The following is a 72,089-nucleotide window of genomic DNA, read 5'->3' as shown; positions in this document are numbered from 1 at the left end:
GAGAAGAAGCGCCAACATGGATCTGGGAATCTGAAGGATCTGGAGAGATTCTGTATGGAGGAATGGTCTCTGATCTCTTGTCAGGTGTTCTCCAAACTCATCCGGCATTATAGGAGAAGACTCAGAGCTGTTATTTTGGAAAAAGGAGGTTGCAAAAAGTATTTAATAAAAGGGGGCAAATAATAGTTCCCAACGTGTTTTTGAGAAAAACATTTATTTCATAATGTGATTTCCCCCCACTTTCAATTATTTTACTTCAATGAAATGTTAGATTTTTGCTATTTAAAAAAATATATATGTATATATATATATATAATATATATCAAAAGGATTAACAATGCAGTTTTTTTTACAGCCATCTTTGATTATATTTACCAAGGGGGCAAATAATTCTGACAAGCACTGTATATACTGTATAGTGCACTTGTATATATTGTGCACTTGTATATATCGTGATTAATCGATTTGACAGCACATAGCCTACATCTATTTTTTTTTCAGCTTTACTTCACGCAACGATAACAGTACTGCTGTAGGCCCTTCCTTTTTTCAATTACAATTGGTGCTACTAGTAGTGCTAAAGTTACACGCTTCACCTTTAAACCATTACCAAATATTGACTTTTTGGATTAAATTATTTTAAAGCAAAAAAAAAAACTACAGATATCTTACAAGCATAATAGTCCCTCTATTAGTCCCCTCTATTAATCTAGTCCCTCAGTGCTGCGTGATCTTCGGGCGAGAAGGAACACAGGAAGCTGAAAAATGTGAGCGAGAGGGATCTAAAGGGAAAATAATGAGCTGATCAAATGAGGCACTTTTATATCCAAGCAGCAGGCCATGGCAAACTGAGATGTATTTGTGTTGTGAGGGTAATGCGAGCCTGTAATGGATTAAAGAAACACGATTCTATCTCAGCGATGTTGAGCCACACTACCATGCACAGAAGTGATGAAGAGACTGTTAGACAGCACTGCCTCACTCCTGGTACCGCCGTCGTGACTGTGATACACAACACCATCCTAATGTCACCTAAACGCACAGCAATCTCCAACGCACCCCGCAGAGTACACAAACACACTCCATGCTCTCTTTTTTTTTTGCTCTCGCTCTCTCTCTCTCTCTCTCTCTCTCTCTCTCTCTCTCTCTCTCTCTCTCTGTAGACGCCGATATATCATCCACTGCTATGGTTAGGAAAAATGCACTTCGGTTTCCAAGCCAGAGCCGGTATGATAATTTTGCAACTCTTCTAAATCTAAGTGGGCTGATAGTTCTTTAATTAAGCGGACCAGTGGTTCCTTCATAAACTCTTGGGTGGCTGAAGTGATCAGCCTATGTGCTTTCTCATTAAATACCAATTTAACTTTCAGGCTTCAGCATTGCTCTTGTTTGAGAGGGGTTAGAAGCAGTAGGCCACAGAGGGCAGTTTGGCAGCTGTTGACCTCTGCCGGGAGACACTGGTTTATCAAGCCGGTGTAACACGTTCAATCAAATTACTCCCAACTCACTTCCTCTCTCTGTCTTTCTGTATCTCCCCCCTTCCCTGTCTCCCTCACCCTCTTCGTTCCCATAAATCAGCTCCTGCACTTGCCATATCAAATTTTGTTTGGGGTTTCATTTCTGGCAAATTCCATTCGTCTGCCAGGATTGGCTTCTTTCAAAAACCCCAAAAATCTTAATTATTCGGAACTTTTATATATCAGTTTTAAAAAACAATATTTATAATGCAAATAAAATATTAGCAATTTATAGTTTACTTTTTTTTTTTTTTTTTGTCAAACACTATTTTTGAATGGCTGTCAATAAAGAAAGATGTTTTTGGGGGTTGTCTGCCCCAAGTTACCAAGCTAAACCAACTTTTTTGGACATCTTATGATAGTGCTATATGATTATTGGACATGTCGTTTTATGGTATAGCCTACTTTGAAATACCCTGCAGTACCATATAAATAATGGTATATCGATATGGTAATCTTTCAGTATCATAGTAGCCCTATTTATAAAAAACATACATAAACGCACAAAAACCTAGTCTTAACCACCTTATTTTTCAACACGTAAGGTGTTTTCTGTGAATGTGCGAGACTTCCGATGTATTAGCCACTACAGGAAAATAACTAGAAGAATATATCAAAGTTCAGTAAACTGTGAAACTGTTAGCGCTACAAACCAGCCTGTTTATAATTAAGAAACTACATTCAAATAATTTGGTAAGAAATACCAGATTGCAATATCAAGCAGCATAATGAGCTGTTGTGTACAGATACAAATAACTGGAAGCGAATGACAGCGGAAGCCAGACACGTTAAAATTACAAATTCCCGCTCTAACCTGAAAAATAAGGTGGATACCATTAGTAACTTTGTAAGGCGAATGGGTGCTATAATTCAATTTGGATGATCCAATAAAAAAAGCATGGAGAGGTGTTGAGAGTATCTTTAAGGTTATGTTAAAGTCAAATTCAACATGGCTTCTAAAAGGCAGAAAATGCTTGCGGTGATAACTATTTATCCAGGCTGCATTTGCAACACTGGCCATAAATCAGAGCCGAATCAATCTAGATTACCCTGACAGTGGCTGAAATACACTCAATAGCAATGATAACACGGATAGCCTCTCATGTTTCTCTCCATATAACCACTCATTCCCTTAAAGAAAGCTGGTGGAAAAAGTGCAGAGGTGAGCGGAGCACCTTCACGGATGGATCTGCTTGAGAGAGCGAGTGGAGCGATGGACGCTGAGAAAGAAAGCTGGAAAAGAGAGAGCAGATGTATTACCTAATGTCCGAGCATTTGCTTGGGTGGGGGATATCACCTGTATTGATTGATCTGCTCTTTGCCGGTATGCCTCTTCCACCATATTGTTCTAATCTAATAATGCTCTTAACAGATGTGGCTGATACGGTCTCTCCATTCTGGATTCGGATCGTTTAATGTCTGGTTCGTTTCTCCCATCGGTTCTGCTTTAATGGACTCTGAAATTCCATCAGTAAGGCTGTCCTTTCCCATACGATCTAATCTGAAGTGGAGGCATTGTGATCTCAAAGACAGCTGAATACCCCACTTAATGGTTTGAATTATATGTAGTGTGCAATCGATTGCTGTTGTTTTTAAGTCAAGCTTTTATGTAATTTACAGTAACTAATTGGGACATCAGTGGGAAAAAAAACACTTAGCCTAAATTATAATGCTACTGACTTAAACTTCAGCCTAATTTTGCCACAAACATGATTTTATATTATTTTAAGAAATCATTACTAATTTAAATTTGAATACTTTCAGGGCTCCAAAAAGTTTCAGGACCAATAAGCCAACTTCCAGACAATGTTGATGACCTACATGTACTTGTCATCTGGAGACCAGCTCATTTAAAACCCACTGCTCATGGCCCACCACATCCCTCCTCCTGAATGATTACCCTTCTCTGGATGGAGCTTATTGGTAGGAGTGTAATTAGCATGAGCACAAGTGTAACTGCTGTGCTAATCGGTCTCAGAGCTGTTGTCCCGTTTCTATGTTCTCTCTGGTGGTTTAGAGAGCGTTTGTTTTAATATTAGTGGCAGTGTGGTGCATCAGACTCCCACACACAGCCAATCATCTGCTGAAGCCCACTCTCCTCAGTTTCTGGGGGTCGAAAATTGGGTTTCTCTCTCTCTCTCTCTCTCTCTCTCTCTCTCTCTCTCTCTCTCATATTTATTTACAAAACATTTGAGTTCTCTTAGGCCTTTTCCTCACCTCACACACCCCAAATTGTGACTACTAACAGCTTAAATATGGACTCAGTCAGGTTTAATTAATATAAAGTGCTGTTTGTGTGGCTGTCACTGCGTGTGGATCTTGCCTCAAGTCTTACAGACTGGTCTTTTTTTCTTTCTATTTTTCAAACAATGGCTGAGTAGTCCACTCCAGTATTTAATGTTACTTCATAAAAGATTATATTAGAAAAGATTGTGTTGATAGATAAACAGGTTTATAGTGATTTTCCCTATGTGTTCTCTACTGAGTTCATTCCACTATGCATGGCAAAAAAAAAGGCTCAGCACCAAAACTTTATGTGGACCTTCTGGTAGGCTTCTGCTGTGCAGCACTTCTTAGCCCATGCAGGCAATGTGAAAACTGTAACCTGTTATTTATTTCCTTCTTTCTCTGCCCCTCTGCTGCCACTCAGACTTTCTTTGTGACGGGAAGCTCAAATGTGTCAATGTGGGTGGTTTCACAAGGGTGCGACAGTGGACTCTTCCTCACACTTTACACTCTACCTGAGATTCTGTAGTCATGCCTACGTTTGTACTGTGGCAGTGTGCTTTATAATATGACATTAGCTCTGTTCCAAAATAGTGAGTTGCCTGTCTAACGTCTACATGGGCACATACTTTCTTGAGGCATCCTACAGCTGTCAGCTACAGTAACTAAAATGGTACCTTATAAGATTGAAAGACTTAAAAACATTCTATATTGGCAGCAATTCTGGCGTATGTTCACTCACAAATAGTGTATCATGTTCGAACAAGAGAAAAAAAGGTCAATTGTCCATGAAGAACCGCTCACACAGAAGTCACTTTCAAGCCAAGTTGCCAAGCAAGCAACTCTGCAAATTCGCATGACAACAAGTGAAACTCCAGATTGCACTTATTCCTATTGAACTGATGGGATTTCGTCAGGCAAAATGACACAAGCACATAACAAAATTACTAAGTATGAAAATTACGAAAAAATTTAAAAACAAACATAAAACATTTTCATTTATTAATAAGTGCTACGATAATCTAAATAATTCGAAAATAACACAGCTATATATGGAATTAAAAATATGCATTTTCATTAGCTATTTGTCATGCATTCTGGGATGATGTGGACATTTTGGTCCAAGGAAACTAGTAATTAGTCATTTCTAATAGCCATTCTCATTTAGCTTCAATAAAGAAAGCATGTTAAGTGACTCGCCGATTGCGGAGTTCCCATCTGTCTGTAGCCTTAGCTCATGATAACCACGTCTATGTGTTCCATGTTTAGAACATATGACCAGATGGAGAGCCACTATAGTATGAAGATCGCCCACTGTTAGATTAAAATAGCCACCACTTTCCCCCAATGTGTTCTCACAACACCTTACAGTGGGTGTCGCATGTCATATACAGGGCTTATGTCATTCTCATTTCCGATGAGCCCTCCTTTCCAAGAAAAGGAAAAGAAGAAAATCAATTTACCATGCACTGTTCTGAACGTCAGAGATTGTAGTCGTCATTTTAACACTTAACCATATGGTTAAATCCTAGTGTAGTGAACAGCGGAGGAGAGACAGAAAAATAAAATAAATGACCTTTAAAGGAATAGTTCATCCAAAAATGAAAATGATCCCATAATTTACTCACCCTCAAGCCATCCTAGGTGTATATGACTTTCTTCTTTCAGCCGAACATATTCAGAGTTATATTAAATAATATCCTGCTCTTTGTAGTGGCATTGAATAGTGAATAGTTTTTGTAGCTCCAAAAAGCACATCCATCCATCATAAAAGTATAGATTCAACTCCAGTGGGTAAAGAAATGCCTTCTGAGGCGAAGCGATGGGTTTTTGTTAGAAAAATATCCATATTTAAAACTGTATAAACTATAATCACTGGCTTCCAGCAACAGCTGCATAAGCGTTCACGAGAGAGTCGAATTATGGTGGAAGGGTGACCTCCATATTTAAAGTTTTAAATATGGATATTTTTCTTACAAAAACCCATCGCTTCACTTCAGAAGGCATTTATTAACCCACTAGAGTTGTATGGATTATTTTTATGATGGATGGTTGCGCTTTTTGTAGCTACAAAAACTATTCAATGCCATAACAAAGCTGGGAAGAGGATATTATTTAATATAACTATGATTGTGCTGAGATGAAAGAAGAAAGTCATACACACCTAGCATTGTTTGGGATAATTTTCCTTTTTGGGTGAACTATTCAATTAATGATAGAGAGAAAAATGTCATAGGTCAAGGGATGGTCCAGTAGCTTTTGTGACTGAATGTAAAATTGTTTGTATTTAAAGGAATAGTCGTTTTTAATTATTATTTACTCACCCTCATGTCCACAAAGGGAGATATTTTGATCAAAATTAGCTGTGAATCCAGAAGACTTGAAAAGTGAACAAGTCGTGTGGTCCGCAACACATTTAGCTATCTTCATGAATATATCACAATGAATCTTCAGATCTTGAAGCTTTAGTCCTTATTCATTTAACACCATGGAATAATTCCTCAAAATATATAAATAAATATTCAAAATAAACTCATACTAGATTTTGACTATTTGAAACAGAATTTTCTTTTTTTTTTTTGGTGAACTATCCCTTTAAAGTCGGTTTGAAATGAAATAGTACATTCGAGTGAAATGGCTTCTCGAACAATAAAATGCATAGGGCGGGGCTTGTTTTGTCCATTGGGATTTGATTGGCTCGTTGTGGTTTGCTATTTCTGTGATCTCATGTGAGTGACAGGTTGTCCCACCCTCGCAGCAGTAAATATGTCATCAGAGAAGAGATGTTGATGCAAGAGATTAAAAAAATAAAAAATAATTCATGTGCCCTTGTAATCTTTAACCAACTTCCCCTCCGGAAGTTGGAAGATTACAAGGGCACACGATATATATATTTTAATATGATGTGCACAGCTATAATTTACAACAAATACTGCAATATTGCATAAAAAATATATGAATTTTCAGTTTTGATTTCATGGTGAATTTAATGTGCATTACTCCAGTGCATGTCAAAGTATTGGGGGGCGAGGACCTCATCAATCGTCTAATCTAATTATATTTCTCATTTCTCTATCGTGATTGATGCGTAGTACTCAATCTCGTCAAAACAGCTATTTAGAAATGGAAATCAGCACAATTGATCAGATGCAGAGTGATGGTCACAAGAAAGTCATTAGCAAGCACCCTGTAGAGTGATATATGAAAAATATGAACTGCTTTTCCCCAGTGCAAAACTCTTCCTGACATTACTTCCAACTGGCTTTGGATGATGTTAATTGCATTTGGTGCCGAAATGCTTTGGGTGAGCCTTGTGAAAGCATCAAATGTCTGCAGATGGCTTGTGTGGGCTGATCGGTGGAGAGTGTTGTACGGATGATTATATTTTTATTTGACTCTTTATCATTGTCTGAAAAGAAGCGTTACATAGGCCTACAAGAATAGCGGTTAAATCGCCACCTTAGTTAGTCTCTTTGAAAGCTCTGCTGTCAGTTAACCCGTTCTTCTGTGTTGAGATGCTTGAGTTGTTTGACATCTCCTTACGATCAGAGCGAAAATAGATGTATGCTTGATATTTACAAGGGGAAGGAATAGCAGTGCGGTTTTCCCATGCCATTAGTCAATTTTATTATTTCATTAGTTTAAAGGGCATTTTCGAGTACCCTCGGATGATATTAGAGCTTCTTCGTGCAGGCAGAGAGTGGCACTTTGTCTCCCATATCAACACCATCCAAATCATACTCCTGTCTCCAGGCAACCAGGACCAAATTTAGGAGGATGTTATCTAACTATTCAGAGCCATTGTAAGGTGTCTGACAGGACCATCTCCGGCCTGTGAACTTTCTGTTCCTCCTAGATCTTCCCCACCAGATTAGTGTAATATAATAAGAGCTTGTCTCATTGCATGGCTATTACAATTGGCTTTTACCTAGCATTGATTGTCTCAGTAATACTCCCACAACAGCTTGTTGATCGTGGAAGCTGGAAAAGGAATGAGTGGTCGGGTTTTTTGAAACGCGATGCCCCTCGCAGTATAACACTTATGGTGCCGATGGGTTCAAAATAACCTCGTTTTCCTCACTGCACCAAAATGGTCTGCAGTGAATGAGTAAGACAACATAGAATTGAATCTCACTAAAGAGGTTAACACTTTGAGGTTGTATATAGCGCTGTGTCTCAAAGCGCTCACACGTGTAGCCTACAGTAGCTACTAACTCCTTTTCTCTCACACACACACAAAGGCTGTTTGGAATAGCATTTTAGAATATTAATTTCAGTATTTCTGCAGTATACATGTACACTGTGCATATTAATGCATATTAAAACCTGGAGGAGCAGTATACAAAAGTGCATTGACAGAACAATTAAAGTGCATTGAATATTGCGATCCCACAATGCAATGCGCTCAAATTTCCTGTAATGAATGAACCGGGAGAAATATCCACCACAATCTGTTTTTATCATCTATTTCTCATTGTTAATTTTCATTAATAATTATTAAGAGTTCAAATGTTTTTACACAAAATTAGATTAAAAATGCAATAAAAAAAAACTTTGTTCTCAGATTAATTTAATATTTAAAATAAAATTTGGTAACACCTTAATAAGTAATGCATTAACCAACAATGAGCAATATATTTGCTACAGTATTTATTAATCTTTGCTAACATTAGTTATTAAAAATATAAAAGTTCATTGTTAGTTCATGTTTGTTCAGGTCCGTTAACTAATATTAACAGATCAACAGCAACTTTTGATTAACAATGTATTAAATGATTAAATCAACATTCACTCCGATTAATACATGCTTTTCATTGTATTTTTCCACCGTTAGTTCATGATAACAAATAGTTAACAAATTTGAATAAATGTAACCTTGTTGTTAAGTGTTACCTAAAATTTTAAAGAAACAGTGCAAAACTGTTTACATTAAATGTTTGATGCATAACACTATTTTCGTAAATATGCAACATTCAATGTATATAGTGCAGTATGCACTCAGCACTTTTGAACACAGCCAAACACTCTTGGCATTGTGAGTGTACTGGATGGAGTCTAGCTCCCTCTGCTGATGAGTCTTATATCTGTGTGTGTAATAGTTTTTTCATTTATGCCAGACTGCAGCACAACTGAAGTCAGCTATACATCATTACACTAAACTAGAGAACCAAATGTAGAATAGATGGGACAAAACGGGCTAAAAAATTAAAAAATATCACACATGAAAGTCAACATTTTGATTTGCTTTAAAAGTAAATTCATTATTTTGAGTTATTTGTTTTATGTATATTTTTCATAGATTTTTGATGTATTATTATATTTCTTTTTTGAGTGTAATAGCAGATACTGTTCTTTACTCCTCCAGATCAAACCCCAGTGTCGCTCTGTTTCTGTTCTTGAACCACCTGACCACTCCCCGATAACTCATCTTTAACAGAGACTGCTGCATCCTCTTGAGAATGGCTCAGAAAGCACATACTAGTGTTTCAGAGCTCTGCTTGTAAAAGAGTAGCGGTGATTGGGATGCGAGTGTGTGCTACTATCAGCACGAACTGCCCTCTTTTACTCATTAAAGCAGCCACGGACAAACGATGAAAACAAAATATGCTCTCATGATGCAAAAAAGTATTGAATTTGAAGAGTTGTTTATAAAAAGAGCACTTCTGCAGCATTGCGCATGATACACAGACTGAGCTAGAGAACACTATGATGAACCATGTTGAACTGTTGACCTTGTTGTCACTGAAAAACGAATGTGCTTGATGTCACAGATATCTACTTTATAGAGTTTTTTTTTTTTTCACATTGTCAACTGAAAAAAATACATAATTTCTCAAGGGACACTTCTGCTTTATGTGTGTGTTGTTCAAGTTTTGCTCACATTGGAGACCAAATGTTCCCTTAAGTACAGTAACCTGGAATACGGGGGCAGAAATGGTTCCCTCAAGGAAAACAGCATAGTGAACATAAGGGATAGTTCACCCAAAAATGAAAAATACCCCATGATTTACTCACCCTCAAGCCATGCAGACGAATATGTTCAGTTATATTTAAAAAAAACTTCCCAGCTTTATAATGGCAGTAAATGCGTGTTGATATTTTGAAGCCCAAAAAAGGGTATCCATCCATCATAAAAGTAATCCATACGGCTCCAGGGGGTCAATAAAGGGCTTCTGAAGCAAAGCGATGCGTTTGTGTAAGAAAAAAATCCATATTTAAAACTTTATAAACTAAAATAACTAACTTATGACAGATGGCCGTACGCATCGATTTACGGCGAAAGAGTACCCCCTGACCTGACGCATTACTTACGAAAGCGGAAGCGCAGAGCATAGTGCATCAAAACACCAGTCACGAATTAGAAGTCTAAAATAAAATGAGAATTTTTAAAGAGAAATGTCGGAGGAGCTTGAGTTTGTTGCCCAGCCCAATTTGTTTGAACCATGAAAGGCGTCAAAGCTTACGCTCCTAAATCCGAAGTCATACATCGCTTCAGACGTTACTCTTTTGGCATGTCTGCCAGACGCTAGTTATTTTAGTTTATAAAGTTTTAGATATGGATATTTTTCTTACACAAATGCATCGATTCACTTCAGAAGGCCTTTATTAACCCCCTGGAGCCGTATGGATTACTTTTATGATGGATGGTTGCACTTTTTTGGGCTTCAAAATGTCAAAACCCATTCACTGCCATTATAAAGCTGGGAAGAGCCAGAGCTTTTCTGGATACTCAAAGCACTTGGAAGGGGGGAATCTCCTCAACCACCACCAATGTGCAGCATCCACCTGGATGATGCGACGGCAGCCATATTGTGCCAGAACGCCCACCACACACCAGCTTATTGGTGGAGAGGAGACAGTGATGCAGCCAATCAGTATATGGGGATGATTAGGAGGCCATAATGGATAGAGGCCAATGGGCAAATTTGGCCAGGATGCTGGGGTTAAACCCCTACTCTTTTTTGAAGGATGTCCTGGTATATACAACCAGGATGGCTTGAGGGTGAGTCAATCATGGGGCAATTTTCATATTTGGGTTAACTAAGTTAGGAGATAAAAAAAATATATGATTATCAGTATACAAACATCAGAAGTCAATGGATGGAAAATCCCCACCAAAATTGTAAAATATTGAACAGCATTTCTTTAGTTGCAGTGGTCAATTCAATTATGGAAAGTGTGAAATAGACTGCTTTTTTAACCACTTTTTCTCGAGATGAGTGATTAGTCCCACGAAAAATGTTCCTGGAACTGAGCACCTATGTGCAAAGATGACAGCATCCATTCGCACACTTCCGAGGGGCCCTGCGCCAGCCAAGAAGCTGACATTAAGATGAATGGGAACGCGAATACTTCTCTAAGTACTACATTGAGTGCTTCTGGATAGTTAACCCAAAAAATGTAATTCTCTAATTTACTCATCCTCGTGTAGCTCAAATTTTTATTTAGCAGAATGTTCAGTCTAAAAAGTGAATAGTGTCCAAAAATGACAAAAAGCACTAAAAGTAGTCCTCTAGTCGGTCTAGGCAAATGATAAATGAAGAGAGAATTATCATTTTTGAGTGAACTAACCCTTTAATTTAACCAGTAGTTGTAGTTTAGAGATTGTGAGCATTGTTTTATTTGCTGAAAGGGCGAAATTTGACATGCAGGACAAAAAAAAGAACAAAGAAAACCACTGTCTATACTGCAGATTCATTACTTGTGCTTAGAATGTGAGCTGTACGAAAGACCAAAATAGAGCTGAATAATATGTGCAAAGCAATTTTTTGAAGTTGTGCTATATGCGCAATAATGCACCAGAGGACAGGACCTTTGTCTCGCCAGCACTTTTGTTTTTGGAACTCATCACAATGCCATCTGCTCCTTTTCACATAGACCTTAATGTCCCCAAAACAATAATAAAACTGGAAATTAGGCTATTGTGACTTCAACAGTCCTCACATGAGAAACAGCATAACATACTAAATGCCTTAATGTCCATTACTTCTGTTCTGAGTATATCAACGTTCTACCGAACTCATTGATCTTTCCTGCAGAATATTGCAAAGCTTCAAATGCATTCTGGTGTGAAACGTGGAGATATTCGAACCACTTACACAAATTGCATGGCTCACTGGTTAATTGTAATGGCTTCTTATAATAATATTAAAAAGCAAATTATGTGAATGGCAGTATGTGTTGACAGGTTGGAGAATTGCCTAAATATGGTAAATGGTGGTTCATTTTAAGTAAAATTGTATTCTTAGTGAATTGGGTGCATGTGAATGAACAAGTCTACAGTACAGCAAGCTGATTTTTTCCACTTTGATAATGTTACATTCTATTTTGGGGGAATAGATTCCCAAACTGTTAAATTCTTCCCTAATGAATAAGATAGGGTCTAAATAATACTAATAATCTGTAATGATTATATTTATCTTAAACAATAACTCATATTATCCTTAACATCAATCATCACCGTTATGGAGATGCATTTAGTTATGATTGCATTCCTCCGCTGTGATTAGATGACTCAAATTAATCACTTTAATTACCCTGTGCTCATACGGTTGATTAATTATGTTATAATTTGTTGACATGTGTGATGTGTAAAACGAAGAAATAAGTGTTACAAATATTTCCCTTGCCTTTGATGACACCACAAGTTATCAGCATAAGTATAAAATAGACTGTAAAAAATTATAACAGCTGTACCACAAGAGGGCAGCTTTTTCAGACACAACCGCATGACAACATCAACGGCTAAATGTTCTAATTCAAGATTCATCTGATCTGTTAAATGACAATAATAAATCCACTTGCTAAGCACAATGATGTAGAGCAGCAAAACAGTGGCAAATGCTGAATCAGGTTTTAACGCCAGCCACTCTCCAGGTTTATTGGAAGTGGAGGGTGCATCTATATCCAAAGCTCCAGATCTCAGCAGATTTGCAAGTGCTGGGTCATTTAGCCCTGAGCGCACGGGGCCGAGGGAGATCAATCAGGGCCCTATCCAACCCACTGTCACCCCTGATTTGCAGTACTAGAGTCCAGCTGTTGGGTTTGGGAAAAAATAATGGCCGATTGGACTCGGTGGCATCTTGGCATTGGGGAACAATTCAATTTCCCCGTGATGGATGGTTAAAGAGTGCCGGTCCTGAGACACTGCAGCATGCTGCTACAGACCCAACGCAGACCTGAAAAACAGTAGTGAGACAGGGAGAGTTTCCAGTCATTCGTGCTGACTGCCAGAAAGCCACTGCAATGATGCACTTTTCCCAAAGAGAAAAAAGCCATGTGGTCTCAGTCCCCGAAAGACTTATAGGGATTGATCTAATTTTCTTTTCTGGTCTTCTGAACAAAGCTTTTCAAAAATCTGTGACACAATTGACTGTGTAGTGATGAAGAAATAAGCCATTTCACATAGACTGAGGAGTCTCTATCCAAAGCCAATTTCACATGACTATTCTGAATGAAGCATAATGAGGAAGTTGACCTTGCATTTCCTTATGATTTGAATGTAGTATGAAAGAATTAAATGCTACTGCTTGCATGTTTATTCATGCCAGAAAATAATTGATGTATTCAGACAAATTCAAGCAATTCACATTGCAATGTTAATTAATTTAATCAAGGCCAGCTATGCATGCATTAAATGCCAAAAATCCTGTCCAAAGTGAATGATTCAGTCCTTTACTGTAACTGTTGTGTTTCTGTTGAGTCTTAATATTCACATGTCTTTTGTTTTCCCGCCACTCATCCGTTGCCATGTCCACCATCATTAGTTCATTATCATCACCTGTGTCTTATCAATCATCTTCATCTGTGTCACCTGGTTTATGTTCATCAGTGTCTGTATTTAGTTCCCTCTGTTTAGTCAGTCCTTGTTTGTACGTTCTCGTCTATGTAACGTCGTAATTTGTGTATATATCCTGCCTGTATGTATCAATAAAGTTATATTTGTAAGTAAACACTTTTGTATTGGAGCCTTCTGCCTTCCTCTTTTTCTTCTGCCTGCACACACCCTGACAATTACCAGCCAACTATACATTTACAACAAGAATTTTCAAGAGTTTTTCTAAATGCAATGCTGCTTTTCATTTACACCCAAGAGAGAATATAAAATACCCTGGGCTGAGTTTAAAAAGGCAAAGTATGGTACACCGAAATGCCCTTAAGATAAATAGAAGTTTAAAATCTTTGACTTTGCAGCCAGACACATAAATCACCATGTAGCAAAATCCCTGCAGAAATATCCTTCATTTACACCAGCAGGTATTACAGGGGAAAAAAAATAGTGACCTATGCTCAGCATTTTCATAAAAGAACAAAGCAACACACAGTTACTAATGTATTTGCCTCTGCTGATGTCAAAATGTGTTTTTCCATTTGATCAATAGCGATAGCAACTCTTTTGTCTATTTAAAACTAGATCTTACCCTCATTGTCATGATTTATCGCTTAGATTTTATAGATAACTAAAAAATTCAACAGCTGGTATATGCCGCAGATGTCAGAGCACAGAGACAACTTGCTTTGTTTCCTTCTCTGTTCAAGGGTACACTAGGAAAAAAGAAGAAATAGTCTATCCTGAATGAAATTCGAACCATTTCTTCCCGTTCATGGTGCAAATCTTGTACCATTAACGGTTAACCCATATACATAGATGCCACATTAGCAGCTGTTTCTATGGGCTGCTATGCATAAACCTCTAATCCTCGCAATAAATATATGTTAATAAATAAACTGTCTGGCATATTGGAATGGCCAAAGCCGGTCCGTCATCACTCGAGAGCAAGTTGGCTGTGCAACCGCAACCGTAGTTATGCACGTATGAATATCTAAATCTGCAATAGACTTCAGCATGTTTGATAAACTAACACAATACATCAAGATGAAGGCATTAGCTAACACAACATTAAAATGTTCAGTTTACAAGCCTGTAATATTGAGTTAAAAAACACAAACCAATACACTCTCGCTGCTCCTCAGATTACTGTCTGTTATGCAATGGACAACAAACATGTTTTCATTTCAGTCCTCAAGTTAACATACAGAGTTACTGCGAAGTTGTTTTTCTGTATTCTTAATACAGATGGTTTTATTCAATCAGAAGATAACAAGGAAGAGACATATCAAAGAGTTTATTAGACTGCACTGGGTGGCACGTTTGCTTCATCTCACTACAGGGCCCTGAGTCACAGAGAAGCTGATTAACTTGTTTGTGGAGATAATATAAACATCACAAATCATTAATAGTTTCTTGGCTAAAGGAATCTCCACCAAACAAGGGCGTAGATTTGGCGTGACCACAATGTCATGAAACGTTCATGTGCTATTTTTAATTGCACTGAAATATCCACATTTTTGGTGTGGTCTGTTTAATAGATGTGGGGAGGCAACCATCATAAAACCTACTCTACTACCATACTAAATAATGTCCAATAGTAAACATTATATAAATCCCACTATTTTAAGCATTTTTACTTATTTTCCACCCACATAAACAAGCGTTGCCAATTTGTTAATAATTAATATAATTGCTTAATTTCTTAATTTGAACAATTACGTTTGTCATCTATAAAATAACAAAAGCACAAGAGTAACTGTAAATAAGTATATCGTACAGTAACACAAACAGAACACCCTTTAAATAATTTTGTCTGGTTCCTGAGGTTCTATTTGTGACAAAAAGTAACTGTTTTGTACAATACATTTACCCTTGTCTACAGTCATTGTTAAGATAAATTAGTATGTTGATGTGTATGTTCTTTGTTTATATCGTAATGCTTCATCTTGTTCTGTCATTTGTGGAAGGTTTTTTCTAAAAACTATCCCGTTCCGTCTGTGCCAAAAAAGTATTGACTGCTTTGCATATACATTTGTCTGTCTACTGTTATTGTGTGTGTGTGTGTGTTAGGTTCCACAGCTCTCTCTATTGTCAATACTATAGTAGTTTTATGTAGCCCACTCTCGGTTTCAAGTTGTTGGGAATGTTTTAAGTTTCATAAGCAACATATTCATCAACACCTGAAACTGACAGATAGGTCCAACTGAGACACTAAACCCAGATCTAGATTTCGGTTCATTTCTGACCCTGCTACTGTAGATGACCGACTAAAGAGACGTAGGGAAAGTTATAGGAACTGACTAACTGAATGAGCTTGAAAGTGAAGAGTGAAGGTCATTCTGACAGAATTTTAACTTTTTTTGCGAACTATGCATTTTTCATAATAACTACTACAGATTAGATGCAACCGCCGTATTTCGGTGTATTCTAAGCAAAACTGCATTTGTGCTTGCGTCTTCCTTCCATTGGAATCGCTTTTTCCCAATGGTAACGCGTGGCACTTCCAGTAAGAAGTTTCATTTGTAAGTGGGCGGGGCTACGTTTGCGTCAGCGGTGACGTTATTTTTGTACCTCCAGTGATTGGCTTGTTTTTTCAACACGGTCTGCGTAAAACCCCGCATGAACAATCATTTGGATGGACTTTAAATAGCAATACTGATCTGTAGGTTTATCCTAATGATTTATGTTACTAAAATGTGTAACAGCGCGTACGTATAATCGCTCGGCCCTGCCTTAAAGCATCTTCATCTACTGAGGGGAAAAAAGATGCCGCTGTAAAACTTTTCAGTATTAACGAGAGAAAGGGAGAGAATTGACGCGATGGGTGAGGACGATACAACAGAGTGAAGAGCATTTCAAATGTCCCACATCATCAAGGAGGATCAGCATGATTACATAGATACCATCTTTTATTTGTTCAAGGAAAAGAGACAAAAGTTTTGGGCGAAGTATGGCGCGAGAGACTGGAGAGTCTGGAGACACGAAAAGTACCAAAGTGAAAAAGCATAAAAGGAGGAAAAGCAAAAAGGAGAGTAAAACAAGGATTGTACACGCCAACATTTTGTATGACCATACCAAAGGAGGGGATAACCCCAACAGACACTATGCAAACAATAAGATCAAAACCACAAAATACACTCTGCTTTCTTTCCTACCGAAGAACCTCTTCGAGCAATTCCACCGGTTTGCCAACGTGTATTTTGTTTTCATAGCCTTACTGAATTTTGTGCCTGTGGTCAATGCTTTTCAACCAGAGTTGGCTCTTGCCCCTGTGGTTTTTATTTTGTCCGTTACCGCTATCAAGGATTTATGGGAGGATTACAGACGACACCGCTCAGATAAAGAAATAAATCATATGGACTGTCTCGTTTACTGCAGGTAAGCACGTGCTTGAAAACTGACCCAATACAAACTGCCATTTGCTGCGTGTATTTGTTTAGTTTTACTAATCGACAGTAGACACAATTACTGTTATGATTTTGCCTTGCTTATGGACCTGTGGGCCTGCCTACCCTACCTGTTGACCGAAAAGTCACAGGATGTGGATCATATCTGCATTTTGGACGCGCACCTGTTGTTTTTGTTTGTTTGTTTGTTTTACAATTGAAAGTTTTAACCCTGGGTCAGTGTAATCCTGGGTTATATTATGAATATAATGAATGATAATGAAACTTTTCTCTACAAAAGGGAATGATAGTTAAAGTCACCATGAAATCAAAATTGACCATTCTTATTTTTATTTATTATAAATAATTTATCCGTGCACATTTCAGAAAAGAAAAATAATGTGCCCTATATTCTTTAAAGTCCCACAAGACATTTTTTTCTGGTTCCTGAAGTTTCACTCAGATATCCGAAAATACTATTGCAACTTTGATTCAATGCTTTCCCCATGATAGTCAGCCTGAAACCGTTTTAAAATCCGTCGTCTGTTGCCAAAAAACAACTAACGTTACTTTCCATCATTTCATTTTACCTGCCGTCACATATAGGCCTACCTTTGGCCCCACAACCCTTGGAACCCTTGTTAAACATGACTTTAACCCAGGGTTAAATGGATAGTAGCCTAGGCCTATACCCCAAAATTAAAATTCTGTCATTAATTACTCACCTTATGTCATATCAAACCTGTAAGATTTTCTTGCATATTCGGAACACAAATTAAGATCTTTTTGACGAAATTGGAGACCTTCCTGTCCCTCTGTTGACACCTACAACCCAACTACTACGTTGACACTTCAGAACGTTTTTGAAGCATCAATGTGGTTGGGTAGCTGTCAATGGAGAGTTCATAAAGCTCTCAGATTTCATCAAAAAGATACATTTGTGTTCCGAAGATGAATGATAGTCTTACAGGTTTGGAATGACATGAGGGTGAGTAATTTTCATTACGTATGAAAAGTATGAAAAGACTCAAAATGATGATGGGCAACTCACTAGCTTTTTGAGACTCATGTTGGGAAGCTTGGGTGGTGGCGTTAGTTTGCTGCCTTTATTTTTATATTTCTGGTACATTTTGTTATTTGAAATGCCTCGTACCACATGACCTATAAGGACTGTCGTACTGATATAGGCAAAGAAGGAATTTTGATTGAAGTATGTCACTGTGGGTAAATGAGTGCTGTCACAGTGGTGGATATGATTGTGCATTTCAGGCCTCAGCGTCACTCTTGTATATTCACACTGAATTTCAATTCGTTTAATTTTAGAGACAAACAGAGATGAATAATGTACTAGTATAGGGTTATTAGCATTATGCAATTGTAGCTGATCACCTTAGATAATGTCTTTATTCTCTAGATATTGTTGATAGGTTAATATCTAGTGAAGAGTTATTGTAATAAACTAGAACTTAAACCCCATTTAATATATATATATATACACACACAAAAATGAATGCTAAAAATACTTATCTAGTTGCCAAGGCAGCTTTTTAATTTAGTTTACTTTGTACTACAATAGCTAAAACCGAAATAAAAATGTATAAAAAACTAGGCTATATAGGCCTATATAAAAAAAGCACACAACATTTTTCAAATTTAAATGAAAAGAAACTAATTCAAAATATTAATAAGAACTATAATAGTATGATACTAAAATAACACTGCTCATTCATTTCATTAAGTGAAGGATCCCTCTTCAAACTTTAAAAACTGGAGTGAATGGCATTCAGCTCCTTTCTCAATGTTGAGGTTATGTGGCAAACACATTACCCCTAGTTGTGAAAGTGTGTCAGATAATCAAGTTAGGCACTCTTTTGCGTGCTGTTTAAGTTCAGTTTTGTCCTTGGTTACTAACACAATGTACTTACAGTGTGAACTTGCTGGAACAAACTATAAACCTCCATCCACTTGAAGCTACAGGTCCTTTAGCAGATAAGACTTGTCAAGAAATTTCACTTTGTACAGAAATGAAGGCCGGACGTTGGATTGCTGGTGAAAAAATCTGCCTTGTTTGGAGATCTTCCGTCTCTCATCTGCACTTTTGAGGGCTTCCACTTGTTTATTTTTCAGAGTCAGAGAGTCAGACTGCATTTCTTGATGAAAAGCGTCTCTGTCAGCCATGTTAAGGCCATGTATCAACTCTGTCAAAAGCCACAGTGTTTCTCAAACTCCACAATCTGAGCTTGTGCTGTGCCAGTGTTGCTCTCAAGGCTGGGTTTGATTGAATTTTCTCAAGTAAATGACTTTTGAAAACTGTTCCCATTGCTAACAAAACAACACTGAATTGCAGATCAAATCTGCGATGTCATCCCAGATGAACCTGATTTGACCTTTAATATGATTACAAAGTTTGTCATGAAATCTCACATTTGAATTGCTAGCCATTTTTCTTAGCTCTTCGCTCTAGCAATTCCATTGGGTTTCGCAGGATGTTTTTGTATCTGAAAAATGTTTTCCACGTGTACATCATGGCACCCCAGCAGTACAGTATAACTACAGACATCTGTTGAAAGTGTCATGTTGCCTGAATGTTATTGATTGAAATAACCAAGTGATTTAAAAGCTTAATGTTTAACCCCTTAAGCGCCATCCCCCTTTTTTTAATAGACGTGAATATGCACATTCCGAACTTAAATGGTTGTAATTCAAGAATGCTTTGGAATATAGATGTAAGATTGGTCTTGTTTTAAAGAAGACATTTGGCAGATTTTTGTAGAAGTGAAAAAAAAAATTAAGAAAGTTAAACAGAAAAAAAGTTATAGAAGTTTGAGTTTATGAAAATGTACAATGTTAAAAATTAAATATTCATATTTTATATAAAATATATATTTTCAAAACCTGGTGGACTCTAAAAATGCAAAAAAATCTAAGCCAAAAATCTGAACAAGTTGTGTTTCAAATTTCTCAAAAAATAAGCCTTCAGTGAGATTTTGTTTGGGCGCAGTACCAAACTTTTTCACTAGTTGACATTACTGCTCATATAAGGGTGCCTCCATTTCCATATGTTGTTTGAGTGATCTGAACTGAACCATTATTTTGACAATTTTCATACAATTTATGAAGTAGACATCCTATTCAGAAGTAGTATTGGAAGTTTGGCAGATATTGAAATGAATTCAACCTCTAAGAAACACAAAAACAACGCGTATGTGCATTATAGCTCGCTGCCACATCACAAATGGTGAATCTAGGCTATTATTTTTTTCTTTATATTCAAAACATCATCAGAACTTTTTTTCTAAAAGAATTGAATGGATGCTATCTTTTGAACTCTTGGCATGAAAACAAACTGAGTTTCTACCATTCTTTCATTATTTTTTCATGTTCATCACTATTTCAAAATAAAGGTCTGAACACGCCTTAGGAGTATGAAAATATTCTTGTTGCAAATTGATAAATTACGGCTCATCTTTTATTTTGAAAATCAGATTGTAAGCTTTCAAATGATAGGCTATATAGTTTGTCAAGATTAGTTTAGGTTTAGTATAGGATATTACTGTTTAAAATATGTAATGGCTGTGGCTGTGTTATTGCACGATGTAAAAGTGGATAAAATGATAAAGGATAAGTGGATATTGTAGAATTTCTTCTCTTTCATCATACATCCATTGCATCTTGCCTCATCCATGGATTACGTGTTTGCCTGCACACAAACTTCAAAACAGCTGAGAAATTATAGAAGTAATTTATTCTAAACTTATTCTAAAATGTACTTTATTCCTGTGATTTTAAAACTGAATTTTCAGCATCATTACTCCAGTCTTCAGTGTCACATGACATGATCGATCAGAAATCATTCTATCATTCTCATTATTTGAAAGTAATTTATTTACTGTTTATTTTTATCTGCCGTCAGACTATCTATGACAAAGTTGGCATAATACTTCGGCATGGGTTGTGTCTTGATTTGGACTTGACTGGCATTCTGACACCGCAATTAACATTTTGTTTTGTTCTGTAATAAACTACTAACAACATTTCTTCCAAATTTAAGTAAAAACTCTGTCAAACAACAGAGTGTTTTCAGACCTTGAATAATGCAAAGAAAACAAGTTTATATAAAAAATTTGAACAACACTAATGTTTTAACTTCAGAAGAGTTCAGCAATCAATATTTGGTGGAATAACCCTTATTTCCAATCACAGCTTTCATGTGTCTTGGCGTGCTTGGTATGCCACTCCTGGTGCAAAAATTCAAGAAGCTCTGCTTTGTTTGATGGCTTGTGACCTTGTGTCCTTCCTCTCGATCCCGTTCCAGAGGTTTTCAATGGGGTTTAGGTCTGAAGTTTGGGCTGGCCATGACAGGGTCTTGATCTGGTGGTCCTCCATCCACACCTTTATTGGCCTGGCTGTGTTGCATGGATTATTGTCCTGTGGGGGAAAACAATCCTTCGAGTTGGGGAACATTGTCAGAGCGGAAGGAAGCAAGTTTTCTTCCAGGATAACATGTACATGGCTTGAGTCACACGTATGGGCAGATACTTAATATTTAGTGACTCAGATCGGAGGCACAAAAAACTTGATCGGGTCTTCCCTATTATAAAATATTTTGGTGCCATTTTTTGAAAGTGTCTGTTAAGAAGGCAGAGTGGGACTAAATTTGTTCTCTGGTAGCTAATTATTTATTTTTTTTTTTTTGGTAAGTTTAGGCTCAAGGTTTAGACTTGTCTCTGAGGGCCTTGACAAGGTAGAATGAGAAACACAGAAGGCTGTTTAATTAGTCGGACTGAATGAATCCCTCTACACTTTAACATCCTTGGAACCTTTCCATTGTACAAAAGATTCTTTATAATGTGAAAAGGTTAGATTTTTAAATTGTTCTTCACACTAAGAAAAAAAATGGTTCCAGAAATGGTTCTTCTGTGACAATGCAAAAAAAACTTTTCGAACCCTTATTTTTGTAAGATTGTAGGATCGCAAAAAGGTGTGTGTGTGAGTGTGTGTTTGTGTGAGAGAGCGAGAGTTGCTCTTCTGTTTTGACGTTTATGTTCATATTTTCACTGTCTTAAATATAAATTGAAGGTTTGTCTGCCAACTTGCTAATCCATTATATTTCTTTTTTTGCTGATCTACTGTGCGCATGAAGGCACGCATTTTATTTGCAGGGTCATCCTGTTCAAACAGAGAGGACTATTTTGGGGGACACCTACACAGATTGAGTTCCTGTTTAGCTTCAGGGTAAACACAACTTGGAGACATATCAATGATTTGTTAACACTGCCGGGTCTCTGAGATGTCAGCACTCAAGGCAGATGCTCATGTTGGACGACTGGAGAAAAGGGTTATGTAAGAAAAAAAAGATTTTATTATGTAGCAGCAAAGTCCGTTTGTGAGCACTGATGGGAGCATCTCGAGTCAGTGTGTTTTTTTCTTTTTATTCAGGAAAATTACTAAAACCTTCATAACCTCCGACAGTTTCACATGGCCTAGGCTATTGTTTGTGTATGAGAGCAGTATCAAGTGTAACTCGTAAAATAATGCAAGTAATTTTTCATGAGAGACAGCAGGATCAGGAAAACAATAGAAATGTCTAGAAAGCGAGCGTGTCCCCTCCTTTCCTGTGTTCCGTGAGCAGCAGCGAGATCAAAAAGACTTTTTCTATTGTGTTTCTTGCTGCTCTTTTCAAATGCTTACAACAAAAATATCGCACAGTTCTTATGAAAATCTGTTTACAGTGTGACAAGGTGTCCTGTGGGATTTTCATATCAACACTTCTTTTCTTTGAGAGTTGAGAGAGGACAAGAGGCAGGAATTCAAGGAATTTTGAGCTTTTGCAGGGTGAGATAGGTCACGCTATTTTAAACGGTTCAGGTTCACCTCCGATAATTGTAAATCACTGGTACAGTTCTAAAATGTATATCATGGTAGCCCTCAACAAAGGCCTTGACTACCGTATAGGAAGGTGGTTTTTTTTTTTTTCATGATAATCCATTAATGTTGTAATAAACCAGGCTTTATTAAGTGATTACTTGTCCTAATTATTTACTATTTGTCTTAATTTTTTAATGTTTACACACATTATGCATTATATTCAGCAAGAACCTATTAAATTTGTCAAAAGTGACAGAGACATGTTAAAAATATTTCTATTTCAAATAAATCTTTTAACTTTCTGTTCATCAAGAATCCTTAACAACAATATTAAGCAGCACGACTGTTTTCAACATTGATAATAAGAAGAAATGTTTCTTGAGCACCAAATTCTAATGATTTCTGACACTGAAGACTTGGGTAATGGCTGCTGAAAATTCAACTTTGCCATCACAGAAATACATAACATTTTAAAATATATTAAAATAAAAAAACCATTTATTTTAAATTGTAATAATATTTCTGTTTTTACTGTATTTGTTGATCAAATGAATTCAGCCTTGGTGAGCATGTCTGTTTAGGATATTGTCTATGTAGATTATGACTTTCTAAAACATCCAGGTTAGGAAATGTTCAAACAAACTCCTTATTTAAAAATCACTGGATTAGATAAAAACGAAAAAAAGACTTTTTTCAGCCAAATTATCTTCAGTTGGTTCAAAACAGTATATTTATGAGTTACTACTTGCGTTTTTACAACGGAAGATGGTGTTTGGGTTATTTTAATGCTTATTTAAACTTGTTTAGGACATTAAATTGCATATAAATGAAAACGTATTCTAAACTGTGTGTGGTAGCTGTTCATTTAATTTTGTATATTCATAAGCTCAGGTTTTCGAAGGTTGTATTATATGTTGATGAATCTTTTATACAATTCTCATAAAGTCTTTGATCAGTTTGGTCTTGCTACAGTTTGACATGTTTATGTTTTGAGTAATTATCGTTGACCAAAATTGAGAAACATTCTGCTCCCATGACACTTCTGTCCCACTCAGTTTTTCCATGCACACTAGTTTCTGTCTGTGGTTAGAAGAAGGCTTGCTTTGGGTGGTCGTTTGAGTTATTTTCTTTCTTTTACTGTATCTTTGGCAGCTTTAGCAGTGATGCGTTAATGGTTTGTATGTGGGACCATTTGGATTTGTATGAATTGTGTAGAGAAAGAGCCAATCTGCTTTTCAGAGAGCAACCTTTGTTTCTGTTGACTAGATACACCCATAAGCCTTTATTCTGCTGAGCTGCTTGTTTTCTCTCGGAAGTCTTGTTGGTGAACCATTTCCACATTTGTCGCTGGAGGAAATGACCTTAAAGTTCAGTGCAGTGGTCTTTTCTATGTAGGTCTGTGCTTGAATATCCACACGTCCCCGTTCCCAACTGCATTTCTTTGCACATTTCTTCCTAAATGAACTGGTTCATGATTTTGTATATTTAATAAAAAAATTGAATCCCCCCCCCCCACGTCCCCCTCACTTAAAAAATCTAGAGAATGATCTCGACCTCCAGAGATGAAATAAAAACAATCACTGATTCCTCATGGGGGTTTGTTGTTAGTGACACATGACTGCATGTCACTCAGAATACCCGACACTTAAATTTAGGACACTTGGTGATTTATCTTTGAGAGAATGCTAAGAAAATTGCCTAAGGAAACACGCCCTGTCTGCACACATTGTGTCTCCATCTGGTGAAAGCTTACATTGTAGCAGAGCTAAATCTCAATCACTGTTTATGGACTAATACTATTAGTATTGACTGATTTTTAATTCATAATGGTATTAAAGACATATGGATCATATACATTTATTGAACGAGTTTTAATTTAGCATTATTGATTGTTGAGTTGCCTTGCTTTGCCCATCAATGTATTGATTTAGAGACTGACAAGGACCCAAGAAAAAAGGGGGAAATGTCTGCTCTGTTAATTTAATACCAGTTTACAGTGTAAGTGAATGTTAATGATTTACTGTTGATAAATGTTACATGGCTATATTTACATTTACTATAGTGTTTATATATGTTGAATATGATTGAAAACTTGCATTTCTCCCCCCTTACCGTTTTGTGAGCCATTTGGCACATAGATGAGTGTAAATACTCATTTTATGTATGCACTACTCTTCAAAAGTCTGGAGTCAGTATGTTTTCAAATAAATGCTGTTCTTTTTGAACTTTCTATTCATCAAAAAAAAAAAAAAAAAAAAATCCTGAAAAATGATCAAGGTCTTCACAAAAATATTTTTAATAACTTAATTTGTAATAAATATCAACAATTCAATTATAAAAAATAATAGGAAATGTTGTTGTTAAAAATAATATTCAACCCACCATTTAAGCAATTGCCGCTAATTCTTTGATTGGCCGTGCTGAATTAGTGATTTAAAAGCGAGGTACAAAAGAGAAACTCCAACAGAGTTGATGCTTAAACGGTTTAAAAGAAGTTTGAAGAATTTAGTCATTTTTCAAGATATTTTGAAAATGATTGCAGGATGGTTAAAATACCAAAAACAAACACTACACATATAAATATGCCTTTTAGATGAAAAAAAAAAAACATAACTTGCATTTTATTATTAATTAAAGGGGCCCTATTATGCAAAATGTACTTTTACATGGTGAACATAAATGTGTGTTTGCAGTGTGTGTACACAACCACCCTATAATGATAAAAATCCACCCACTTCTTTTCTTTTTTTTAATCCCATAATTCAGACGTTCTGGGCAATGTGAAATCACTGTGTACATGCCCCGCCCACGACTGCTGACGGACTATGTGTTATTAGCATAGACCCGCCCTGAGCGCCCCGATACTGGTCATGGCAGTAATGAAAGGGAGAGCACACACTTTATATTACAGTTCATCAGCGTTGCTTGTACTAATAATGGATAAAAGCAAGATGACAACATAAGTTATAACTGTAATTAATAGGGGTTTAACAATATATAGTGTCACAATATATCGCAATACAAAAATGCGACAATATGTATGTTGGATAGTTCACTTTGACATGTTTACTGGCATGAGGGCAGGACAACCTGTCAGTCACATGGGATCAGAACGGTAGCAAATCACAGCAATCCTACGATCCAATCAATTCCCGATGGACAAAATCATGTTCCGCCTTCCGCGCTACATTTTCTTTATCTTGGACGAGAAGCAACCGTTTCTGTGTCACTACACATGTACAAGGGCAAGAAACTAGTGCAGACAAACAAAATGTTTCAAATGCTCAAGGTTTCATTAAGTGCTACAAAAGAATGTAAAATTCTTTCATAACTGTAGCTTTGACTTAATTTAAGATCTACTCTGAAACTGAATTTGTGAATTGTGCTCATGGTCAACCTTTCACTTTTCATATTATCTCTCAGTAAACAAAATTGTCTCTTTCTTACTCTCTCTGGCTGATATTTTTGTTCATTCATGTATCAATCTCCCAGGATGTTCAAAAGGATGTTCAAAATTCTTAGTTTTAAGCATTTACAGTGACCAGATTTATTTATAAAATAAGCTAGATTGTGAATTGCTTTCTCAGTGTAACATCCTCATGACCACCCTAATCTGTCTCTGCTTCCTCTCAATAACATTTTTATCTACTTACAGCTGGACACTGTCTGGCACTACTGACCCTCAAAGTCATGTGCCTGTAATCAGTAATACAGTTAAACATGGGTTCAGAGTTGATTTGAAGGTAAAGTGTGTATTTTTCACTCCTGGGCTAAAATTATGGCGGGCCAAGCCAAAAGTTGGCCAAATATTTAGTGGTCTTTTAATTGCTTATCCATTTTAATAACTAGTCAGGAAATTAGAAAGAATTACACAAATACAGGTGCAGACAGCTTTTTACAGGAGGAAGAGTTAGTGTTGTTCCACTCAATGTGGATGGCTTCAAACTGTTCATGAGTAGTTGAAAAATGTCTCCCAGATTGTTTAATATATATAAAACCAAATATTCACTATAGGGTTCAAATCTGGACTCTGACCAGGCCAAAACATGAGCCTGATGGACTTCTCAAGCCACTTATTGGTTGTCTTTGCATTTTGGGCAGAAGCATTGTTGAAAAATAACATCTTTTACAGTGAAGTAGCTCACCAGTACCAGCAGCTAAAAAAGCGTCCCACACAATAACACCTCTTCCTCCATGCTTCAATGTGGTAGAGAAGCATTTATTATATTTCCCACCAGGTTTTCGAAGACACTGCTCTGGAGCATCACCATGCAACTCGTGTTTCGTTGTGATTCATCACTCCACACACAACTTCCATATTCTGCCAAAAACTTTATTCTGTCCTTGATGTTTTTCTGAGAAAGCAATTTTAAGTACTGCATTTGCTTAAATTTGTCTAATTTCCTGACCAATAATTTGTGGTGAAGACAATGAAAAGCGTAGTGTTTAGCCATTTTGGTGCCCATGAATGTATTGTGGCTCCAAATTGCATTGCCAAAATAACAGGTAAAAATGTGAGAGATAATATCTTGTCACATAAATGACTACATTAAAAATCCGTCAAGAGACTTGAAGAAATCTTCCAGTGGCCACCTTTCCTCTTTTGCCAATAGGTGACGCCTCTTCCTTCCCTCTTAAACCATTGAGAATTAGTTCTTCCTCTACTTTGTACACAACTATACAAGCTGAATTTGTTTAAGAGGTCACACTACGTTTCTGTGTGGCAGTAAAAGAGCACTCTTATGTGTGGAAGGGCGGGAAAAGAAACAGAAGGAAGTTCTGTTTAGCAGCAGCTCTCAGAGAGCCAGAGTCCCTGCAGCCATGTTTGCCAAAGCGCTGTAATATTATTTTTGTCCTCCTGAAATAGGCGTCATGTTGTCCATCATGTTAGGCCTTCACCACGAAGAACACTACTCTCCCAGTTTTGAACACGGCACAGATGTGGTTTGTTTATTGTTCAGTTCCGTGTGGAGTTTGTTTGGTCTGGTTGTTTTTGCACTTTCAGTGCTTATGGACATGTTCTCTGTTAATGCAGATGCATCAGAGGCAAATGTCAAATAAGTTTATGGTAAAGCAAATTGTGAAAATTGAACAGATGGTTATTTGTAAGAGCACAGGTCTCCGATGAGAGACAGACATATTCATGTAAATTTTACATTGTCTGTTCTGTTTTTTTTTTTTTTTTTTTTTCAGCAACATTTGGGTCTCTTATTTCTGTGCCATGATCTCAAAGGCTTTCTTGAATAACCAAATTTTTTTATACCTTCATATTAGTCATGCTTGCTAAGGATATTCAAAACCCCCAACCTTAAACTTTAGTGTGTACCTTACATGGCTCCATGTGATCAGAATTTGAATTATCCACCCTACAGATCCAAAGACTTCATTGCAACTAATGTCTGGTGTTTATTTGTTTGCAAACATTATACACTATTAGCATAGTGAGAGATCCCATGCTTGTCAGACTGTACAATATACTTTCTAGGTAAGATCTACATCATAATAATAATATTTAGAGTAATTCTAATGTTAATCGTCGTAATTCACATTAGAGTCTCTGACCCCAAACATAGAAATTGTAAGGTCAATCTAAACTTAACTTGAGGATTCAATTTTATGATTTTGAGAATTCAATATTGAAAGGCATGCATTCATATGGAAAACATTGGTGTCTGTGAGATAACAATGCCTCTTTGATTGGCTACATCAATATGGGTAAATTACATTTACAGATGTGTTTTCTTGTGCCCTTTATAGTAGTGAGAAACGTTACATGGAGAAATACTGGAAAGAGATACGGGTCGGAGACTTCATTCGTCTGCGCTGCAACGAGATTCTGCCGGCGGACGTTCTTCTGCTCAGCAGCAGCGACCCGGACCGCCTCTGTCACATCGAGACGGCCACACTGGACGGCGAAACCAACCTCAAACAGAGGCAGGTGGTGCGCAGCTTTATCGACCTGGTGAGTGTTAAGGACTGTGGAGTGTTTGCTGTGAAAGTGGAGTAAAGAACTGAATAGAAGCATCCTGGTGTCAAGAACAGTTAATGTGATGCTGTGTGTATTCAGCTGGTCTGTGTTTGCCCACGGAGATAACTTTAGTCAATTCACACCAAAGTCAAATATTAATTTCCCCTGGCACTGCTCAACCTGTATGTGTTACGTCCTAAGATGTCAATAAGAGAGAACTGAAAACAGTTTGGCAAAAGAAACTGTGTATCAAAACCTATTACACCCCATAAAATGACCTTAATCTAACAAAAATGTTCATGCTGCTATTGTTTCATGAAACAAAAGGGACAAAAAGTAGTCGATAAAGCATGTGCCCTATATATTATAAGTCTTCTAAAATCTTAAGATTTATGTGAGGAGCAGACTGAAATTTTGCAACACACACACACACACACACACACACACACACACTAATGTAACCTGTCATTATCTAGTCAATAGCTGTTTCAATCCAGTTGCGCTAGTGCAAAATTGGAATATCGTGTAAAACATTTGCGATTTTAAAGCAGCGTTTCATCCCATGTGTTCAATAGAACAAAATTGTAACTTCCTGGAAAATTGGCGCAAAATATCTTGTAAAATGGAAGTTGCTTCAATTGGGAAAGCCGTTGTGGCACATCATAAATTTAGGAAACGCTACTGTCACGTTATCTTGCGTTCAGAAGATGCCTGGTGTTTGGGAACGCAATCACGTGAGAGAGTTCTGGGAGGTCATTAAACACCAAAACATTGTGAGGACAGACTATGGCTCAGACATTTCAGAATGATTAAACCAAGGACAGATTTGAGATGCTGTGCGACGAAATTGGTCCGCTGGTTAGTTCAGTTACCCAATCACATCTGTTAAGGCAAAAGATCACAGGATGTTTATTTATTTTTCTTTTTTTTTTTTTGTAGCATTTGAGTTTTATTTGGTAAAGGTGTTTCCATCGTAATTTGTTCTTATTTTTGGCTTAAAAAAATTGTCCTCCTCAATTGAGTGCATGTTTTTTTTTAATGCATATTTTTTAGAATTTACGCACATCTTGGTGTTTCCTCTTTTCTTTTCTTTTTTGCGATATGCCAAAATTTACATTAAAATAGGTGGGTGGAAACCATAATGTAAGTGTACACCTCTTACTGCTACATCTGGTAAAATCTTGATTTTAAAAGCTGCTTTTACAAATGACTATTTGTGTTAGAACTTAGACAACCTTCTTAAAATTATAAACAATGCATTCGTGATAGTACTACATAAATATATGCATTATAAAAAGCATTTCTTTTGGAATGTATGCTACAGATTTTAAATGGGACTAAAGACATTTTAGATATGATTGAACAAATGAATAGTATAATAAATATAATAAAATCTAGTATGAAAGGCTCCGATATAGAGCGGCACAAAACTGCCTATGCACATCCCGAATGCGTGATGATGTGCTTAAAGCAACATGGATTTACGGGAAACCCTCAACCCGCAATGAAAAATTCATAACAGTTAGAGAACAAAAATAATATATATTGTGTGTGTGAAACACTGAGGCCCGGTTTCACAGACAGGGTTTAGCCTAAACCAGGATTAGTCCATAGTTCAATTAGGACATTTAAATCATTTTCATAAACATGCTTAGAAAAAAAACATTACTGGTGTTCATCTTGAGACAAAACAAAGGCACTGATATATGTTAAGATCAGTCAGTGCAAGTTTATTTCAGTTGGAACAGCTCAGACTTACATTTTAGTCTAGGACTAGGCTTTAAAATTGTTTGTGAAACCGGGGGAAAGAGTATTACATCTGTCCAACAGTTTACTGAGTTTTAAATTGCATTTACTGTGTGAATGAGGAGTTATATTCAGTCCTCTACTCCAGTCCTCTCATCCAATAGCAAGTACCACACCATTCAGAATCACCAATAAAATCCAGCAAAATAGTATTTTTAAACAAAAGCCCAGGATTTTGCTCCGATTATGCACAATAATGGAAACATTGGAACATATTTGAGAGAGCTTTACTATGTTGACTTTTGTAACTGAATGCGACATGCTGTTTGAAGATGCTAAATGGAGAATTACATTTACATTACACAAGAGTTTCCATGAACTTAAATTAAATTAAAAATATAATGGTCAAATGGTGCTTTTGTCCCTTTTTTTAGCTTAACAGTAACAACCATAGGTAACTAACAGTATCGCATTTTTATCGGTTCTGTCTGACCGATCCAAAAAAAAAAATTCTGATACCGAATATCGGCTGCACCGGAGTACTGCGTATACTGATAATCAGATTGGTACATCCCTAGGGTGAATAGATGATGACAACTATCCTTTGATCATTTATAAAAACTTAAACTCTTGTTATTCTGGTGATTTAGTGTTCAGATCCCAAATTGCAAATATGTTTTTCATTTGCAGGACTGTGAGTTTGACCCATCAAAGTACAACAGCATTATTGAATGTGAGAAGCCCAACAATGACCTCAACAGATTTCGTGGATACATGTAAGTTAAATGCATTATAACTTTTTAAAGGGCATTTACATTACCGTATTTCTTAATAATGTATTGTCCAACCTAATCCTTTGAAGAAAATTGCATTAACGATTTAACCCAACAGTCTTAATGTCATGTCCATGTGCATGGTCTTTGTTACAAATGTGTATTGTGAATTAGTTTAGCCCTAGCAATTTGTACTCCATTATTTTCAATTATTTTCTTATCAATAAGCCAATGGTCTCAAACTCATCTCCTGGCGGGCCACTGGTCCTGCAGAGTTTAGCTCCAACATGTTCCAAAACACCTGTCTGGAAGTTTCTAGTAAGCCTGAAGACCTTTAATAGCTAGTTTGGGTGTGTTTAATGAACTCTGTAAGGGGCTGTTTACACCTGGCCACTTTATGCGTTTTCTCAGATCGGATAGCTATCTGGTTTGTCAAAACGATTCCATTTACACCTGGTCACATAAATGCGTTTTTACAAAACGGATTTAAATCTGATCTTCAATTCCAGCGCTATATGCCAATTTAATGGAGTTCACGTCACCGAAAGCAACAGTTATGAGCTGCATTTTATTGATCATCAGCTAAAATTTCAAAATTAAAGACTGCAATAAGAGAGAGTGGCAACAGCCCTGGTAAGATCATTTTGTTTCTTTACTTTTAATGAAATTTTAAAAGTCTGCAACTTTCACTTTGATTTGCAATAGATGCTCATCTGCGGTGATGCGTGTTGCAGTAGCGCCGTCATATCTGACTATAACATGACATATAGCCTATAACATGCTCCCACGTTTATTTTTTTTGCGTTTTTGGAAGGAGTAAAATATACATATGTGGTTTCAACAACCAGATGCATTTACACTTGTCTAGTTTCGTCTGGAATGCGGCCAAGACCTGTGGTTTGAGCGATCGGATTCAAATCCGTCTCGGGGGGCATTTACACCTGGTCTTTTCACGATCGGATAGCTATCCGATCACAGAAAACGCATGAAGTGGCCAGGTGTAAACAGCCCCTAAGACAGTGGCCCTCCAGGAGCCGAGTTTGAGACCACTGCAGCCATTTAGATGACTCAGATCTTTCCATTGTTTTGTTTTGCCGGCAGTGATTAAAATTCCATTAGCTCTTGAGATTCAAATAACCAGATGAATGGTTATTTTGTGACCCACATAGATCCAGTTTAATATATTTGTAATGGATAGATGGTGTGTATTTCTCTTACTCCAGCATTATTCGGATGACTTTTCAACCCTGTTATTCTACCCAATTATTCTTCCTCTTACCAGCCGCGTTCTCTTTTGGAGAACTGTAGGAATGGGTCACAAAGTCTTTTATTTGTTAGTGTTAGGGTTGGTAGATGGATGGAGGCTATAAATAATGCTGCTGTTGAAGCATGTGAAATGTTTTCCACCACACTGCGTTTATTAGATGCATGCAAAAATGATATTCTAAGAGTCATTCTACAAAACTGGTGCCATTTGTGACCCTCATTTATATGATCAAATATCGTATTTATTGACTGTAACAATAATGCCAAATTTGACTAAGTGAGTAAGTTTTAATACAGACAACCTTTCTAAACCTGGTAGCAAATTTTTTTTTTAAGTTGTTGTTTTTATTTGTCTTTCATTATGACTGCCCTCTTATCAATATGCTTCTAACATCTCCTTGCTACATCTATACACATTTTGATGAGAACAACATTTGGAATTTAGTCTTTATTCTCTCTCTATATATATACTTGTAGGCTATATTGTGTTATTAATAAGGCTTAACGTTGTGTCCCCAGTTTGTGCGTGTTAGTCACTTTTTTCCCTTTTTGTATGTACTATTCGATACTGTTCCATACATTTAAAAAATACTAAATTGAAGGATCATTGATTTCATTGAAAATCATTGTTTTCACGGATAAGTTTATCAATTTATCTTATGTTGTGTTATGACTTTGAGTAAGGTTAAAATGTCAACCCTGTTTCCATGATATTGATCAATTACCATGCTATAATAAATAATTGAAAGTAGATATTTATAGAAATATCATCATTCAATTCTGAGAAGCCCCTTATAGTTTCATGACTTTGAAGGCTTGTAATGCCAAATTAAATTGTAAACTTTAACAAACTGGAAAATGCACCCATTTCATAGAATGCAATCTTGCATGCATTCCTTGTGTTTTCACTTTTTAAAACAGTTTGTTAATCTGGTGTTTAGACCTTCAAAGTGTGGATTAAGATTATTCTCCGTTTATCTTTCAGTCTTAAATGATGGCTAAAGCATACAGGTCATAGGTTTAGGATTAGCATGCATCATATATTTGAGCAGACTGATGTAGCAGTAGTAAAACAAGAACTTTAGCCCAGTCAGAACTGTGCAGGTTGAAGTATATCTCCTGTGTTTAGAAGAAAACCTGCTGCACATGGTATGGTAATGACAGCAGGGCCAAGTGAGGCAGCTGACAGGAACCAGAAGGATTATAACATTTATTTCCCTGGATGGTGGAGAACAGATGCTTCTGGTGTGCTGCCAGCTTTTTTTGTCCAGTTACCACAAAGTGGCTTACCGGAGCAAAAGAGGGAACATAATGCACGAAGGGCGCCAAGGACTGTTCCTTGTTGGAGTGACAGTTTATTGCATTAAGATACAGTATCATCCCAGCTGGTGAACATGTGTAGTGCGATCTAATGAGATTAATACATGGAGGGCATAGGCATGTCTGCAACCAGGTTGTTTTGTTTTGAGATAATTCTGAGTTCCGAGCACATGAATGGCCAAGCGAATTCACAAGTGGAAAACTCATAATTCCAGCTGATACACGAGTTGTGACAATAGAAGGGGCGTGTTGTTGATCTGAAACATTGTCTTGAACGCGTGACATCGATGTAACAATTACTTGACAGACTCGGATGTACAGTATGAATTTCCCGCATATTTACTCTAGTGCAGCAGAAAAATGACTGACTGATGACACCACACAAACAGGTACATAAGCAGATACCCTAATCTGTGATGTGAAAGTCAGCAGACAGTGAAGAACATTTCAGTCCATTTCAAATTTTTAAAAGAGATTGTTTTCCCAAAAAATAAGTCGTCATTTACTCACCTCCCATGTTGTCACAAATCTGTATGACTTTGTTTAAAGGTGCTCTAAGCGATGTCACGCATTTTTTAGGCCAAACATTTTTTTGTCACATACAGCAAATATCTCCTCACTATCCGCTAGCTGTCTGTCTCCTGAACACACTCTAAAAAAACGCGGCCTCTGTAGACACCCCAGGCTCCACAAACGGCAACAAAAACAAACTGGACTAACCCGCACCACAACATAACAAACAGTGTTCCAGCCAATAACCGACAAGAAGGATTTGGGGGTGGGGTTTGGGTTGTTAGTGCGCAAATGAGGAGGAGGGAGGGTCTAGCTAGCCTCCGTTTTGTTTCGCAATAGTTCGAACGTCAACAAGAAGTGACGACACCCAGGATCGCTTAAAGAACCTTTAATTTTTCTGTGGAACACGGCAGATATTTTGAAGAATATATAAACCGTTTTTGTTAATATTCTGAAAGTCAGTGGCGTCTAAAGTAACAATGGGCTTGCAATGACATGCGTTAAATGGACAAATTTTTACATATTTTCATCAAGTTTTTCAGAATTTTTTTTTTTTTTTTTTTGTATTCTGTTTATATGAATATGTGTGTGTTTGTGTGTTTTGCAGAAAAAAAAGAAAGTCTTACAGTTTTAGAATGACATGAGAGTAAGTAAATGATGTAATTTTCATTTTGGGGTAAATGCATGCATTTACGATCCCTCCAAACAATTGTGCACCACTAAAACATCTGCTAGAATATAATGAAATATTTGCAGTTTAAATGTTGCTTCTTGCGATATATTTTATTGTCAGAATACATACATTACATTTGAATGATCTTTAATGCTTCAGCTTTTTACTGGCATACGATATGATGGTAGTTATGACATCTACCAGCAGGGGCTAACTGGACCAAAATATTACCCCTTGACAAGCCACCATGTGACCCCTTGGTGCAGGATAACAAAGATACCAATGGCTCCGAGTCCGAACTAAGCCAGAACTGTGGTTGACAGCATGGGGCATGTAGACAGCTAATATATCAGGTCTGTCTTTAAACCGGGGCAAAGCTCAAAGATTAATGCACTACTAGGGGATAAAAAAAAACTTGCCAGAGGCCTTGTCAGATAATTGACAAAGTGAAGAGTTCACAGATGTAATCCTGAATTTAGCAGTGGGATTAGTGCTTGCATTAAAGTTTATTGAGCTCCCACCACAGGTGTTTAGCATTCAGTGCTCATTCAGTGGGAGTTAATTTGCATTTGCCGCCATTTTTATCAGCAAGCTTAGCCCTGGGGCCTCTTGAACTTTTTCCCGGTGTTGGAATCACGCGCATTCGGATCTGAGGTCTCGTTGGATTTAAGATTTCAATCCTCGCCTGCTCGCCACTCGTCCTCTCTCATTTATCCTGAGAATCTTTTCACTTTGCTCTGTTCTTTTATGACGCGGCTTTGGGGTTTTACAAAAAGTGCTGCATTGACTGAACGCGGGATCCAGATGGCCTCAGGGCTTTACCTGTGTGCAGACCCATTTTAGTGAGGTCATGGCTTTACTATTGATTTTGTGCTGAGAACGAGGGATCCTGGGGGAAACCCTGTGGACTGTCAAGGATGATGGATCGATGTGGTCAACATCAAGGGACGCATAATTATGTGGATATCCCATGGCAATATCCACAACATAGCCTATGGTTATAAAGGCCAGTGCACTTAGCTTCCAATTGTAAAATTCTTGCAAATGAGGACAGAGGAATTCAGATTGGAACTAGATTATGTATAGTGCTCACTGATATGTTGTATTATAAGTGTGACGAATGAGCCTGTGTGGTGTGTATGACAGAATCCATCGCAGTGGGAGGAGAGATGGGCTATACAAAGACAATCTGCTGCTTAGGGGCTGCACCATCCGCAACACAGAGGAGGCTGTGGGAATTATCATCTATGCAGGTACGCTGCCTTCTATCCAAACCTGGACTGGAGACGTCCACTACTCATTTCCACCACTTCTCAAATTATGAATTGTTTAACAGCTCTCCTTTGTCCAACTAAGTTCATTTTATTGCTATCCCAAAAAAATAATATTTTCTCACACTGCGTAACCAACAAATTATGCAGCTTTATTTGAAATGTGCAATTTAAATATTTTGTTCAAAAGTGATATTTTGATTTTCTTCACACGTCATGTGTTATTCACTGACAATTTTTTTTACTTTTGATTAAACTTTATTAGTAGTCAAAATTAATTGTGAAGGAAATCTGTGTAAATAGTGTTAAATGGTAGGACATAATTATATGATTCATGATTATCATTAATATATATTCTAGTTTTTTTAAATGTATTTTTTATCTTGGAATTTGGTATTTTAACTTTTTACATTTTTTTTTTCATATTTAATTTTTTTTTATGTATGACAAGAATACAACAATCTTTGCATATGGCATTTAAAAAGAAGCAAAAATAATGAAAGTTGTGGTAAATGTCTGTTATTACGTCCATTAAAAGAACAACTTTTGTTAAAATGTGCATTTTACTGTTTCCTGTCATTGCATGTGTACATACAAATGGCAGAATTGTTAAATGATTGGTCATCTGACTGGTATAGCTCATATTATCTTCAGTGTTTTGTTTTGTTCCGATTCTCAGGTCATGAGACAAAAGCAATGCTGAACAACAACGGCCCTCGTTATAAACGCAGCAAACTTGAGCGGCAGATGAACGTAGACGTATTCTGGTGTGTCATTATCCTCCTAGTCATGTGCCTCTTTACCGCCATTGGTATGTAACACTTTACATCAATAGTTTTTTCTAGAAAATATAGTATTGGAAGATATTAGTGTTTTCATGTCTGAGATTTTTGAAGTTGTGTGTGTTTGTTGGCTATTTTAAAGATGGCTCATCCCATCAGAACTATCATCAACTATCTGTATTATATTAGTTGGTGTACTGTTAGTTACTGTTTTGAGTCTTCGTGTGAATGTGAGAACATCATGTGAAGCTGCCAGATTTATCTATCATGAAGAATCTTTTGCTTGCATCAAGTCCCAAATAAAAACAAAACAAATTTAAACAAGATGAAGTATTCAGTTAAGCATGTGACAATGTCTATTTTGGGACAATCTTGTTATTTAATAATATATAAACATTGTTGTAATTGCAAGCTAAATTTGTAGTCACACTGACTCCAAACCCGTAAGACTTTCTTTCATCTTCGGAACACAAATTAAGCTTTTTTTGATAAAATCTGAGACTTTCCTGTCCCTCCGTTGACAGCTACTGACACTTTGACGCTTCAAAAAGTTCATGAAGAGATCGTAAAACGAATCCATATGAATTGAGCAGTTTAGTCCAACATTTCTGAAGAGCCTTGATCGCTTTATATGATGATGAACGGATTTAATTTAGGCTTTTATTCACATTTAAACATTGATCAGCTAACATAAACAGAAACTTGAAGTGTTAGAATAAACCACATTGGTTCTTGCGGAAGCTCAATCCTGCTGCGTAACACGAGAATGAACCTCATCGGTTCTTGCAGAAGCTCAGACTTGCTGCGTAACAGGAGAACAAACCTCATTGGTTCTCGCATGTCAAGCGAATCTGCTTGAGCTTCCGTTTACCAGATCTTATGTGCGAGTTGATGAATGTTTATATGTGAATAAAAGCCTAAATTCAATCTGTTTATGAAGTGATTGTCACTTCAGAAAATTTGGACTAAACCGCTCAATTCATATGGATTAGTTTTACAATCTCTTTATGAACTTTTTGAAGAATCAAAGTGTCAGACTCAGTTGCGTAGCTGTAAATGGAAGGACAGACAAATCTCAGATTTCATCAACTATTTTATATTGTAATGGCTGTTACCATGAGAAAATACTCCTACAGCAGTTGATGAATGTATCTGATTTGAGGAAGCGTTGGGAGAGGAAGTAGTGGTTTAACGGTTTTGGTTTCCTTAAACATTTTTAGCTTGCTTTAACATCTTCAGTGTCTCTTGAATAACAATACCCATGATTCCATTTTACCTGCTTTATATAGTCAAGTGTTTGTCTCTCAAATCTTCTTTAGGTCATGGCCTGTGGATGTTTCAGTACGGAGATAAGAGGCCTGTCTTTGACGTCCTGAGCCCAGAAGGAACAGACTTATCTCCAGTGGTCTCATCCATTTATCTCTTCCTGACCATGATTATAGTATTCCAGGTGAATAGCAAGTGGTGTGAGAATGTTACAATGTGCTTCAGATTCTCTTACGTAGAACAATTCCAAATTGCATTTGATGAAACCATTCGATTAAACAATGCCACAATTTTAATTTTGGGATGAACTGTTCCTGATATTCCTGTTATTGAAGGCTCATTGGTAGTTGAAATGATAATAACCTGATGAATCTACACCAAACCTCTCTGTTTCTCTTTCTCTCTGATGCAGGTGCTGATCCCAATCTCACTCTTTGTTTCCATTGAAATAGTGAAGATATGCCAGGTATACTTTATCCATCAGGACATGGAGCTGTATGATGAGGAAACGGACTCTCACCTCCAGTGCAGGGCTCTGAACATCACAGAAGACTTGGGCCAGATGCAGTACATTTTTTCTGATAAGACCGGCACACTCACAGAAAACAAGATGGTGTTTCGCCGTTGTACTGTGGCAGGAGTCGAGTACTCGCATGATGCCAATGGTTAGGATTATCAGTGTCTTCTGTGCCCAACACAAGGGCTATTATGGTTCTGTGGACACAACATGAATTCTCTGTTAATGAGCAATATGTTGTATAAATAATAATGCTGTCAATCAATGTAGAATGTAAAATTTTAATCGAACGAATTGCATGAAACGCTGATTAACGCATTTAATCACATTGATTGCAATTAATGGCATATATCATAAAACCCACAAAATGAAGATCATTCACAGACTGTAGAAGATGTATTTTTTTTAAAGAAATTATTACTTGTATTCAACAAGGAGGATTTTAAATTGCTCAAAAGTGACAGTTAAGCCATTTATAAAGTTACAAAAGTTTTCTCTTCTAAATAAATGTTTTTTTTTAACTTTCGAATTGTCAAAGAGTCCTGGGAAAAAAAAAATGCATCTTGGTTTCCACAAAATAGTTAGCAGCACAACTGCTTGCATTGCTAATAATTAGAAATGTTTTTGTGAATGATCATGTGACACGGAAGACTGGAGTAATGACTGCTGATAATTTTGCTTTGCTATCACATGAATAAATTACCTTTTTAAAATAAATTCAAATAGGAAACAATTATTTTACATTGTAATCATTTTTCTATATATTGCTGTTTTTACTGTATTTTTCAAGTAAATGCAGCCTTGATGAACATAAGAGACCTTTTAAAAGCATTAAAAAAAATTTAACTTAAAAAACATAAATACTATATCTTAGCTTGGGCTTCTAAATTAACATGCAACGTAAGCAGCCCTAATAAGTAATAAATAGTTTAATATTGAATGTATTGGTGGTTCACTCCCTCTACAGCCTGTGCCCCAGATAGACAGTTCAAATGCAGGATTAGTATGAAGAAAAGCCTAAGGTCTTCCATGAAGCCCTAAAGTTAAGTTTCAAACAGTCTAACAAAGTGTCTTTCCCACAGCGAGGAGGCTTGCTATGTACCAGGAGGTGGATTCAGAGGAGGAGGACTGTACATCTCATGGTGGAACTCTCCCACGGCGAGACAGCGTCACCAGTCACCAGAGCGGAAAAGTGGTGTTGCGGTCCCAGAGCACCAAATCTCACCGTCGCACCGGGAGCAGAGCCGAAGCCAAACGGGCCAGCATTCTGTCCAAACACACTGCCTTCAGTAGTCCTATGGTTAGCAAGTGCTTCCATTCCACATTAAGCTGTTCATGCATCGCTCGGTAACCCAATGCTTACTAATATTTTTCCATTTTATTTGATCTGTTTGACAGGAGAAGGACATCACTCCGGATCCCCAGCTCATGGATAAGGTCAATGAGTGTAGCAGTCAAATGGAGTTCATGCGTTTTCACAGTCAGCCCCTGAACCACATCCCCCCTGACCAGTGTGACATCTTCGACTTTTTCATCGCCCTCACTATCTGCAACACTGTTGTTGTGTCCTCACCCAATCAACCCAGACAGAAGGTAAGCAAACACAGCGACTAATTCTGTTTTCATAATGACCAATGTAATCTACCAAGAGCAGCGAAAATTAGCGTCTGGTTTAAGACGTGGGGGGTTTTTTTGTGCAGTAAATAATGGCGCAAATAGCATTTTCATTTCAGTCATCATGGAAACTCCTACAAATGCATATGCAATGAGGTCAGCCGCAAAAATAACGCTGTCCACCCCTTTTCAGCGCTAATTTTTCACTACATGCATTTAGTAAATCCTGTCAGTAGTTTTTTTTTTTAATGCCAAAAGAGGTTTTGCGCTGTTAGTAAATCTGGCCCTAAATATGCCAAAAAATATAAATGACTACTATGTCCAAGTCAACTAGGAGCAGCGGTGTCATTTTAATCGACTAGTTTTGCGCATCTCTAGCAGACAGACCGAACAGACCACTGGGAATTAGCTCGAACTGACATTCACAGCGTATTTTACCGCTGAACTGACTGAGTTTGACGTTTTGGCCGCAGTTAACTTCCTGTGGTTTTCTGCTATGTAGAGTATGAGCAACTTCCTGTTTCTGTGTTGCAGATGTGTGGCCTATCCTTAATTGTGTAATCTTTACCCTCTGTGAATTTATGGCATGAGATTCCCCCAAAACCCAACCTGTCTGTTGCCATCTGCATACTTTTTATAAGCGTGTTTGTAAGTTCAGGTTGATGCTGCAATCAAAGACTTCTCCTCCCTTCATGATAGAAATCTGAGCTTAAACTGAGTGATTTGCATTTAGTGTTTAATGAAATTGATGGCTTATAAACTGCTTAAAGGTCTGCTGTAATTCATCCTTCTCTATTAACATGCAGTTTCTTAAACATTGGGGAAACTACATTTTAAAAATGAATAATCTCCTTTCAGTGGAATCCATGTAGTAACAAACCAAGAAAGATACTGATTGTTATTAGCAATTCTCATTTTTTGCAATTACTTTTAACCAACTGATCTCAGTGATTTTTAGTGAAAAAAAATAAAAATAATAATAATTATATATATATATATATAGTCAGTTCACACAGATTTTATTTTTTTTTAATAAAAAAAAAATAACACTCCATTATTTAATAATTTAATAAATAATGTTGTTAAAGTGTATATTTAATTTAAAATAAATGCCACATGTCAGATATTATGTTTTAACACATGAATTCAGTTGTTTAAGTATTCAAATATTTCTTGTGGTCACCATATGTGTGATAAAAAAACATTTGCCTTGTCTTCTATAATGGAATGAATCTTCCCAGTTTGGCTGCCAAACTGTTGCATGACTTTTTAAAGTGATTCAATCATGCACAAATATTTAAGGAGTTTTATTTTGACAATATTTCTTTGGATCTTATCAAGGTGCGTCGCTTCGAGTTGAAGTCTCCAGTGAAGACCATCGAGGACTTCATCAAGCGCTTCACTCCAAGCCGCCTGACCTCTGGCTCCAACAGCAGCAGCTCCTCCAGTCTGACCACCAACCGCTCGTCCTCCCATAAAGTGGGCTGCAGCATGCTGTCCTCCCCTTCGGCCGAGAGCACGCTCACAAAGCTGAACGAGGAGAAGCGTCCGGAGCATGACCTGCAGCATGCCTTCAGCCCCGTCCCACCCAACTTTGATAAAACAAAAGCTTTGGCTCAAGATGAATGCGAGCTCAGATATGAGGCGGAGTCACCGGACGAGGCAGCTCTGGTTTATGCAGCCCGGGCCTACAAGTGTGCTCTCGTTGGACGTTTACCAGATCAAGTGACCGTGGAACTTCCACACTTGGGCAAGCTAAGCTTCGAGCTTCTGCACACACTGGGGTTTGACTCCACAAGAAAGAGGATGTCAGTGGTGGTAAAACACCCGCTGACTGAGCAAATTACCGTCTACACCAAGGGTGCTGATTCGGTCATCATGGATTTGATCAGACCAGCTACAGGTATGCTAGCATTGATGTGCACACTGTTTCCACTCCTTTTCTAGCGTTTAAAATTTTGGCTGCTCCATTCTGGTGCATTGAAGTGTATGTTTAAAATAGAAAACAGTGACACGGTCCAGCTTGAGTCATGTCCCAATCCCAATGCCCCTTTTGCTCCCTATAATACAAAAAGTTAAAAAGTTTGGACTCCATGGGGTAGGTAATATTTTTTTGGGGATGTGATTACCTAGGATGCATTTATTTGATACAATGTATAGTATTACACAATATTCATACATAATATTTATAATTTAAAAGAACCTATTTTTATTATCATACTTATTTTTAAAAAATTCAGCATCCATTCTCTAGTCTTTAGATAACATGATTCTTTAGAAATCTTTCTAATATGCTGATTTGGTGCTCAAGAAACATTTCTTATTTTTATCAATGTAGAAAACAGTTGTGCTGCTTTAAATGTTAGTTCACCCTAAAGTGAAAATGTCATAATTTACTCTCCCTGGTGTTCTGATGCCGTAAGCCCTTCTTTCTTTTTCGGACCACAAAAGGAGAATAAAAAAATATATATATCCAGCTTGTCCATAATGGCAGTGAATAGCGACCAGCATCGAGCTTTTATGAAAAGACACAAAAAGTATCACAGAATATCTGGGTATACGATAGGTTTTGTTGAAAGGAAATGCATTATTTAATGAAGATACTGACCTTGGCCGTTGGTCTTCTGTGCTCGACTGCATGTTCGTGCATTTTTTTATTTTTTTATTCAAATTTGTTTTAGGATACTTATTTGGAAACTTTTACATTGTTATTCTGTCACTTGTAATCAATTTAATGTTGCTGAGTAAATTGTTTGATTTTATTATTGTTTTTAAACAAACTTGAGCGTGGTGCATTATTTTTCATTAGTTCAATGGCCCGTTGTCAATTATTGCTTTTTTACAACCCAGTAATCGCGCCAAAAACCTCACATACTCATAACTCATAACATCTTATTGAAAAAAAAAATCTGTCAAATTGAAGGTTGGAAGCTATAGTTCTGATATTGATTTCCCATTCATCTCTAAAAGACACTTTCCATAAATTTCACCAGCTATAATTTCAACTGTCTGTAACTTTTTAGAATTATTCAGTTTATTTATTAATGGCTCTTCTCTTTTATATTTGGAATTCAGATGAACAAACGTTTGGCATGGTGTCAAACCTTCCCCCCATATGAAATGAATCAAATATTCTGGGTTAGTTTATTTTGATGTTCAGTGTTGATTATGCTTTAGAACGCTTGTTGATCGTGTTAAAGTTTTAATGAAGTCTGTGTTTTCTTTTCCATGTCCCAGTTAGACAGTGCATGAGGCCTATTCCTGCAGAATTAATGAATAATGGCTCGCGGCCAAATGGCCGAAAGTCATCTGATTTCTTCACAACATTAAATGGATACTTTTTTATTTTCCAAGAAATTAAAAGAGAGCTGGCAACCATCTACTAAGAGCAGACAGTGAGACGGTGTGATTTGTTTTTTCAGGATATGTTTTGAATTTGTCATGTCTTTGGAGTGCTTAAAGTGGCCCCTGGATTTTGATTTACACAGTTGATCAATGCTGATAGACATTTAATTCCCAACATAGTCGGCATGGTAAGGTCACGTCCCCGTCGTCCCCTTCACCCAAACATCTTCTGGATGGCTTCCAGTTTGTTCCTCGCTCTTGATGTAGCCAGGGGTTTTAGTGGTAATAAACTATCCTAATGGCATAGGTAGACTGGCTTGTTAGTATTCCAGGCACGAGAACCGCCTCAGTGGCAGTTTTCTCTAATGCTGTGGACAAAAATGACTGAACAGAAGTACTACATGCATAGCCCTGTGCTTCATATCTAAATGTCAATGCTAGAGCCTAAAAAAAGACGCAACTATGGCTTAGAATAGCTCACAAGCAGTCTAGTTGCTCAACTTTTTTGAGGAAAGAGCCGAATAAACCAGGGAACATGTGGTTTGTCGTGGTGTTTTTTATTTATTTATTTTTTTAGTATGTTGCCAATTACAAAAGCAAACAATTTATTGCTAATTTTGTAAAAAAAAAAAAAAAAAAAAGTAAAAAAAAAAAAGCACTTACATGTGTCAATATGGCAGTTCCAGAAGGCTAAAAAGCTGTTTTTTTTAAATATGTAATATAATTCATGCTTGAAAATATTTTTTTAATTTTAAAGTAATATTTTTCAGATGTCACAGACTAATCGGGGTTCTAGACGGACAAATTTCTGGTTATTCGCCGCCGACTGCAGAAAATCATATTATTTTGTCTTGTTTTATAGTTAAAATATCTAAATACACTTAGATCAGGATTAATTTACTTTGAGAAACACTGCAAAGATATTAAGTCTATTTCAACTTTTTCAGCACTGACAGATTTTGCCCCTTTGTTTAATTTGCTTATACTTAAAACGAGTGATAAAAATCTTCTTGTGAATTAAGAAAAAATATTTATTCAAGCTACAGTCTATAAATAGTCTTAATAAAACAGTGTTGCTTCTCAAGAAAATGTATCGTTTCAAGGATATTTAATTCAAGCCGAGCACGTGAATCCTGAATTGAGCTCTTTCTTCACGTCGTCTTGTGATTGAAAAGACAAATTCGCACAAAGTATCCTAGTAAACCTAATCCGTTATGTCTTCACTGAATGCAAATAGTTGAGAAGGAAAACGCATGTGTACAGTAGTCTGTATTGGATCTGTACAGGTCTTAAAGGCACAGCAGCCTAATAATCCTTCTGCTGTCTGTGTTGATAAAACTACAAAAGATTTCGAAAAGAGGAAACCACTCTTGTCGGAATCATTTTTTAACTTTAATAAGGTTAAGGTTTAGTGCATTGAAAATTTATATTGTGCTGACTTCGTCCGGCTATATGGACCATAAGTATTTCTTGTCCAAGTAGTTAGGAAGTTTCATCTCATTTGCTCTTTCTTACAAGTGTTTAGTTGGCAGTCTAGAAATGTGTTTAGAGACCTAGGTTTTATGGGTGTCTAGCCTATGTGGAGTTAGTTAGCATGAGACTGCAAACACACACCCAGACTGTGCCTCACTACAGACTGTGGATTATTTCATGCTCGACACACATGCTCAGTATATTTTCCTGTACTTTTGAATCCAGAACCACTGTTCACCTCTGGGTGTTGGCTTCCAATTAGCACAGTGGACCAACTGAAGGTACAATAGCTTCATTCAGAAGCAGTGGGATATTTGCCATGCTTGTCTAATGTCACAATGTGCAAAAACAGACTACAGATGCCAGCTTGAGCCACACAGCTTTCAATGTTTTGACCAGTAAATTGTTGTAACTTTGAAGTTATAACTTCATTGACATTAAGCAGTTTTGACCATGCAACCATAAAGATTTGGAAAAATCAAACACTACCTGTGTGTTTCCAGTCATTATGTAACATGCTAAAGGAAGCACAATGTTTCTGAATGTTGGAAAGAACACCATGTTTTGCTGTGGGAATGGCAGTAATTTCAGTCTTCAGTAATATGATACTGGTGCATCATTTTTATTTTAGTTAGTAACATTCTCTCTGGTTACATTTCCAGACTAAAGCTGTTAGTTCTTATACAATCCATTATGGTAGCCAGAGGCCTGTTGCACAAAACTAGGATAAGGGATTAAGCCAGGATATCTTGGTGATCCTGGCTCAATTGATCCGTAATCCGGTTGCACTAAAGCTGGATAGGGGGCAGGAGGATATGTTATGGTATAAATTACCATGGAGATTTATTCTGTGGAGCTAGCCTGCTCCAGACCAGGCTAAATTCCAGGATCTATTTAATCTCATCCCTAATGTCAGTCAGCAGTCCCCACAAATGGAAACCAATAGTTATTTCACTGCTCACTATACATTGTTATCACATATAACTAGACCCACTGTCATTATTTAAACGTTTGTGATCATTAATTTCAATGATTTTGGATAAATAATGATTTTTAGATGATATTACTATCATTAGATAATTTACAGTTTCCCATAGACTATAAGGCTATATATAAAATTATAGAATATTATAGGGCCACAGAAAAAAAAAAAAAAAGACAAGTCATAATATTGTAACCAGTTGTTTTAAAGGAGGACAGTTGTTAAAATGACAGATGTGGGGCATTTCGTGAAATTGTACTTCAGTATGGTTTCACAAAGACATGCTGATGTGGCAGAATATTAAGTATCACATTGTCATAAGTATCAAAACTGTAAAAAGAATATGTAGCTTTTCTGCAGAAAGAACCAGCCTCAACCAGCCTCATAAATGTATGACTTTATCCTTTTTCTTCAGTGTGGCCCTATAGGGCCCTATAACCCTATAACTATAGTACTCTGTCATATAAACAAATACACATTCCATATGAATATAAAAACACAATGTGTAACATTATGTTCCTTTATTGAATAAGGACAAAACAAAGCAGGTAAACCATCAGCTCCTTTCGAAACTGAAGTCACAGTCTACAAGATGGAAAGCACAGAATCAAAGCATATTATACAAAATGATACATACACATTCAAAGGTCTGTATATAACACACCCTGCATGTCTGCACACTAAAATAAATGCAGGACAAATCCATACACATCAACTGAACAGACAAATGAATGGATGCAGTAGCCTCCCTGCAGCCTTGTATTACACACAGTATACTGCACAAACATCATAAGAGGCCAAATTCGTAAAAAAACGAACCCCAAAAAAACCAAATTCCTCTGCCACCGCAGGACATATTTAACCAAAATTGAAAGCACACATACTAACTAAAATAATTCAACACATATTGGTCCCTCAGCAGCCAACCACTGTCGTCATCAGGGAAGATTGCCGGATTGTCCCAGTCCATGGGTGGTGGCACTCTGGGGGCCCTCTCCTTCCTTATAGTTTAGACAAAAAATATAAACTTTAAGTGAATGTGTGCTTAAAACAAGCAAAAAAATAAAAAAATCTGTCAATATAATAAGAAAAATTCTCTTGAAATAAGTTTACTTTTTCCATAAACACTTAATTTTAGAAAAGTTCTCTTGTTTCACTGGCAGATTTTTTTGCTTATTTTCCTAGGTAATTTTGCTCAAGAAAATATTTAAGATTTTTTTTAGATATTTTTTTTTTACTGAAAACAAGACAAAAATACTAAGTAAGAAATACATTTTTGCAGTGCAGTGAGCAACCGACCTTGGGTCCTTTGAAAGGCACTATATAAATTAAAGTGATTATTATTATAGCTCATCTATTTATTCAATTAAATTTTATTTATATAGCACTTTTCACAATTGTTTCATTCTGTCGAAGCAGCTTTACATTAATAAAAGCAGGAGAAACACACACAAAAAAACGGTGGACAACATAAGAAGCAGAGTACAACGGCTAAGATTAAACCGTACTGAGCGTAGTAACGTTAAATAATAATGTAAGGCTTTAATAATAATTTATCATAGCTTTATACAGTGTGATGGAGTTACTTTACATAATTTCACTCATATCTGCAGTGCATTTCAATTAGAAATTTAACCGTTTCATAATTACAGTACAAATGCGTTTTTGGAGATGTGAATTAAATATTTGAATTGTAATTGTGATGTTTCAGCGGAGCGGTGAGTGTGTAATTGTGCACTACTTACGCATTCAGGCGGTCTGCAATACTTTGCCACGCTTTTTCTCTTTGCTTTATCACTGTGGTGGTGTTGCCTTTCTTCTTAATTATATCTTTTACCTCCTCGTATGCCTCCATGAGGATTTGCGCTTCCGACGGGGAAAAGTACGCGGCTCTAGTTGCCATGGTAAATCAGTTAATCTGTGATCTGTGGCGGGGTCTATTTGAGTGAGCCGTGAGAGCGCACCTATCCAGGATTGGTTTACCTGGCTTAATGAATCCGTCTCTGCTCATCCTGGCTTGGTCTTTGTGCAACCAATTAAGCCTGGATGCACATGTTTTGGCTTCATTGAGCTCAGCTGAGTCATTTATCCCGGATGTCTTGATTCTACTTTTGTGCAACAGGCCCCAGGTCTAGGCCTTCTGTGTTGTTATTTTTTGGTGGCATTTCTTTTTTGGTGGTTTCTTTAGTTTTTTTTAACGTTTTTGGTGTCTTGATTTGCGTTTTGTTTTTGCGGTCTTGTTTTGCGTTTCGTTTTTGGTGTCTTATTTTGTTTTTTAGGTTTTGGTGTCTTGTTTTGTGTTTAGTTTTTGGTGTCTTGTTTTTAGTTTTTGGTGTTTTGTTTAGTTTTTGGTGTCTTGTTTTGTTTTTAGGTTTTGGTGTCTTGTTTTGCATTTAGTTTTTGGTGTCTTGTTTTGCGTTTAGTTTTTGGTGTCTTGTTTTGCGTTTAGTTTTTGGTGTCTTGTTTTGTTTCGTTTTTGGTGTCTTGTTTTGCGTTTAGTTTTTGGTGTCTTGTTTTGTTTCGTTTTTGGTGTCTTGTTTTGCGTTTAGTTTTTGGTGTCTTGTTTTGTTTAGTTTTTGGTGTCTTGTTTTGTGTTTAGTTGTGTTTTTTTTGGTGTTTGGTATGTCGGTTTGTTCAGATTTTGGTGTAGTTTTGTTTTTAGTTTTTACTATTTTGTTTAGTTTTTTGTCTGGTTTTGTTTTCTGTTAAGTTTTTGGTGTCTTGTCTTTTAGTTTTTTGATGGTGTTTTGTTTTTTAGGTAAGCTTTAAAGGCAAATCTATTATTATTGATGTGTTTTTAAGTTTTTTTTTTTTTTTTTTGGTGAAAATGTAATTTTTTTTTGTTTGTTTAATAAAAATGATTTCTCCTATTCTAGTTTTATGTACATAGAGTGCTAAGCCATTCATAGGTTGACTTACCAAAGGATTAGTACGGTGGTTTTGTGGAGCTTTCAACATTCTCTATTTAGACAGTCCCAATGTGTCAACTTCTGCAACAACTTTTCAACAATAAGACTGTAGGAGTGTTTGGGGAAACATGCTGTCATTAATGGTGCATTGGAAGCATCACTTACTTTTGCTCATACTAAAGTATTCAACTTGGTTTCATAGGTTGTCCCACACTCTTGTGTGCTGTTGACAGGAATGATACCACTCCATTTGTGTTACTAGTTTAAAATTGCACACTTCGCCTTTTAATACTGTTGCTTAATTTGATGGTATTGAGACCGTTTTCATTTTCACTTTTTGGATGGTCTGTAAGGGCATGATATGGGGATTTAGTTTATCTATAGAACTATTAAGAGCTTTTAATACCTGTGTCAATGCATCAGTCTCTGGAAAAACAGGTCCAGTCATCCCACAGTTGCAGGGGTGGTGATGAATCATTCTGTGAAAAATGTGAGGTTTGGCACCCTCACCCCCTCATCTTGGCTGACTGTCCTCCATGTTGGGAAGTGATCATCCCAAACAGTTTGTTCTGCTCTTCCTGGCAGGAAGCAATGCGTTGAGCAATAACGCAGGAGCGATAAACCTCAGAATGCAGAGTTATCCAGTCAACCTGTCAAAACACTTGTTGAGGAAGCCAATGGCAACAAAGAAAACCAACCTTAAAGAGGCTGAAGTGATTAGTTTAGGCTGTCTGCTTACATTGTGTTTTTCTGATGAATTGCCTAATTCTCTTGTTGTTGTTTTTCGTTTTTGTTTTGCAGATGATTGCAAAGGAAAGCGACAAAGGAAAATTCTGTATAAAACTCAAAACTACTTAAATCTTTATGCTGCAGATGGCCTCAGAACGCTTTGTATTGCCAAAAAGGTAACAGTGACTTTCATTAATAATTAGATAATTATATTGTAAGGGCTGTAATTTTTTATTTATTTTTTTATTTAGAACAATTAATTATACAAAACACACACACAAAAAATCAATGCATTTGATGTACATAAATTCCAGTAAATAGTAAGACGTGATGCAGTGGGCAAAGAATATAATATAATACAATATACACTTAGACAAATCAAGTTTTTGAATTAACTGAATTACATTCATTTGGGTTATATTGATGTGTATTTAATTTGATTTAATTTATCAACATTAAAATCTTTAATCGATTCAAAGCCTTAATTTTTATTTTCACATTTACACTTGGGTTGTCTTTACAAGGCAAACACTGAGTTTATATCCATAAAGTGTTTTTGCACAGATGGGTTACAAGTGTGTGAGCTTTTTCCCAGAGTGCTGATCTGTGTGACAGATCAACAACCCTCTCTCTCACTCTGTCCATCATTCTCTCATCTCTCTTTCTCTCTCCATATCTCATGGATGGTAATATATGCTCTCACTCTCTTCTCTGACTTGTTAACCCGGTGTCTTGAGCTCCTTGTGGGAGTCTGATGTGGTAAGATGTGTTGTTCTTATTTTGTTTTGTTTCCCCCCCCCCAAAAAATGTCAACAAACCTTCACATGCTCACACGGACCTACAGATTTCTGCTGTCATAGACTTTTAACCAACAAAACGTTACTTTTCTCTCCATTTCTTAGTCACTAATTCCTAGCTAAGATCTGACACTGGTTTAATACAAGTATGATTTTTTTTTTTTTTTTTTTTTTTTGGCATGCTTCACAGCCACTGTTGCTAAGTAGTCACCTTAACAGAAGGGAAGCTTTGAACAGCTTGGGTACCACTATTTTTCACACGAGTAAGTGTGAAATCATACATAAAAGGAGCTGTTTAAAGTTTAACAAGCCTCTTATTGTGTTAGTTTCATTTTCTCCACCTGTTTGTTTTTTAAGCCAGCAACCAGAATACCTTATTGCGCTCTTCTCTCTTTTTTCCTTTTTTCTCTTCGAAACATTTTATTTTATGTAGTACTACAGTTGGGAAATCACTGCGTTATCCAAACTCGTTTATCACAAATAATATTTCTTGAACATCATTGAGCTGATGTTACACCTCTATCAGTGATGTGAAGATAGTTTTTGTTTGGTCCAGGTGCTCAGTAAGGAGGAGTATGCCAGTTGGCTACAGCGCCACCTGGAGGCCGAGACAGCCATACAGAAGAGGGAGGAGCTGCTATTTGAGTCTGCATTACGACTAGAGACCAACCTCCAACTTCTAGGTAAAAATAGTTCCTAAAGCACTCTTAGTCAATATACATCTTAGGATTCAAAACACAACTGGTTAGTGCCATACACCAGTGGCCATATGCATAAAACCTTTCTTTCTGTCTTTTTCAATAGGAGCAACAGGTGTTGAGGACAGACTTCAGGATGGGGTCCCAGAGACTATCGCCTCTCTGAGGAAAGCGGGCCTTCAGATCTGGGTGCTGACAGGAGATAAACAAGAGACTGCCATCAACATTGCCTATGCTTGCAAACTGCTGGACCCTGAGGAGGAGATAATCACTCTTAATGCTGACTCACAGGTACACCCAACATGCACTGCTGCAGTCTCTTCTTATGGGCTCTGCTCTTTCTCATCACTTCCTTCTCCTTCTGGTTGCTGACTGAGTGAGGATTCCATCTGCATCTGATGACTATTTTTAATATACGATTGATCTGTTGATTTATTTATTTAGTGAATCATTTAATCAGATTCCACCCCTCCAAACAATATGAAAGTTGAGGGCCACAAGCACTTCTGTTTTGAATTCAGAAATCAATCAATTTAATTTGTGAACTGATTCATTGAAATTTGAAATGTTCGAAAGAATTGATTTACGGAAATGTTTCATAATTCCCAACACTACAAGCATTGTGTAAAAACAATAACAATTACTCTTAGACTGCCCACTCCAGCTGACAAATTTTAGGAATGCTGCCCAGTCCCACTTATAACTACAGGGTTTGGAAAATGTTTAATATCAGTTCTCACAAGGGGTTGAAAGCCTGTTTATAATTCTGTTTTATCTCAGGAGGAGTTTGTTTTGATCTTGTATTTAATTATTCATTCTCTGATTTAAGTAATTGTTCTTGTTTTGCTTTTTGCTACCAGGAATGACAAAAATGTCTGAAGGTATTGCCCATAACCTGTAGGCCTGATTGTGCCGGTTGAAAACCCAAACCATAGTTCACTTTCTACCACTATTGTACCCCCTTTTTTTTTCTTTTTTTTTTTCACTCATCTATACTGTATGGGTGTTCTTTCCATTATGGGCAATTTCATCTCCCAGTGGCTAGTTATTTATCTATTTGTTTTTATTTCTATAAATCTAACTGATCTCAATGTCAAATGTCTTCTAGGTATAGTTTTTAAGCTTTAAGTATGCAAAAAAGAAAAGAGAATTAGTGGTAGGCCGATATTTGCAGTTTTTTAGTTATTGGCATGGCCAGATAATAAGTTATTCTGTTTGGCTGATAAGTGCCAAAAGCTCCTATTCTCTGACTTCATTAATTAGTCTTAGTTTAACAGTTCTGTCTAATAAATTATGTCTAAAAAACTTTTAAGAAGTTTTTATTTAAAAGTGCACTGTTAGTTAGTGTTTACTTTTTAGTCATGCTTGTAACAATTTCTTTATTTGCAAGAAATACTTAATACTGTAAAGAATTGGGTTTTTTGTTTGAAATTATTCTTTTTCAAATATTTTATATCTAATTTTGTAAATATTATGTAAAATAAAGATAATTGCAGCATGTGATATCACACTATTTCATTTAAAGATAGTAGTATCACATATTAGCTTTATATCGGCCATCGGCCACCCTGCTCTCTAAGATATCAGTTTCCACCATCCATATCGGTCAAGCACTAATGAAAATATATATTTTTTTTTTAAAATATATATTCTTGAAATATTAGCTATGAAATTAGCCTACACTAGATAAAAGGTTGGTTATTTTAGTCCAAAAATTCATTTAGAAGAGAAAAGATTCATACAGTCACTGATTCACTGATTCAAACGTATACCAAACTGTATCTATAGTTGAAAAAACACCCATATACCAAACTATATCTGTATTCCCCTGCATGACAGTGTCCACCATTAGACTGTAGATGTTTCCCCCAGTCAACAGCTGGAATGACTTGAATGAGCTCTTGTGATGTTTCATTTTGTCTCCTTAGAGAACACGTGAAGCATCCGCATGAGTTTTGTTTTGAAAAACAAAGAGTTGTCATATACTGTAGGAATGTCTTAATCACTGACCCTTTGCATTAGTCATAACTTTCTCCTTACTTTAAATGATGACAACATTTTCATTTTTGAGTGGATTATCCCTTTCTCACCCTCATGTCGTTCCAAACCTGTATAATTTTTTTTTTTTTCAGTGGAACACAAAAGATATTTTGAAGATTGATGGTAACCAAATGGTTTGGATTACTATAAAAGAACATATTTTAAGAAATCTGTGTTTTTTTTTTAGTCAAACAGCTTTGGAACGACATGAGGATGAGTAAATGATGACAACATTGACATTTTTGAGTGAAGTATCCCTTTATTAAAAGTGATTTGGTATAATAAATTTGTTATATAATTTGTACTGTAATTTTTATTTCTTGTGTAACCCTCGTGAGATCTTTATTCTGTCCTTTTATGACCTTCCTGATTTTTTGTGTGTGTCTGATTGTGTGGACTCTTACCAGGAAACCTGTGCTGTATTGCTGGAGAACAGCTTGCGCTACATCCAGGCCAAGTTTCTTTGCAACCCTCGACCAGATCCTCAAGCAGCGAGAGACTATGCTGGCATCCACTTCTCTCCTCCAGTGTGTTCCCCGGCCTCTTCTGGCCACTCCAGCCCGTTCCTGGTGCACCGGCTAGGTTTGGTGATCGACGGCCGGACCTTGGCCTACGCACTGGACAAGAGTTTGGAGGACAAGTTCCTGGCGGTGGCTCGAAGTTGCCGGTCCGTTCTATGCTGTCGCTCAACACCCTTGCAGAAGAGCATGGTGGTGAAGTTGGTGCGCAACAAGCTCAAGGTCATGACATTGGCAATAGGTAAGTAAATGATTGTATTGGTCATTTTTACGATTCTCTCCAATCTAGTGTTTGTTGCAACTGCTTAATTAACATATCATCATTCAAATGGGTTTTTAACAGTATTTAGTTTAAAAACGTTGTTCTCTTTCATGAAACAAATTCAACTATATTCCAATCCGCTGCTGATGGGTCCTTAGTTTGCAAGACAATACACATAAATAAACTTCATTGTGTTCCACGGAACTAATGCTGGTGATTTAAAGGAATAGCTCACCCAGAATTGAAGATGCCATCTCACCCTCATGTTGTTCCAAGCCCAGAAAATGTTTCCATGCTCTTTTCATGCAGCTACATAAAACAAACAGAGACTGAAGCCTTAAAAGCTCCAGAAAGGACACAAAAGCAGCATTAAAGTAGTCTATGAGAGGGCTTTCACAGGAGCAGTGTATTACAACCCCATTTATGTAACATTTATGATGTTACCAAAGATTTATAGTTCAAATAAATGCTCTTCTTTTCAACTTTTTTTGTATTCCTCAAATAATCCTGAAAAAAATATTTCAGTTTCCACAAAAATATCAAGCAGCACAACTGTTTTCAACATTAATAATAGAAGAAATATTACTTGAGCAGCAAATCAGCATTTTAGAAAGATTAGAAAGGATCATGTGACACTGAAGACTGGAGTAATGGCTGCTGATAGCAAAGGTGAATATTCACAGGAATAGATTACATTTTTTTTATATAATTAAATAGCAATCTTTTGTTTTAGATAATAATATTCTGAAATAATATTACAGTTTTTGCAGGGTTTTTTGTTCAAATGCAGCTTTGGTGAGCTTAACAGACTCAAAAACATTAAAATATATTACCAACCCTAAACTTTTGAATGGTTGTGTACAATGTGTCGTATTACACAGTGTCCTAACCAGATGTAGCGCAACACGTGATAAAAGGGATCTTTTCCATGGTAATGACAGTTTTTGTCCTAACCAACGTTTTCGGTTTCTGCGACATTGAGTCTGGAACAACACACAAAGCATGACCATGATTATCCCAGGTAGGCTACTGCTTGTGCTTTATTTAATGTTAAAAGAATCAAATTATTCAAATTTGAATATTTGAATACTCAGATCAAGGAAACAAGAATGTTCACACTGTCAACTCAATGTGAATAAACAAGTGGATTCAATGATAAAGATTGTATTTTTTGTTATAAATAATATTATTATATAATCAAAAGCTTTGTGAGCGAAGTTGATCGTAGAGACCATTGGTTGCAACGGTTCTACAATCTACTTAGGCTTACGATGCTTTTGGGAAACGCAGCCCAGATTGGTTTGTTCACACATCTGATCTGAGTCTTTGATATCAGCTCACTGATGCAGTGGGAAAATTATACAATATTTACATATGCACTGATAAAGTCGTATGGACCACTTTTATGAAACTTGCATTCTTTTTATAGCTTCTAAGCTTCAGCCTCTATTCACTCTAATTGCATGGAAGAGCACAACCAGTACAAGATATGTTCATTTGAGATCGGCAGCAAAAAAATAAATCATACAGGTTTGAAAAGATTTGAGGCAGAGTAAATGATGACAGAGTTTTCATTTTTGGGAGAACCACCCCTTTGAGCAATAAATGGTTCTTTCTATGTAAGAAGAACAAAATGGGTAGCATAGATTTCCTCTTTTTTTTGTAGTTTCTTGTACTTTTTGCTTGGCAAGTGGAATTTGGAGATTAATGGTACCGACCCAGTGTTGCCAAGTAAACATTTCAATGGTGACTGGACTGCACGTGTCTGTCCTTTCCCCAGCGCAGAATGCCACATTTACAAGCCTACGCAGCACTCTGGCTAATTATCCAGATGGCTTTAGGGAGAGAGAGAGATGCAAGGTGCATCGAGACTGAACCACCTGCCTGCTGGAAGAGCGGGTTACTTCGGGTCATACCCCTGCCGTAAAGGTTTTGTAATTCATTTATGCCTTGTGAAAAGAAAGAAGCAGATTTTTTAACATAAACTGTCATTTTTGGATGAAAATGTGAGAGTGCTCAAACTACCCTCAGCAGTGGTGCAAATAATATCCTTTGCCTTCGAAATTGACAGACTTCCTTAAAGAATGCATCCAGAGCCTTGTCTCTAATGAACAAACTTATATGGTGTACAGACACGTTCGCAGCAGATGTTACCGGTTCTCACACTTGTTTGCTTTGTTTGGTGTACTTCAAATAAAGGTGGTCTTGTTGAATTTGGCTGCCATGCTTGTTTGTTTCAGTTTAGACAAAGGCGACTGACGGTCTCAGCGGGCTTTTACTTTTCTATATACTTCAAAGCCTACTAGCTTTTTTAGCTTGAAAGTCAGCTTTTGATGATAGCTTGGGGTCAAGTCTGCACTGCGCCTTATGCCTCGGGCAACAGAAGATGATTTTTAAAAAAAACACCTCGAGGCGGATTCAAAAGTCCAAGACAAACATCTTTGAAAACATATTATGTGTTAACTGAAGTACACTCTGCCTCTCACCATACAGAAGATTCACGTGCTGTCAATTTGGTTTATAATTACGTAACCGTTTTGTCATTGTTTATATTATCTTTCAAAAAGGCCACACCTTTATTCTCATGTTTATAATAGTGTTTATTAATTATATAATATAATTAATAATTTTAATTATAATATAATACAAAAAAATTACTTTTTTTTTTTTTTTTTTTTTTTTAAACCCATTATCCAACTGTGTGCTTCATAATTTCTAATCTCACTAGCAGTTTTTGATCACATTATGATAAGTCCTTCAGGCTGTTCTGACTTTCATTATTAGTTTGAAATTATGAACAAGCTGTTAGAAAAAAGAAATTAGTATACAAACTCCCAAATCTTTAACCCACTCAATCTGTCTAACCTAGTTTTATAGCTATACGACCATTAAAATGGGAGGCTTTCAGAAAGAGCCAACATTTCAAGAGCCAACATTTGTGTCTTTTCCCATTTTCTTGTTGAAGTTTCGGTTTAATAGTTTAACAATGTGCTTCGTTTAGTTTAAGAAGTTAATTTGTAACATTTAGATCTTTTGCGGTTCAAACGTTGCTATATGAATTTGCAGCTCAGACTTCACCAAGCTTGAACTGATTAATGGCATGCAAAATTTAGCATGACCGTCCCCTAATGCTTGGGTTCCTGTGTAATTTGACTTTGTAGTAAGCATTTTTCAGACTATAGGTGTGTAAAAGGTGACATTGATGTAAAGTCATGTCACCCCGTTAATGTCATTCTGGTTTATTTCAGAAAACACAGCTTGCTTCTGGGCTCTTTTGCGTTTAATTTATGTTGTTTATTTCTGCCAGCAGAGCACTTTGCTGCTGATGCAATGTTTGCATTAATGCAGGCTGACATTGTGCAAAGTGAACAGGAATGAATAAATCCTGTACCCTCTCTCTTGACCTCTCTCGTTTGCTCATTCATCCTAGGTGACGGAGCTAATGATGTTAGTATGATCCAAGTGGCTGATGTGGGGGTCGGAATCTCCGGACAGGAGGGCATGCAGGTGAGGAGAAACTGAAAGAACAAGGGGAAGTAATGCTGTTTAAAAGAGGATGGGGATGGAAGAGATGACTGCATTCTGACTAAATCTAGAGCATACAGTGTGAGCAAACTTTCTGCTCTGCCTCAAGTGTAGAGTACAAGAGGAATGAACATTGCAAAGCAGGACTGCAGAGTTAATGCACCAAAAAAATGGATATACATAATTCATGTTTTATGAAGATGTTTTGGCCAAGATATGGAGAGACAGTTGATAAATGGTACCTTACACCAGTGGTTCGCAACTGGTGGTTTACAACCCATTTATGAGTTGTAGATCTCATAAATACAAATGATAAGATGCAGTTAACCGTATTATCGAGTATAGTTACATATTTTCATGTTACCTTCTGATGCATAAATTACACGCTCATGAGTTATAACTCAAATGTGCTGTTTCTTTTTTTCTTTTCTTTTGTACGTTGCTAAATAAGTGTAAGTTGCTAAAACAAGGCCTATAACAATTACCACATTAATGGGATTTTATGTGTTTGACAAATCTGACACTTTTGTGCTTGCATATTTATAACCATCGTGATCCAGGATAGGATAGTAAAATACACTACAGTTTGGGGTCGGTAACAGTTTTTAATGAAAGAGCTCGGATAAGCTCAACAAAGGCTGCATTTATTCGATCTAAAATACAATAAAATCAGTAATATTGTGAAATATTTTATTTAAAGGTCAAAACAAAACAGAATTCAAAACAACTATTTTCTATATTAATATATTTTAATATGTAATGTATCCCCACTTAAGAAAAATTGTGCTGCTAACTATTTTTGTGAAAATTGTGATGCATTTCTTTCAGGATCTTTTGATACATTTATTTTAATTGACCTCATATATATATATATATATATATATATATATATATATAATGTATGTGTGCTATAAAATTCGAGTTGATTAAGAGTTCAGCAAGAATGTGAAGTATAAAGTTCATCCGTTTCCATGCTTTATTTTAGCATATTTTCCTCGAGTTAATAGTACTGTATTAACTTGCAACTTGATTTAGAATCTGGGTCCTGAAGCAGAACCGGTAGATAACCACTGCCTTATACAACCTTTTTGTTAAATGGACTCTTCCACTGATATATTGACCCATGCTTTTCTTAACGGCAGTTAACCTAAATGCACTGTATTGCAGTGGCAGCAGTCTGACTTTTAGGTGACTTGCAGCATACGGCTGCTTCAGCACTTCATTTATAAAGCACCCTCCACTTGTTCGTCTCTGGGAACCGCAAATCTCATTCTGGTTTCTCAGAAAATCTCTACATTGCCCACAAAACACTTACCCACCCCCCTCAGCCCCGTTCTCAGTGGCAAGCGTACAGAATCTTCTGAGGTGAGAAGAGAGACAGGAAGCGCCATGAGCTCATCTGTTTGACGCTCTGTCTCATTAATTAATTCAGAGAAAGATCTGGACGCAATGAGGCGCCACTCTCCGCTGTGTGCCAAAGGGCTCTTCTTATCTGAGATCTCGTTGAGGCCAGCATTCAGTATAAACAACCCTAATGAGAATCTGTTTGTGACTCTGTCCCGGTGACATAATGTACCAAACACAGCAGGGTAATAACTAATCTCACCTTCTTTTTTTTTGTATACCTTTTTTTTATGCTTTCTTGATGTTGAGAGAATGACAGTGAGGGTGGCGAACATGGCTGATGGTGCTGTCAGGCCAATTGTAACTGATTAAAATCCCCAAATGCTATTAGAGGCGACAAGGGAGTATCTGTCACGCTGATGGATGGCATGTTAACTGCCTGACTCGTGCAGCTGTCGGAAAACGTATCATAAAGAATAGATGGGTGATGGACGGAGGATCGTTTTCACCAGATTCCACCGGCAGGGAGGCTTTTCATAGTTCTTTTATGCAAAAATGTCCTTACAAGTGTTTTGTCACCAGGCTGATGTTAATCTTTCGTCTTCTGAATGTATATGGATGCCATGCCACCATTTTTGTGTCTCGCATGATGGATCTTTTGGGCCTCAAGGCAGATGTCATCAAAATCCATTTTATATGAATATGTTTGAACACTTGAACTCATTGGGACAACATGTAACATAAGCATAAGGAAACAGTGTATATATAAAAATAAAAAATAAAAAAAACTCTTTGTAATAATGCACAAATATGCTCTCATAAAAAAAAAAAGCTATTCTACCTTTCTGAGTATTTGATATTGTTAATAAAGGTTTGACGACATTTATATTGTCCACATTTACTGTCTTTGACTGTTCTGTTCACATTGTGTTCATAGGCGGTAATGGCCAGTGACTTTGCCCTGCCACGGTTTCGATACCTGCAGAAGCTGCTCTTGGTTCATGGCCATTGGTGTTACTCTCGTCTCGCCAACATGATCCTCTACTTCTTCTACAAAAACGCTGTGAGACCCCGTAATTTCCTCATTTCATGATTAAAATTTGCTTTAATATATAGGTTGATCTACTGCAAAGGAACTTTGAAGAACTATGAACTAAATGGCAGGGATAATATATAAGCTAATCATTATTGCATCCTGAGGTTTATTTTGCAATAATGATCGCCTCACTGTATATTAACCTGCTTATTACATGGCTAATTACCAAATAAATGCATGTATACAAATGAAATGCTGATTTTATGTTGGAAATAGTTTTATTGTGAGAATGAAAATTAGTGATACAAGTGATATGGAAGGAAGAAATTAGTTTACAGGGTGTTTATGGATCCTGTAAAATTATCAGAATATTAAATATCTTAAAAAAAATTCCCCTATACCATTCAGCCCTAATCGCACTTCATGAAGTTCAACTGAACATCTTGATGCCTTAGAATGTCGCTGTTTAATCATTTTACATTTAATGATTAAACAGCGATATTTTGTATATTTGGTTAAATGAATAGGCCTTAATTTTTAAAACGTTAATGATTACATTTGCACTAAAAGGTTTTTATGCTTTGAAATTAGTTTCTGTAAACATACAGATAACCTTTACTTCAGCCATTATACTAAATAAATTGATTTTAGGATTGACCAATTAGAAGACGAATACAGTATTCCAGAGAGTCGTGTAATTGTGATAATGGATCCAGTTTAACAGGTTGAAGTTTTCATGACTAGTTTATAGCGAGAAGCTCTTAAACGTTGTTGTCTGTTCTTCATATACTCTTTGATTAATGAAGATCTATTCTTGGGGAGGTCCTAGAAACGTCTCGGACGTAATGAAGATGCATGACTTGTAATGAGGCAGCAGCTGCAGACCTCATTGTAGACCCTTTTTTTGTTTTTGTCTTTGTCTTACCCTTTTTCCCCTCTATTGTTTCTCTCAATCTAGATGTTTGTTGCCCTCATCTTCTGGTATCAGTTCTACTGTGGGTTCTCTGGGTCAGCCATGGTTGATCAGTGGTATCTGATCTTCTTCAACCTGATGTTCTCCGCCTTCCCTCAGCTCATCACGGGCATCCTGGACAAAGATGTGTCAGCAGAAACCCTGCAGGAGTTGCCGCAGCTCTACATGAATGGACAGAACTCAGAGGTACCGGCAGAACATAATTACACGTCCGTGAATAGCATAAATCGAATTATAATTGCGATGGAAAAGACTATTGAAAGTGTAATGTAAATGGTAAATAAAACCCATGAACAGCGTTTTGCCACATGTATTCACACATGAGTTGCCCCCAGTTTGCAGCATCAGCAGATCCTCTATAAGCAGATGAAGTATATTACCCATGCAACGGTTGCCACAGATATTGCTTTGATTGTTTTTTGCTGACCCGTTTCAAAATGGGTCTTTTATTCTGTGCTGAGTTTCATGAGGGGGAAAACAGCACGAGCAAGAGCAAACATTTTATAAAAACCACTAATCATCCTGGGAGTGCTGAAATTGTGCAACCTGGGACAATTAAACTGCTGTGGTTGCCTCTGCTTTGCTAACAATACGCCTCTGCAGAGGTCTTCCTTTTATTTTGATTTATTCACAAACCATTTCTTCACATTCTATGACTCCATTAGTGGAACATCTAATGACATTATAATAAAACGGGGCTCGTCTGAATAGTTTTAACTGCCCCTGATTGTCTCAATTTCTTTTACAGGAATATAAACCCTACATGTTCTGGATGAACATGATTGATGCCTTTTACCAAAGTCTCATCTGTTTTTTCATCCCCTACTTTGTAAGTTTGATTTGATTTTTAGTGCATTTGCTGAAATTCTGTAATGCCAAATCCATGACTTGGCTGCTCAAGTATGCCTTGCTTGAGATGAAGGCCAATCTGATCTTAATGGAACATTCGGTAACACTAAAGCCATTATTTATAATGCATTATGAAGGTATTTTTAAAGCATTAATTATTCCTTGCAATGCACATTGTAATGCATTGTGTGGTCTCATGAATAATTGTAATCACAGTTGTAATTCATTGTTACACCTCTGGAAATGATAATGCTTTAAAACGCATGGTAAGCAACTAATTTCAGATGTAATTGCAAATATTATAATGCATTTTAATTTTGGTTACATTTATGAAAAGATATAATGCATTATAACATGCATTATGAATACTGCTTTAATGCATTGTACATAAAAGCTTACATAAAGCATAAAAGTTACCAAACATTCTAGTACAGTATTTAAAGTTTAAGTGCACTGCAAAAATGACTTCTTAACTACTCGTTTTCCAGTAAAAATATTGATAACATATATTCTTGTTTTGAGGATTTTTTTTTAATGCAACACATAAGATTTTAACTATTTACCAGCCAGTGTTTAAAAAAAAAAAAGTTGCCAGCCACCACCATCTTTTTTTTATAATTTTCACAATTTCATGGCCCCCAGAATATGAATATTTTTGAGTTTTATGAATATCTGAACATGAAAAATATCAAAAGAAAAGTTTTATTCTAGTATTCTTTTTTTATGAACACTTGAATTTAGGTAAGTTTCATTAAAACAACATTTTGAGCAAAACGCTGAGAAAATCAAGTTTTTGACAATTCTGTGTTTGGCGGCGAAGAGTTAACTTTTTTTCATAGATCTTCACTGATTGTGTATTTTGTTTTATTGCACTGGCAGATTTTTTTCTTTTAACTATCATCTTTTTAATAATTACAATTGATCTTGTTTCAAGGATTTTCAGATATTTTAACTGCAACTTTATACAAAAATAAATTAAGAATAGGAATTTTGCAGAGTGTGATGTTAAAATACTTAAAATCAAGTCTATTAGTAAGCAACAGTGTTGTCTGAATGTCGTATTTTTGCAGGCTTACGTTGACTCTGATGTGGATTTGTTTACGTGGGGAACTCCCATCACCACCTTGGCACTCTTCACCATTTTGCTGCACTTGGGAATCGAAACCAAAACCTGGGTGAGTAAGTCTTGTTTTATCAAATGCAAAATGTAATAGGATGGTGTGATGTAGTGGCTAAAACTCAGGGCCAAACTCACTAATCCTAAACGTCATTTGCAGAAATGCTGATAAGAGAAATTAAGTCTGTTGTCATTCAGATCAATATCAGTCCATTTCAATGAATCGACTGAGCAGTTTGTTTACGCAATCAGTTAGAAATGGATGTCCCTGCATGACATTTTGCATGCATGTAGGTAAAGAAACATTATTATATTCATACATATATTAATTTATTAACTTACTCAATGGTAAAGCAAGTTTAAAATCCTTTTAAATCGTTTTTCACTATGACATACAGTATTAATTATATTTGTTCAGCTCTTTGAAAGATCTTAAACTCTAATAACAGCAGCAACCCTGAAACATTGTACTGCTACATTATCACTGTTGCTTAAACTTCCTCTAAAACAATCCAGTAGGGTGCCGCAATTTGTATGAATATATATATACGTCTTGTGTACGATCCACCTGAGGTTTGGAAATGATAAAGTGCTTTAGCTTTACTGAAATCAGAAACCCATCCCACACATGTATATGAGGGGGGAAAGAAAGCAAGCCTTTCCTTACTTTCTCCAAGTATGAAATGAGGCCGAACACTGTAGCGAGGAAGACCAGGATGATGCTGACACGGCCAGAGACATTTTATGCAGGGAGCCTCCATGATTGGTTTGAACCGGGAGATAGTGTGCCATCAGGGGCCATACATCAGCCTGACAGCCCATGCAGAGAGCCTGAGTCCAGGCCAATGTGCTCGTCTCTCTCGCTCACCACGGTGGCGTACACATGGCCCACACGCACAGGGTGGCCAAAGCTAATAGTTGATTTTACCGATGCATGTCCTCTGGTGTATTGCGAACTGCATTTATGTATGTGTGCAGCCCGTACCTGCCTCTCCTCGATTTTCCCCCTCTATTCATGAGTCGCTGTTTTAGATTTATGAGGGCGAATTGGATTAGAGCTTTTTCCATTACACCGGCACTGTAAATTTTCAGCTGACAAGTTTCGGTGCGTGAAAAATGTCCTCTGCAGCCTCACTGTCTTTCCGGACATGATGATGGCTTCTGGTGTGAAAGAGGCCGTTCTTCACAGTAAATGGCTCAAGTAGAGAGTAAACGTTTCCGATAGTTGGGCTGGCAGGTTCATCGTTCCACATGCTGCCTGGGAAAATGAACACATGTACTAGAGAGAGCGAGTGAAACTCCTTTTTAGGTCATTTGAGGTGAGGTCAGTGTGGAGGCCAAGTACACATCAGAAGGCCGTTGCACGTCAATTTTTGTGCGCACCCCTTTTCAGTTTCATAATTTGATGTATTTTAGGATTGAAACAACAAACTTTACTCTTGCTACACCAAGTGCAAACTACATGCTCCCCAGAAAATGGTTGAATTTTGACATTAGGTTTTCTATTTTCTGCTGCACATAGTGTAGAGACTAAATCACATAATAGAAATAACCAGAAACTCATTTGATCCAGTGTTCTTGCATTTTTTAATTCTCACTAATAACAATGTGAATAATGTATGAAGCGTTTTCAAATTTGTTCTCATTTTGAGTCATGGTACAATATCTAATTCGGTCAATTTAGCAACTCTTGGTTAACTTTGCCTTGATTGTCTTTAATTATTTCGCAGACGTGGATGAACTGGGTATCGATTGGCTTCAGTATAGCTCTCTTCTTTACTGTGGCGCTGTGCTACAACGCCTCCTGCCCAACTTGTTTCTCTCCCTCCAACACGTACTGGACCATGCAGAAGCTGCTGGTTGATCCTACATTCTACCTGATGTGTGTTGTCACACCTGTCGCCGCTCTTCTTCCCAGGTATTTCTACACGTGATAATGCCCTGTTGTAACTATTTGGCCTAATTCTAATTATTTGACCTAACCATTTAAATTTAATTCCATGTTGTCGTTTAGATAAGGGAAGTTTATGCCAGTGATGGATACAATATTACATATTTCTATTGCATTTAATAGTTTAAAAAGCATATGGTAACACCTTTTTAGTTTAGGATCCAATTCTCACAATTAACTAGTTGCTTATTAGCATTCATATTAGGATATTGGCTGTTTATTAGTGCTTAAAATGCACATGTTAATGCCTTATTCTGCATGACCAATATTAATAGAGAGAATTGGACCCTAATCTAAAGTGTGACCAAAAATATGTCAATATGAGAGGCAACTCATACTGTCAATATGAAATGCATACCAATATTTATTAGATCACGTTGTTAAAATACATCACTTGGGGTTAGGGGACAGAATATACAGTTTGTATAGTATAAAAATCATTATTTCTATGGAAAGTCCCCATAAGACATGGAAAGCATGTTTGTTTGTGTCTCAGTACACCCTATATTATGGGGGGGGAAATGTCCTTGTGGGGACATTTTTTGGTCCCCGTGAGATAAACAGCTTAAGTCATACTTAGTTATTTTTTTTTATGACATACATTTTTTTTATGACTTACCCAAAACATACATTACAATAATTAACATATCACTTATTAATCGTTTATGAATGCATAGTGATGTTTCGTAAATAATTAGTTAATCATTTACTAATCACTTGTAAATGACTTGTAACGGTTAGTAACCCATCCCACACAAAATGTTACCCAATATACACAAAATATACACAAAATGTTAGTATATCACTTGCTAATCATTTATGAATGTTTTGTAAATTATTAGTTCATCAATAACTAACCACTTATAAATGACTTACAACTGAACGTTATTATAAAGTGTTACCCAGAGCATTATACAGTATAACTCTTTACATATGAGCTAACTAAACGACAACACTTTGTTAATAACAGTGACAATGAATAAAGAACTCACTATTTGTATATTGTCTATTAATGAATTAACTTCAGTTTATAAACTATTAATTAGCTATAAACTAATAGTTTGCAAATGATTTGCAAGTGCTTTGTTAGTGTGTACTTAAATGTTACCGTAATGTCTAATCACAGTTTTTCTGTTTCCTCTTTTCTAACTCATTACTGTTCATTTCTCAGATACTTTTATAGAGCTTGTCAGGGAACTTTATTCCCAAACCCTGTCCACGTGGGAAGACAACTGGACAAACTGCCAGTGGACATGCGCAGACTCTTCCTGAGTCAGAGCCAGATGAAGCTGGGTTCACTCGGGTCACTGTTTGCCCCCCGCGGCCCATTTTTCCCTCTCTGCAGGCCTTTCCAGAAAGATTACGGGCCCAGGGCAAAGCAAGCCCACATGAGTGGCACCAAACAGAAGGAGAAAGCTATAGCCAGCCCCATCCCATCTAAGAGCATGGAGATGCCGGACACACCATTAAGCTCAAAGAACTCTGACAACCATATCACACTCAACTTCAGAATCCAGGAGAAAGTTCAGTCCTGCAGACAGGGCTCAGACGGCCCCCTATCTGAGAACTTGCACTGCGCGAAGGAACCTTCGAGTCCCGATACAGGCACTTTGCCGTACTCCAAAGACACTCCCGGCCCCAGGACTATTTTGGATAGCACGGGCTTGGAGGCCCCGCCGAGCCCAATAGACCTCTGTCAGGTCGGGTTGCTCACCTCCACTCCGTTGCTTTCTCAAACCGAGACTATGCAGCTCATGTCGCCACCCAGAAGTTGTGTTTTGGGACAAAAGCTAGACGATGAGGAGCATTCAAACCAAAAATCCCTGCTGAAACGGGCCGGGGATGTGGATCACACCCAGTCATCTAGCTGCCTACAAGAACATTCACTCAAAACAACATTTCTATGATGCTTTCTACCCGTTACGCTGATTCAAATTTGCACGTTAGCTTTAAGAAAATGTTATTATATATTCATGATTATTTTATGAAGATATAGGTTGGTACTACATAAATATATATATATTTTAGATGTATAAAGTTTAGAATAAAGTTTGTTTGTTTGTTTTTTGAGAGAGAAAGAGAGAGAGTGTGGCCAGCATATGCAAACTGGATTGTCTTATTTTTTACAATGACTGACTGACTGACTTTTGGGATTTAATTTTTTTTCTTTGTAAACCATCTCAAAAGCGGAGGGGGTTTGTTTCTCGAGGCAGAAGCAGTCCAGACACATTCCTTTATCTGTTTATTTGAACCTGGATGTTCTGGCGCACTTTAAAGAACCTTCCTCTTCTACCATCAGACACTGCTGATAGCACTACGCTCGTATTTCCCCGTCCCAGCCCTAGAAATTCACGGTACCCTTCACTGTCAGTAGCTACAGAAATTCCGCTAATACTTTGCCAAAAGTGCACATGAGAAGTCATTTACTAATACCTGAACTAATGCTTACTTTTAAATAAAGGTATGATCTAATTAAAAAAACGTAGTAATGTGCTTGGCTGCGACTGGACTGGAGTCATTTTTATTAATAACAGCCTTTACAACCGTGTTGTAGTATGTTAGTTCATGTTTTAACACTTTCTATTACAAGGATCTCAACTATTTTGTTTTACTCCGACTTTTAATAAATTAATCATGCATGATTTTAATTCATCATAATGCCTTCATAACATTCACTTCACATTCTACACTTTTAAATTTTCATGAATAATCCCATTTAAAAATGTAATTAAAACACATTTATTAAAGTCAGATTTTTTTTTTTTTTTCACTTTAAATACTTTGTTATACAGCCAATCTAATGCATTAACTATCAAACTTGTTCAAACATGTAGTTAAGGTGGCCATTATTCACATGACTCCCTCTGGCTCCAGTCGTAGCTCATGCTAGCGCTTAATTAGTTCTTGATTGGTTCGTTCGCCAATAGTTCATGCTGAATAAACTATTTGTTCAAGTAGCTATTATTACACGATTTATGTACCCTATTTGCAAAGTGTTTGTGAAATTCCTTAAACTTGCTACTAGCACTAACACAAGATTTTGAAACCATTTTAGCGAATGCACAGATTCACACTACACTTGTTGAGATTTTGTTTTTGCTGTTAGATGGACAATGCATAACATTTTTACTCTATTGCATTCCATTATTGAAGCTCTTAGACATCTACGCAATGTTAAAATGTTATCATCACAGACTTGAAGGAGTCAAACATTGCTTTGTAAAAATGGAACTGTCCTCTAGTCTAGCACAGTTGAACATGCATAAATTGCTTGTGGAAGGTTCCAGCTCAAGTATTTTTTTATGTCTTGTTGTTAAATTTTTTGCTGCTGCTTTTTGTATGTACACATTGCAGAATAGGATATCACTTTTGCCTTTTTTATATATAGTTATATTCAATCAGTCATAGTGCAGAGTGCTTTAGGAAATAGAGGCCGATGCATAAAGCTACTTAGTTTTTATTGACAGCAAAGGATCTTGGCAGACGGCCTTGGAAGATCTGATTTAGTGCATGCGCGAACAGAAGGACGTGCTGATAATGCCACTTTACTGTTTGCTTTAGTCATTTTCGGCCTTATCGGTTCATATATGTATCTTCCGCTGTGATTGTATTCTTCTGCTGTTTACTCTTTACAAGAACCTTGACCAAAGATGCAAGAAGCACATGACTGCTGGAGTTTTTGTACTGTAACCGGAAGCTCTTGCTGACCGATTGATCATTTAGCGATTTAATCGGCTCAGGGTTGCTGCTCCTCCTTTTAAATTTCAGCCAAAATTACAAATTCTGTCATCAATTATTCATCCTCATTTTGTTCCAAACCTGATTGACTGTTTTTTGTTTTTTGTTTTTTCAACTTTTCGTCCATGCAATAAGTCAATGGTGTCCAAAACAACATTGGAATTACACTGCATGGATTACATAGAAGAAAGTTTGGGTTTGGAACTGCACGAGAGTGAGTGAATGATGGCAGGATTGTCTTTTATGGTGGAACTATTCCTATATGTGTCTTTGTGCCCTAACAGCCCCAGATACTGTATCCAAACCGGTCCTATTGTTTCATTACAGGAATCTCTATGTATTGTATGCATTCGTGACGCGCTCGCCCTCAGGAACCGCAAGCACATGTTCATGAAAACATTCCGTTTTGATCAGTCTATTCTAAAGGAACTAATGAACCAGGCTGTGACTCTGTAATGTGTAATGGACGGATCAGGCGAGCACATGGGTGGATATCCTTTTGTTCCGCAATAGAATATTCCACGATTCTGCAAATGTCAGTGGTGTGGCGTATCACAGTCCCCTAGAGAGATGCTAAAATAGTTTTTATGAGATGATTTGTCATGCTGTGCTCGCATAACCTCAAGGCCTCACCAATCTGTTCGTTCAAGATCTCATTTGGGCAGTCGCTATCAAAACCGCTGATTTATGAACGGCCTACCAGGAGGATTATGAGATCTATTGTGCTCATTACACAATGAATGGTGCGAACAGAATGTGCTCGGACCAAAAAACAAGGGTGTTATATTTTGCAAGCTCCTCCAATTGTACTTTCTTGTGATTATTAACCGCAAAAACCTAGGGTTGTATATTAAGTGGGCGATGCAGTATTAAGCTGGCTGTGATCGGGAGAAAATGACTGACTGCGTCTGCATACGATAGTAAAAACCTAAAAAGCTAATATGGAGCACACAAGTACTTTGTACCCTCAGTTTTCCTTCTGCACTGCTCAGGTTCAGCATTTGCTGTTTTGAGCAATATTTTTTTGTCTCGTCAAAGTTGTAATGTTTATAGCATCCTGGACTTTACTTTCGTAGTCTGATCATAGCAACTTTTGTATGTGCTGAAGTGCTTTAGTAAATGCGAGAAAAACGGTTTTATACAATGTGGAATATATGTTATGTGCCTTAACACTGGAGAACACATATGTAGACGGCAATACGTAGTGAATTTTATATGCGTGCAGTATATGTAAAGTTATTTGGAGTTCTAATAATGAATGCAGTTTAATAAGAGAAAAACAGTTGTTTTTTAAGGAATTTAAGAGATTATGCTGGGGTTTTTGTCTGTACTCTTTGTTTTGGTGTTTTTTTGTTTGTTTTTTAGATTGGAATGTGCCAGTACTTGGATCCCAGGTTTCAGGTCTGTCAAGTTCTTGGCCAAGCATCACATGCTGTAATAGAACCCATTCACAGTTGCATTCCAGAGCCTTAACTTCAGGGCAAAACACCAGCAGGAATGCCGTCCTTCACAGTTTGTCATGGCACACATGTAACCATCGGGTGGACTTTTTAATACTCAGCATGACTTTTGTCACTGTCGTCGCTGCCATGACTGTTCCTGGCTCTTTGTACTGTAATTGGTGTTTGTTAAAGTCACATAAAGGTTCAGCAAGTTCTCACTTTAGACTCACTCATTGACAGCCCTTTATAAAAAAACCTGTTCCACGTGTTTCTGTGACATGTTTGGGGTTTTTTGTTAAATTGTTCACTCGTTCTGTGTTTTGTTTCTTTGACAAGAACAACTCTTTATGTCATAAAACTAAAATAAATGGTAAGCCAATGTTTCTTGTGCTCTCATTCTGTTTTATTCTCTTCCTTGAACACTCCAAAAGCGTCATAAAAGTGGTCTGTATAACTTGTTGCGCTATATTCAAAGTCTTATTGAGCCTTTGTTTGAGGAACAGGCTAAACTTAACGTCATTATTCCCAGAAAAGTTTTGGTCATGCGTATGTGCATTCATTCACTCATATGGTGTGTCAAGGCAGATTTATGATTCTCATGAAGCTCATTGACATCAAACTTGGTGTTGAATAGAATATTTTCATGTTAATTGATCTTTATTGGTGCTCGATTCTGCAAGATAAGTCATAAGTTTGTAATGATATGAGGGGAAATGATAATGGGGTTTTTATTATTTTTGGTTGAGCGGTTCCTTTAAGCCATGACTATCCCTGTAATACACCTCAGAGACTCTTCATTTTTCTCAACTCTACAGGATGGCACAAGTATTCCAGCACATTGTAATTGCTCCCTCTCAGTAGGATCTTTTGAATGGCTATTGCACATGACAGCTGAGTGGATACTCACCTCAGGGCACAGCTGGAAACATTTCCCTCTGGAATAATATACACAACTAGCAGTGTCTGGAAGCATCTGTCAGCTCAGTAAGTGCTTGGTCACCCAAAGGCATGATGGGGTTATGTCTTTTTACTGGTGTTACATATTATAGCTGGGTTGATACTTGATGTTCATCCAGCTGATCAAGGCTTTTGTTTGGGTTTCTGTGTTTCATATGAGCCACCACTGTTGTCTAAAAAATTATTCAAGACATTTTAAAAAGTGAACTTTGGGTTAAACTTTTACATTGTCTAAGATTAATACAAATTTAATAAAGTTAATCAAAGTTGTTTGTATTTATAAATAAGTGGTTTTATTACATTTCATGTTGTCCAAAACACAGATAGTCAATTAATTGACCAATGTTGAATTAATTAAGCCTTGTGTATGCATTTCATTTAAATAGAATGAACATTGGATGTGTTTTTTGGATATGCTTACTACACTGTAAAAAAAAAAAAATGAGTACAATCAACTTGGATTAATTAATTAAACTGACATAAATTAGTTGAATTATTGTCAAACTTAAAGTTGAAAATTGCTTAACTTCTTTTGACGAGTTAAAGCAATGTAAAAACATGTTGTCCGCCTATTGCTCATATAATATTTTACAGTGTACTCATAATTGAATAAATGTAACAAAAAATTTAGTACGAAATAATTAATCAAATAAACGCATCTGGACAAATCAGACACACACAAATGATTAATTATGTTTAATGAATAATCCAGCAAACTCACTCTCCCAAAAAAGGTCTATGAAACTTCCCCCGATACTAACATCCCAAATTAAGTTAATAGACTGGCAACAACAACAAAAAACAGTGTCTTGTTACAGGATAGACTAGTGAGAAAATTCAAACATATAGCCCCAATAGCCTAGTGG

At 36.8% G+C, this 72,089-nt stretch overlaps 1 protein-coding gene across 1 annotated transcript; it reads left to right on the top strand.

The window, feature by feature from the left end:
• Nucleotides 1-16,209: 16,209 nt before the first annotated feature.
• Nucleotides 16,210-69,561, top strand: atp10a (ATPase phospholipid transporting 10A). The gene is made up of 21 exons (XM_079627791.1): nt 16,210-16,953; nt 28,587-28,791; nt 31,234-31,319; nt 36,235-36,341; nt 37,039-37,170; nt 38,461-38,591; nt 38,820-39,072; nt 40,007-40,224; nt 40,323-40,517; nt 41,880-42,441; nt 50,049-50,152; nt 51,330-51,456; nt 51,578-51,762; nt 53,919-54,270; nt 57,722-57,798; nt 60,098-60,223; nt 61,155-61,355; nt 61,918-61,998; nt 63,089-63,193; nt 64,866-65,053; nt 66,258-69,561. The coding sequence occupies exons 1-21, from the start codon at nt 16,526-16,528 to the stop codon at nt 66,991-66,993; spliced, it is 4,599 nt and encodes a 1,532-aa protein (XP_079483917.1). The 5' UTR covers nt 16,210-16,525; the 3' UTR covers nt 66,994-69,561.
• The last annotated feature ends 2,528 nt before the right edge of the window (nt 69,562-72,089 follow it).

This window comes from Phoxinus phoxinus, assembly GCF_949152265.1.
Source record: "Phoxinus phoxinus genome assembly, chromosome: 11".
NCBI lineage: Eukaryota > Metazoa > Chordata > Actinopteri > Cypriniformes > Leuciscidae > Phoxinus > Phoxinus phoxinus.
Note: the sequence above shows the minus strand (reverse complement) of the source record. Positions and strands in the feature narration are given on the sequence as shown.

Coding starts and splice junctions, on each gene's coding strand:
- atp10a (XM_079627791.1), top strand. CDS start 16,526: ATGGCGCGAGAGACTGGAGAGTCTGGAGACACGAAAAGTACCAAAGTG. Junction 16,954..28,586: donor GACTGTCTCGTTTACTGCAG/GTAAGCACGTGC, acceptor TGCCCTTTATAG/TAGTGAGAAACGTTACATGG. Junction 60,224..61,154: donor ACTTCTTCTACAAAAACGCT/GTGAGACCCCGT, acceptor CTCTCAATCTAG/ATGTTTGTTGCCCTCATCTT.